This window comes from Falco cherrug, chromosome 6 (genome assembly GCF_023634085.1).
Source record: "Falco cherrug isolate bFalChe1 chromosome 6, bFalChe1.pri, whole genome shotgun sequence".
Classification (NCBI taxonomy): domain Eukaryota; kingdom Metazoa; phylum Chordata; class Aves; order Falconiformes; family Falconidae; genus Falco; species Falco cherrug.
In genome coordinates this window covers 57,705,450-57,777,538 of record NC_073702.1, presented here as the reverse complement: position 1 = coordinate 57,777,538, position 72,089 = coordinate 57,705,450, and the positions used below count along the sequence as shown (strand labels likewise).

Genomic DNA, 72,089 nt, shown 5'->3' with positions numbered 1-72,089 from the left:
AATGGGTGAGATATAAGGCAGGAGTTTAGCTAAGCTGATGATGATTTCCCCTCTTTCAGCACTGTCTCAAATTTACACTAAAAAAGAAACATGGCTCAAATAATCTCCACTAATTATTTTTGTCAATATTAACAGTACCTAACCTCTGTTAAAATCTGTGACGCTATATCTGTGGCTTTTTGCAAACAGTAAACAATTTTCATACCACTAGGATGTGAATAAACCTTCTAACATGAACTGACTCTCTCAATCAAATTTTACAGAAAGTCTGAATGAAAATTGGAAGAGTGACATTTCAGTTCACAAAGTTAACTTCAGCATATTATGACTGGGGAGGAGTTGGTTCCAGAAAAAGAAAAAGACACCACAACAACTCACAAGACCAATGTTCAACCTTGCTGAATTACTTAGGAGCAATCAGTCCCAAAATAGTTTTCCCTGGAAAAACCGAATTATTGAAGTCTTGATGTTGAGGTAAAATCAAGACACCAAGAAACACTTCTGCTGATTACAGCTGGATGAAAGCAAGTCAAGGAAGATAATTATGCGTAAGTGAGCAATGGAACTGGTGAAACCTGGTTTCACAAGGAATTGTGTCCCAGGTTTTGTTCTATTCTCCCTGGGGGACTGCAGCTCCCTCTCAATACCTCTGAGTTTTTCTTTCCTATGTGCTCAGGCTCCGTTATAGCCTGGCATGCACCGCCTGGCTCCTCTATATGCATAGACTGATTAGATGGGTACATCTTCTTGGTGGAGCTGTAACAGTCTTTTATTCAGAGAGAGCACTAATTCAAGGTTTTCTAAGTATTTTTGCCAGGGAGGTGCAGAGTGAGATACTGCAGTTTATGCAGGGAAAAATATACACCGTGGCAGAGAAGAGAAAAGAACCTGGTTCACTTGCAGTGAGTATGAGTTTCAAACACTGTCAAAGCCTGAGCAAGGCATCGGTTTTCCCAGCCAAGCTCTACGCCTTGCTAGCAGGGCCTGCAACAACTACGAGCTGCAAGGATCATCTACTCTTCTGCCACGGGATCTCAAACAACACATGGGAACTTCATATCTTTGTGTCTAAAATGTGCCATAGAGTAATAAGTCAGTGAGGGAGGGCTGATGAGCGGACTAGAGCACAATCTTAATCGCATCTTCTCTTCCAAGAAAACAGAAAAAAATTGCTCAGTGATACTCCCTCGGTGCTTGGAATCACCATGTTTCCTAAACAACTTACTCACTTGTGGGTTAGATAGGCTAATGTCTGGGCTAATAGCCAGAGTTAAAGAGGAAAAAAGCAGTCATGCACTTAACTTTTCCTTCCTAAATTATCTGCTTTTTGATTTATCTTGATAAGTGTTTCATTGTGGCAAATGTATGGCTCTCCTATTAGCCCTAGCGTGCAATGCTTCTCAAGAACGTAAATTACTTGGAGCAGGGACCTCAAGCTTCTCTATGGCGCCTAATACAATAGGGCATAAGACTGGCTTCAACTGTTGGATACCGCAGCAGCATAAATATTTAAATAAATTGTTACTCTATTACCCTGTATGTTTGAAGTTTGGCTCATGTAGTTTCTCAGCAGTCTGCCGGGTCTGTATTGAGGAGGCAAATTAATATGTTTCTCCAACAGAACAAATGTATTCTCCATTGCCTTGTGTAACATCACCTGATAAATTCATTGCAGGCACTTCCAAATATAATCTGTGACTGCACTTATCTGTAGTGTAACTAGGAAAAAAACCTAGTAAATACTTATGACCCAACATAAGCCCCAATTCAGCAAGATACTTAAGCACATACCTAAATACCCACATGAATAAAGTCAGCCACACTTTTAAGTGTCTTGTTGAATCGGGGCCATACAGAAGCTGAACACATCAAGCAACTACCCACATCAAGTTCCTGTAAAAGAAAATTGATTTCCAGAGTGTATTCCCTCTGGCTGTTAACACTGAAGAAGAGTGAGTGATAAAATTTATGCTGCTGCTGCTTCTTCCTGGACAGAGGCTGTGCATGTGCTTGCTTTCACTGAAATATTTTCTCTTTGCTATTAAAAGTGATTTGCTTATTTTGGGAACTAGACCAGATAATGTGAAATAAAGATCCATGGGTTTTGTTATTATTTAGTCCCTGAACCTTTCATAATATCAGAAATAGTCAAATAGGAAGATCCTAATAAATACATCAAATAATGAAATGGATGAAATTAGTTACAGGAAAGCCTGTTGGATCTGGTAGAACTTTGTGGCATGTCTGCTCTTTAAGTGGTTTTGCAGTCTGTGGGCTAGTCATACTTTTTATGTGTAGAGCCTACAGCTTCAACAGTGAGGAAACACTGCTCTGGAATATAATGGCCAGCTAGCAATGGTAAACAAAGCTAAACATGGTCTTTGATGTGTGTTTTGTTGCCATTTTGAAAAATATCAGTGCACTGTGATTGCATAAGTTACCACTTACAGATACTTCATGGATGAAATACAGGAGAGTTCTCTGTCTGTGGATCAACAATTTCTCATACATTCAGAGATAAGTGGAACTTTGGACCACAGCCTTTTAAACATTTTTAGGGTGACTAAAGTTCTCTCTTGAAGTACATTGAGTGCTACCTTGGGATTTATACTAGCACTATTGTTCCATGGCATGAACACAGCAAAATCATTGCCTTTACTGAAATTATTATTAACAGTGTGTTATAAAATAGTCTGGTTATGCATGTTAATTCAGAATGCCTTCTGGCTGGAATCTAAGATCAAACACTATTGCAGTGCATGTGATCAGAAGGATCATCACTTTACTATTACTTAGACACAGATACAAAACAAGATATTGACAACTAGCCACAAAGGAGTCAGAATGAATCCTCAGAACATGAAGTCTGGAGACTGGTGCCTGAGAAACATCAGGCTTTTAAAATTACATTTTTTCCAGCTCAGTTTAGTCTGATCTGCATTCATCTGCCCATCTTTAAAAGTGTCTCCAGTTAAACCTGCTGCTAGATCAGTTGCTAGAGCTTTTCTAACTTGCTGTACGCAGCTCAGGGCAATCTTACTATACAGCTGCGTAGGCAAACCCACAGTTACCAGGAATGCAACAGCACTCTCATTGCTGTTTTATCTGCATTGTGATAGTGCCTATGGACTGGGAAATTACTATACTCTGTTCTAGCCAAATACAGTAACATGGCAGTCCCTTCTCAAAAGGGTTTAATCATCCAGTTAAGGCAATGATTTAATCAGTGTGTTGAAAGCAGTGATGATAGTAAAAGAAAAACAGGCTTGCATGGTTTCTTATGATATGTATTTTTTTATGTATAACCCAGACACAAAAAGCTAAGAGATATTAATGACTCTTTGGATTGGGATGATAGCTTGGTACCTTCAGGGTTTTAACAAGAAAGTGACCTTGTGGATTGTGTATAGCTGTAAATGACTGCCTGAGAGAGAGGGTGAAATGATTTGGACTTTAAAAATTGCAGGAAATACTTCTTTTCCACACTTCTTCAGTGGAAGTTCTGTTGCTTAGATCTCCTTGGGTATCTATAGAGTGGGCCAAGCTGTATCTATGCCTTCATACTCATGACTGTGAACAAAGTCACTCTTAACGTACTCTTTTATCAAAATTTTCAGTATAGCAATTTTTCATGTAGAACATAGTTAATGTCTTCAGACACCTAAGGAACCAGAAGTATTTCCTCACTGGCAGCCAAGATGGACCTCATTCTTACTTCCCTGGTCTTAAATCAAACTGAAGGGCTTCATTTTCTGTCTCCTTATTGACTTACTGGTCTAGGGAGACCATTTCTCTGAGGGACTTTGTTTCTGTGTTGAGACTGGTAGCTATCATCGACTTTGAGAAACAGCAGCTTGGAAAACTGTACTCCTGTGAGGCTGAGCAAGGACTTTGATCACAGCTTGTCAAATAGTGTTCATCTTTCTTATTATGAAACCTGAGCACATTACTTAGTTTCCCATTTTACAGTTATGCAATGTTTTCTTAAGACCATTATTTGAATCTTCCTCTGAGTTGTGAATTAAAAGGTAATGCAACGGTAAGATCCATTTCACAATTCCCAATGAACAGGAAGATTTCTGGACATGAAAGGAACTGGCCTCATAGTTTTTGGCTGAGGACTGCTGAAACCAGATGGTATAGATTTTGTACCTAAGCTTATTCAGCGTTTACTGCTGGCTGCTATATTAGTCCTGGCAGCTGCCTGGAAACCTCCTATCCCCCTGAAAATTAACACCTGGTTTCAGAAATACTGAAGTACAAGTGATGGAAAAACTATCTAGCTTCATAAGAGAAAAAATAATGCATTATTAAATGGAAATTTGTTACCCCAGAAATAACTCCTCTTCTAGAAGAAGCAAAAGGCAAATCTACTGCAAAAGGGTAACTTTGTCTCATGGAAAAAAATTCTAAAAAAATAATTAACTTGAAGTCTTTGTAAACACATTCAGCTAAATAAACACTACTCTACATGGTTTAAATGTTTGGAAACTAAACATGAACTTACACAGTGTTTTCAGACTTGGGCATCTACCTCCACAGACCTTAAGTAGTACTTTGATGGTTTCGGTCCTGATAACTCTTACACCACCTCTTTGTTATTAAGTATGTCTGCAGGTGATCAAATTTAGGGTAACAGTATGGTCTTAATATCTTAGAGTCAATTACCTCGTCCAAAAAGTGAGGATCATGATTTCTGTATCAACTTTACTGTAGTTTTGTGATGCCTAGATATGTATTTGTAAAGGTCTGATAAGTGCTAATGCCATCAATGTGTGTGTGTGGGGGGGGGGGGGAAAAGGACTAGATTTCACGACAGGATTGAAGCACCTTCAATTTTCTTATTTCAGAAGGGATTAATAATCATTCTGTTTTTCCAATTTCTTAAAAAATATAAACTTAGATCAGCAGTAACCCTTGATTTTAGAAAATAAGTAGATTTTATGTATGTAAATGTTTAAGGTCTCTCTTTGAAATCCCATTTCCCTAAAGTCTGCATACGCTCCCACACCAATGCTATGCACCGCAGATTGCCTCTAGATAGAGATTTTGACAGCGTAGTATGCACTCCTAGGCAGGTAATAGAGTTCAGCTCCCTCCACTGTTTTTTGAGTGTGTGGGTACCCACATGTCAGGAAGTGATTTAAATCTCTTAAATCACTTAAATCAGATCTCTACATAACTTGATTTTGAACTAATCACCTGTTTTTGACTGCTAATGTATGTCATTGAGTTAAGACCTCAGAGAGCTTAAAAGCCACCACTAAATTTACATTGTCTTTAGTTTGCAAAATTTAATGTGGTCAAAATCATGTTTAAAACACACTTTCACACTACAAATCAAGCTTTCAGATAACCTGGTAGGAAAAACACATGCTTTTTCTTAATAGCAGCAATTGTTTTTCCACCTGTGCAACACGTCCATGCAGTGATAGAGGGGCTGGTGTTTGGCTCTGCATCTCTTCATAGCAGAAGACACACACATTCCTGAGTTGCATTTGGGCCCACTGTTTTACTGAAGTGTAGTTGAGCTGTATGTGAAAGCAACAACAGAGAAGGTGGAGAATGATATCATTTTGTAACGCATATTTGCAAAAATGCCTTTCCAGCACTCTTGTCCTTGCACTCCGCTATGAACTATTTTGGCTTTGACATGTGAATGAGAGCTAGGGCTTAGTCCATGTTTTCCTTGACAACCATGTTGCTGATCTCTGGAGTAAGTGGGCAGCTACTCAGGCAGCTATTGAGGATTTCTAAAACATTTTTGTTGTGCTTCAGTTGGCAGTCAGTGGGAGAAGACATTCTGAAAAAGCTATATTTATTTAACATATTACATATACTGGTTTACAAAGAAAATAGATGCTGAGGTTGCAATTAATGCTACAGAAATCAGAAAAGATTCTGATCCTTTTACAGACTGTACCTTTATTTAAGCAACAAAAAAGATTTGTTGTATTTCAAACATGAATTTTATTAACAAGAAATGCAAGACACAAACATGTATTCAACTTGTATCTCACTAACTTCTGACCATGTTGCTTTATATAACTGTATCACCTGAAAAAGTCCAAGTTTCTGAGACACAAAATTAAATGTCATGGGTCTTTTATGTCTTAAGTCCTATTTGTAGCTTGCTTTGTTTACATCTAAGAGGAAAATTCAAGTATATGAAAAAACTATTGCAAGCGATTAGAAAATACCCAATACAATCTACCAATGTATTTCCTGATGGGAAGAAGTGTTAACTACGAAGTGGAAAAGTTATCCAGCAGCTAAGTATCCTCAGTATCCTTATTGACTTTTGCGTAGGTACAGCGTAAGAACTTCACTAATAATTTTCAGATGCTTATTAAACTTTAAAAACTGGAGGAATATTTGGAATCACATGATGCTCTTAATGTATTAAGGTATTAAAATTTCATTTAGAGGTTCTGTCTACTTGGACCAACAGCTTTCTGGAGGTATCCTAAGGAGAGGCTTTTCTGTTCCTGTGTACACAGATTTGTTGACTTGAACAGATAACAGACAAATCAGGGCTGTTACTGGAAAAACAGTATTTGTGATATTAATGCATGTACTTGGTTCCACTGATCTATGATACGCCAGAATACAGGTAATGCTGTATAAAACTGCATTAATAATCTAGTTATGCATATAGCAATTAATATCGCTGATGGGTTCAGTCAGACTTTTTTCTATGTATAATACAGCACACTCATATATTGCAGACTTCAAGCTATCAGAGAAATGCTAGAACAGGAAATCTGGAATCAAACCTTCCCAGAGACAGAACTTCCAAACCCAGTCTTGTACTTTGTTACCAGTAGGTATTCATGGGCCCAGAATGCCCAAGTTCCCATTTAATTGCTAAATTCAGTTTTATATACATGTGGAACAGCATCCCTAGAGGAACACAATCTAAATCAAAGTTCTGGATCTGGACACTGCTGCTAGGTGAATTCAGACCTTTTGTGTGTACAGCTATACAAATACATGCAACACATTCTCCCACAAATTTATGCTCAGACCTGTAGCCATTTACTTGCAGGTTTAATTTTGTTGCTGTGCTACTGCACTATTATTTCCCATTGGAATAAGGTAAAGTCAAATTTTGAAATGAAACCATTTCATGGAAGATTTAATAGATTTCTTACCCTGTGCTTGCCTCCTGACATCAAGCAACTGTTTGAGTGCCAGACAACATAATTCGTAGCTCTGCTTAAAACCTAAGAATAGTTTAGTTCTGCAACTGATACTTCTAAATGAAACTATGGCAGAACAATGAGCAAACAAAAATAACTACTTACAATGGATGAAGAACAGGGCAGTGCCTGTGGACCAGACTCTGTATCCCCAATTGCCAACTGGTACTTTCTACTCACTCTTCTGTATGATACCTCTGTGGTGACTACATTTGTCCTGGGAGAAGGATCCTCAGTACTTTTTCTCCTTAAATTTTGGGGCTGAAGACTGCATTCCCTACCTCCCAGAAGCATGCTCTAGCCACCAGGCTGTGGACATGCAGACACATCTGCTTCCTATCCTGCCTGTTGAAATGCCATAGCAAACAGCATGATTCAGGACTAGAAAGAAAAAGCGCCGGGAGGTGATCTTGTAGGCCAGTGGTAAGGACAGTCTCCAAGCACAGAGGAGATCCATGTTCTGGACCCTGGTCCAGGCTAGTTGAAGCACAAAATAAAATGCAGAAACAATCCTGACATGGACCAGCCTCCTTGTATGTTCCGACTATTGAGCTTTCCTAACTTCGACATGAAACTTCTTGTTTAGGACTCTAAATTTCACTGACAAATGTTGTGCTGTCGTTACTGCATTACTTGACTACAGGTACAGCATACTAAACTGGGTAAGAGACAGGCACAAAGTCTGGTATGCAATAGTAGTAACTACTATGTTTAAAGTATGTGACTAGCAGGCACAACTCCAACAAGCCAACAAGCACTCTCCCAGCCAACTCCTGGACACAGCCCAGAGGATGGTGCATGGCAGGGTTTGTCCCCAGTAGTGAGGACTGACTAGATCAACCTGTATTTAGGGAGAAGACAATTTAGGTATAGGCACCTGAGGTGTAGCGTGCCTCGCACTCTCAGACCCAAGACTAGGCCTAACATTATACTCATAGGTACAGATCTAGCCTATGAGATCAAAAAAGACAACTGACTCACAAAGAGAGAACAGATGACAGCACACCCCCACCCCCACCCAAACAAACTATTTCAAATTGTCCTCTGTGCTGGAAATCACAACAAAAAGTAGTAAGGTTGTGAACTGCACATCCAGATACTGATGCCTGTGGCTTCATTATACAAACACACGTATTTCAGGATCATATTTTGGGACCCTTGTAGCTAAGGGAAAATGAAGATTTTTCATCCACACACAGAATTCACAAGTGTAAGAATTGTGGCAGAAGGCAATTGTTAAATTTATTTTGGAAATAAAATTCAATTTACTTCTTTGTAAAAGAAATGTAATAGGCAAAACTAATTCAAGTGCAATACTGGTAATTATTGAAATCAGTGAGAGTTCTGAGTTCAGAAAGCACCCAAATTGGATTAATCTGCTCAAAATATAATGTTTCAAAGAAACATTTAAAGTCTATGCATTTATGAACATGTGTTCTATGGTATAATTTTGTTTAATCTTCAGAGTCCTCTCAGAGGCCTCTAAATTTAATCTTAGACAAACTGGCAAACTTTTGCCTGACTAAAGAATGCCAAATAAAGCCTAAAAAGGGATTGTTAGGATCAGAATTACTCGTTGTCTCCAGCTGCTTTGTTCTGCACTGGTATTGTAAAGATGTCATAAATTCAGCTTAATTGGAGAGTTAAGCTAGGTTTACAGCTGTTTCACTTACTTGTAGCACTGCAGAACAGCTGAGCATACCCTAAGTGTGGGCCTTCAACCAAATGACGTTTATACTAGACCCACCCACCACCCCCAAAAAAACCCTGCCTCTAGGCCCTGCTTTCCATATTCTTGTACACGATTATTTTTTTTATCTTTCTCCTGATGGCTCTTTTCCAGGACACTTTGCCCATGAAAGCAGATCTAGTGATATCACTACATCATCAGATAAAAGTGGGAAGAATGCTAGAGAGATGCAAACACATCTTCCAAAACAGCAAATATCTTAAGACTAGTTTGAAAAACATGCTGGGGAAAAAAGTCCTGATGTCAAGCATAAGCATATTTTTTTTGCTCTGAAAGGCAGGGCAGCATTCAATATCAGTGTACTACCATTTAAAAAAAAAAATAAATCTCAAAAAGCACACGCCTGCCACCTTTTTAGGCAAAGAGCTGCATCTCAACAGCAATTTTATGTTTCCCTCTACCTTCTTTAATGGCAGCACTAGTAGCTGGTTTGTAGGGGGGTGAAGTGCCATCAGTCAGGATGGTAACAAGCAGATGTTTGAGGCTATTGACCTGCTCTAATGGAACTGTTCCATAGTACATCTGGATGTTGGTGCATTGCTGGTGATATAAAGAAGCCACAGCCCATACCCAGGCAAAGGTACTTAAAAAACTTTACAGCAACCTTATCTACTATGAAGAACATCACTGTACACTAAAACACCAAGCCTAACATTTGCTAATACCCAGGCTAGGTAGCCTAAATACAAACTGCCTATCTGCAATACCTGGGATAAAGGTGACCTCAGAGCAGACTTGTTTTCCAAGTGTGCCAGCTAACGTTATAGTATGCACTAACCAAAAAATCTTGCATTTGTGTTATGATTCACTCTGTGTTTTTATGGGTTAGTTTACAATTGTATTTGTGCTGATGCAAGAGTGGTGACTTGCAGCTTAACATATAATACCTTTTTCTTACCTTTGTGGTACTCAAGTTACACTATGCAAGCTCAGGCAGGTAGCCTCCCTGTGTCTAGAAACACAGAGTGGCACCTCCACTTCTTAAACTAGTTCTACTAGCTACTATGCTTCCACGTACATTTCTGTTTTAACAATAGGCTTAAATAGCAGTTTGGGGGCGATGAAGAAAACTTGATACGGCTTCTCTTCTCCACAGACAATATGGTTATTCTTATGTTAAAGGCTCCAATGCAGTTTCTTACAGCAGAGAGCAGCGTCTTGCCTCCATGCAAGGCTGCGGCTACAGCTGCTATCTTTTAGTTTTATTAACCTGAAGCATTACACTCTCGCTATTTTTCTTTGTCAAGCACTGTTTGAAGAAAGTGTGTTTGTTCTGTAGGAAAGGCAAAAGATTGTATCAGCAGTTGTTTATTTACAAAATTGTGGTCAAAGTTATATTTATTTAAGCAATACTTACTGGTGGTGTTTTACATTGAAAGAAGTACATACACTGTCTTTCACTCTGTAAACTACCACTTCCATTTACTCAGATTTGAAACTGCAAATGTTATTGTCCCCAGAAGGCAAAATGATTCTAAGCTAGTAAGAGATATTTTAGCTCAATGGGTAATTAATATCTGAAACCTTTCTACACATTATACAGCAAGATATTAAAAAACCCCCACACCTACATTCCTAAGAATAAAATTTGCAGTTAACTAACTGAAAGGAAAAGGATTTAGTAATTCCTATACTTCGTGATTTTCTCCAAAGAAGTATTTTTTCTTCATCTATGCTACAGCAGCAGCAATTTTTTAAAATTTACCTTTTCCTTTTAGGTACCTTCAGAAAGCTACTGATTCTCAATACAATCTGGAATATTCAGACGGTTTTACGACATAGTCAATTCAGGAAGATTTCTGTGCACTCAAAAGGAATGCAACTGTTTCTGCAATGATGGAAACTAAAAAGTAATTCTGTTGTTCTCCAGAGTGTTTATTCTTTACTAATATAAACTGACATTAACATTTTCAAACACTTTTTTTCCCCAGAAAAGTATAGTTGAACTCCATGCATCCCAATCTCGATAGCTTGTGTTAGATCATTAATTTCTTAAAATAATTTTGAGGGCCAATAATTTTATGTCTGCTTGCTAAAGAAAGGTGGATCACTGAGGAACCATTTGTGGTAAACTGGCATAAATTATACTACTTCATTCTCAGGTGCTTGCATGTTCCCTTTGGCAGTTGTGAAACCTTCTTCACTTCTGGAAACCTGCATGGAAAAAATATATTCTAACTACAGCCTATTCTGAATTATTCATATTTTATCTGAATTATTTTTTTTAACTTCCTTGCTGGCTATAATGGTAAAATAAAGAATAGAAATTACTTAATTTTGCCCTTTCTGTCTTCTTGATGGCAGAATACATGGCAACTTTGTGCACTCAAGACCACTCCAACTGTATTATAGGTGTATTCCACACACTTGAAAGTCAGTATTTGAATTCTTGCTCCACTTTTGCTGCTATTCTTCTTTTTTCTGCCATGTTCCCATATAACAATACTGTTATGGCTTGGCTTCTGTCACATGAAGTTAGATTTAAGTAACCAGCAATCAATTCACCTCATCTGAAACCCAACCTCTCTGCCACTTTACTGGTCCTCTTTGCATTGTTTGCTGTAACCCATCATCAGGGGCATCACGGTAAATCAGCTGGCAGATAGGCATCCCGCTGGTTATCACCTGCTGTTTATTAATAAAACCCAAATAAACTGTATTTATGTTTTTGATCTGAGATATATATGAGATCCATTGTCTAATTAGCATTAATGTTAACAAATATGCATATATGCCCCTTTGTTTTAGTACATTCACAGGGCATTCAGGCAGTACCAGGCAAGAAGTGGGTTTTTCACTTACAGCAGCTTCAAGACTGCTTCCTCAACTGCTTTAGGAAAGCTGAGGATTACTGACAATCAGAACACCAGCAAGAGGCTAATTTTTTTGCTACAGATGTTGACACCTCAAATTGGTATCACCCATCTTCCTCTGCAGCCACGGCCAGAAAACTGGTGGAAAGATGCACAGCTAAGCAGGCCATTCTGTAGCACATCATTTGGCATTTCAGAGTTGACATAACCTGAAGGAAATCAGTGAAGAGGTAGGGGACACACTGTTGCATATCAGACTTCTAAGGGTTTCTTTCTGACTGAAGTAGAAGTCAATGGGGAAAAAATGTGGTCCTTGTGGAAGGCGAAAGCTAATGTCTCTTCTAGGGGGGGCTAAAAGGTGGTGTTGCCCTTCATGTGAAAAACAAAGCGGAGAAAAACCATTACTCTCAGGCCTTCTTGTGGTCAACACTTATGATCTACTCTTCCTGATAAATGTGATTAAAAAGTTGGCAGTTGGGTAATACGTATTCTTTATTAATCTTTGCTTGAATTCTCCATGGATGCCCATTACTACTAAATATTTTATGCTAATCAGACCAGTTTTCAGTGAAGATCCCAGGGAATGTCATTAAGCTTTGTGATCTCCTTTCTTCTCTGTTTGTAATACATCTGCATAAAACATATTTTTTTGGATGGCAGACAACAGGTATTTTTCAGAATATCGTGTAGGTTTGTAGAAGTTTCTCAGAGAACGTGGTCCTTTTGGCAGGTCTGGATTAGCTGATCAGAGTAGAGGTGCCAGAAGATCCTTCTGGCTTGTAGCTAGTCGTGGAAAGATGACCTCTGCAGAGGATAACACCGTTCCTTCTGGAATTTGGGAGAAGAAATATGACTGGCATGAAATGGGTGTATCAGATCCGAGAGCAAAATGTAAACAATGTAAAAATCTAAAAAAGTACTGGGAAAAGTTACATGAACACAGAGGAAGTAGTGATCTGAAGTAATTATTTTTGGTGTTATTTTTTCATCTTTATGGATTTCATTGGAAACACCAAAAACAAACAATTTTCTGTTACATAATTAGGTATTGGACATATATATCAACCTGATCCTGCATTAAATTAGTTCAAAGGCAGTGAAACTGATACACTTTTAGTTGATGGCATGCCAAGTGCATGAGGAATACCTCTGAAGGTAAAAGTGACTGCTGAGCTGTGATTTATATGCCTTTTCTCTTTTACAAAAACAAGACTGAATCTTAAATTGTAAACCCTAAATTCAGTGAACAGTCTGAATTTCAAATACAGTTTATGGTGTTTTGCCTTTCTTATTTTTCACTGTTCAACACTGGGCCTGAAAAGAGATAGAAACAGAGCTAAATAAATAAATAAAAAAAGTAATTTTAAAAACAATTGATCCTACAGACTTCCTTCTTTTCTTCATGAAAATAAAAGGTGAATGCCAAACAAATCTTTGAGCTTCTAGTATTTACTATTGCAATAAAATTACTGCCATTATATTAATAGCAACAGCCACAGGAGAAAAGTTTCTTGTTAAAATTGCCATTTCCACCTTCTTTTTCAAGCAAGAGATTTGCTTAAGTTCCATGGAGGAGAGGGAAATATACAATTTCCCCCTTTGTATTCTCTCTTTTCCCGTTTCTTTACAAAAGTACTCAACCACACCTGAATTACCCTATATAAAACAGAAAGAATATACAGATGTAACAGGAGAGTCAGTCTATGTACTCCAACCACGATGATCAAGCCTATCAACTATATTATAGAAGAGTTTACTTTTGCTGAATTGTTATGTTCTGTTTTAGAGATATCTTTTCATCACTGAAGAAAACATCAAAAGATTTTAGGCTTTGACATTCATATCCAGGATAAGTTTCAATGTCTTTCATCAACCACTGAAACTGGATTAGCACCAGAAAGTATTTAACAGTCTACCTCCCTAGAGAAAAAATTGAGGGACCTCTGGCTTAGTAAGAATCTATAAAATCTATAAATCTATTAATTTCAAGATACCACACATTTGAAATGGAATTCTTCAATGTTCTTTGGGAAGGTTGGCTCTAAAATTATGAATTGGTGAAGAATTTATGACGAGTCTGACTGAGGATAATGTCAAAATCTACAAACAAAACAATTAAACTAATAGTTACAAAGGACAAGCTGGGAGACCCAATTCAACAAATTAAGAGGGGTTTATAAAAGTTTCAGGTCAGAAAGGAAACACTGCTTTTTAACTTAATTTCCAAATACTAGCCTTGTTCTAATTTACAGCGTATTAGAGGAGTGGACAAAATAGTCTTTAATTTAATCTCTTTCCTTACAGAAATGGAGGACAAAATGTTTACTGGTTTGCAGTTCAGCAGTGATGGCCTCAAGCTTGGCCTCTTTTTAGTAACTAAAATGTATGGAACTGTTTTCAAGAAACCCACATAATCTGGAAGTAAAAGTGACAAAATAATGTCAATGAAGTTGCTTTTATTCAAAATCACTGCAAAAGTGGTTTGTTTTCCTGAAGAAGTTAGAGCTGGATGGTGACATTTTAATAGCAGAATTTTCCTAGCTCTTATCGTTGGTACCAGATGATTTATTTAGTTCCAAGACACAGTTCAGTATTGCTGGAAAACTAGGAAGATGCTGTGCTGCAGCTGAAGCCACGAAAACACATCCAGTTCACAAAATGAACTAATGCATGATTAAAACCTGCAAGTTAAAACATGAAAAATGGAAAATTCTTGAAATACTATTTGAAAATAAGGTAACTGCTTGTAGAAAATGGATAATGCAGATATAAAATAGAAAATAGAAAATGCAGAAAACTGCAGCTTTTGAAGAGGCGAAACATGAAAATGTGGCTATAAGGCACATAACTGCCTTTTCTGTAATGCTGCATGAGCATGTCAAAATTAACAATTTCAACTTTTCAAAAATTAATTTAAAATACATTTCACATTATTCTTTTAGCTATTTAAATGACATTGCATAATAGCAGCACTATAACAGAACATTATGGATTCTATCAGAGAGACAAAAAAGTCATGTTCAAAATCAGAAACAATGTGAATTTGCAGTTTTCTATGATTCACTGTAATCATTAATTCATGTGTTAATATAAATCAAATAATTTAAACATTGTGATTTAGTTTAGTTAAAATTGTCCATTGTAATGTATAATGTACAGCGATGTAATTTTTTCTTGTTCTACAATATTCCTGTATTAAACTATTCAAAAATCATATTTACAGAAATATTTACTGATAAAGAGATTAACATATATATTCAATGAGAAATTTTAGCTATTGAAGTTCATGTTTGCTCAGTAAATCAGAACCTATAATTTAACACTTTTACATTGGACCTCTGTTACCAATTGCTTGCAGTAGCTGATGCCATAAATTTTCCCAAACATCAGAGAAAAGGAAATCTGGTAAATAAGTAGATTTGAGACAGCACTTTCAATTATTATTTTCTGTGGCTAAACCCAAAGAATAGTCTACTAGAAATATAAAACTATCAGAACAAAAAAAAGTCTAATAATTTTTATTTAACGATAGATTTTGATTCAGTCATTGTCTATCTAGCAAGTGCATTACTAAATATATATAGTTACTAGTCTTGAGTCACAATATCTGTCATTTTATGCACATTGCTGCACAGTTTCAAATTTGTATGATGTATTTTAAGTTTTAGACCTATAGTGGAGGCACTTTTGCAACATACACAGTTTATAAAATGCTTGCCCATACCATTTTCCCGGAGTCTGAGATCGCAAGGCCTGATTCTCAGCTCAAGTTAGGTCCAGTGGTGTTACTGATTTATCCCAGCTGTAGATCTGAATCTCTTGACACACTGAATTATTGCTGAACCCAATGCAAGTTTCTATGTGTGTATTAAAAGCATTACAGTATGTGACCCTATGTAGCTCCTGAGTCATAGCCACTTAGGTAACTGAAAAAACAAATGTTTACTTCCAGCAGTGCTGCTGAACTATTAACAGTGATTATTATTAAACTGCAGAACCCGCCCCCCCCCCATATTTTAGTGTGCTTATCCCTTCACAGAAAAAATGTTAAAACTCTGATTTTAAGATCTGCATCACTGTTGATGATTAATGGCTAGTGACAGTCAAAGCTGAAAGAACAAAGCATGGTTTTCAACTATCTGACAGAGCATGAAGAACTGGCAAATCTTAAATTCTCTTGTGCTGTCAGATATCATACTTCTGTTTGGACTACATATTGTGCATATCGCAAAATTCACTAAAATACCAAATCATACCGATTTAAGAACATACTTCAGTAAAACTGATTCACATCTGGGTGCTGATAATTTTGAGTATGTTAAGACAATATATTTATCTTATTAACATTTAAATTTGCAAACATTCCGTACGCCAAAGAAAACAAAACCCCTAATAAATATGCCGAAAAACCCCATACCTCAGTATGAAATCCTGACCCCTTCTCCAACTAAGTACACACAGTCCAAATACACTGAGAATGCCAAGCTACAGGGGCCCCTCTGTGGGGAAACCTGTATTTCAGTCAGCAGCATCCGTCAGCCAAAATAGAAGTGTAGGGACAGACGCTAGAGAAAGGATGACACTTCAAAGTGGTGGCCGATTTCAGAACGAGTGTGTTTCTGTGTACCATTAAGGCAATGCCATGCTTGTACTAACGCAGCATTTTATGCGGATTTATGTGCAGAACATAACTGTCACTCTGGGCTCATTTTAGTGTGCTTTGCGGTGCTAATTAGGCTCCTGGTCCTGTCGTCGGCCCAGACTAGCCCATTTGGTGTCACATCTCCCAGCAAGGTCATGCAAGGCAACGAAGGAGAGAAAAAGTGTGTTGTACAGCTCCCTCTGCTTCTGCAGCAAATAAATCCTATCACACTTCAAGAGAATACTGCCAACTGAAAATCCACAGGTCTTGGCCTGGGGCTTGCTCAGGTGGCACTGTGCCGGTGCCATATTCCCTCCGTTTCGGGAAACCTCTGCACGTGGCAGCAGCCGGATTTGAAGACCAGGTAAAGGCACTCGGGGAACCGCCGCGTCCATTTTCTTTCCTGCTGATTAAAAAAGGCCTGGGCGGAGGTTTGATCAACTTGCTAAAGCTAGAGCTAAACCCAAGTCTCAGCGAGCTTACAGGGGAAGCGGTGTGACACACAGCGGCCCGCGAAGGAACGGCTGTCGCAGCGTCCATCTCGCACCCGCCCGGCGGGCTCCTCCCGTCCCGCGCCCGCTGCCTCCGCCGCGGCACCGCGGCCCTCGCCCCGGCGATCGCTGCAGTCGGGCGCCACAGCCCCCGCCCCTCACCGGCGGCCGGAGCGAGGGCCAGGCCGAGCGCGCCCCAGGGGCCCGGCAGCGCCGCGGGCCGGGGCGTCGGGCACGGAGGCGCCGAGCCGCAAGCGCAGGTGAGACGGCGCCTCTGCCCCGAGCGGCCGGGCCACTGCGGGGTGCGCCGAGAGGGCAGGAGGGTCTCCCCGGATTACTACGATTTCCGCGGTTTCCAGGGAGCCGCTCGATCGCCGCTCGCACGCCGCAGGCGGGAGGGAGGCAGCGGTCCCGGCCCCGGTCCCGGCCCCGGCCACCGCCGCTCTCCTCGGGGGCGGCCGTTGGGAAGTACGTCACGGCGGGCGCGCGCCTGCGCCAGGGCGGCGGATTTGAACGGCGGCGGCGGGCGGGCGGGAGCCGTTGGGCCCCTTCGCGGCAGCAGCGGGAGGAGGAGGGGGAAGGATGAAGCGCACGGCGCCCCGCTCGACTTTGCGGAAAATCATCAAGAAGCACAAGCCTCAGTTACGCCTGGCGGCTAACACCGACCTGCTGGTGAGGAAGGAGAGGGGCGGGCGCCGCGGGGGCGGCCTGGAGATGCGGGCCGTTCCGCCCCTCGGCGCTGCCCCCGGCCCCTGACCGGCGAGGCAGGCGGAGGCCGGCCGCGGTCCCTGGCCGCTCCGGCAGTGTGGGGAGCCCGAGGGCCGAGTCCTTCAGCTCCATCCGCGCTCTCCCGGGGAGCCTGGGGGTGGTAGCGCAGGGCGGGGGGGGGGGGGGGGGGGGGGGCAGTTGGCCGCTTAGGGACAGGGGTCCCTAAGTGGGGACATTTAGTTTCGAAATGTTTTATTGCTTGAAAGACGCGGGCCGGTGGATTGTGCGTGCTGGAGCGCTTTGTAGTTGCTGTGTGTAATGGGATGTCACGTTACTGCTCAGGGTGTTTCTGCGGTGACCTACGGGCAGAGGGGCACAAAACTTGTGGGGAGATGGAGGGCGGGTTAGCCTAATAAAACGTTAGTAAATAGTGGCTGCAGCTTTCTGCAGCTTTCTGCCTGCTGTATTGTAGATTTCTGACCGAATTTGGGGATTCAGGGACAGGCTGATGCATAAATATTGTGTCATTACATGTACACGCTGCTCTTCGAAGAGTTCTATGTAAACGGGCTGAGAAATGGGAATTTGGTTTACGTGGCTGTAACGTTTGTTGTTTATGTAGGGCAGGTCGGGTATGCGGATATCAATCCACTTAATTGTGATCAACGAGTTGCTAAACCATTAAGTCATCTTGAATAATCGATCCTACTTTTGTAGAAGGCCATCTAAGTAATCTGCCCAAAACTAAGGAATGACAAGTCTTGTTAGTTATCTAATGAGAATAAGGTGTTGAGATCCTGTTCATTGCTTTAAAACACCTGTCATAAAGGTGTAGACGTAACAGAACCACATCAAAACAAGTTTCAGACAACAGGTCAACCAATTTGGATTCCTTCTGACCTGCAATAAGGGATTTGTGGCACAGGAAGGGTTTGTCTCACCAAGAAATTACTTGAGTACAGCAAGAAAACCTGACCTCAAGAGATCTTGTGGTAGCTGCTGTGTTGGAAAAAAAAAAAGTATCTGTGGATAAAAAGTATTCTTTGAAGTGTGTTCATAGGCTTGACTTGCTGAACTGTCATGCCCTCTTGTTTACAAATGTGTGTGATTCTCAGAACATTAATGCATGCTGTATACTAGTATGGTACCTGACTTGAATTGTAAGTCTGTATTTCTTACGTGTATAAAAGTTGTCTTGCAGCATCTTGAAGGTTGGTATCTGGGTATATGAGGCTAAATGTAGATATACAAAATTGAAAAAAAATAGATGAAATGAATATGCTAATTACATGAAGGGATTTACATTTGAATGTAAGCTGTACATATTTTTCTAATTGGTCTAATAAAAATAAGATCTTTTCCTACTTCTTTCGCTATCTTTGGAGTATTTTATGGACTAAAGACCTGGCCCCTTGCTGCTTGTGCTCACACCTACTCAAAGCTTACTCAGTGTCATTTATTGTCAACCAATCAAACTTACATAATCACTAATAACATTTTTTGTAGATGTTAGTAACAGTTGGTCTGTGTTTCCATGGTCATGTTAATTAGGCTTCAAGGTAGTGTAGCTGTCTGAAAAAGGGTAAGTGGGACATCCATCCAGATCTTGGGCATTGGTTCCCATCTCTTCTTTGTCCTGGCACCAGCATCCTGTGGATTGCAAAGACAATCAGTGAATTGAATTGACTGAAACTAACAAACAACAACAATCTGACCTAGCTTAAAATATAGCTATGCAAATACTCATTCTAACACAAAGGATGAGATAAGAATGAATTTTAATAATGTGGTGGAAGCATGGATTATCTCTTCTGGTGATGTAAAATTAAATGGCCTTTTATGTTAGGAGGCTTGGCTTTTTTATTTTACCTTTAAACAGGAATGCCCAGGGGTGGGGATTGCCCAATATATTCTTCAAATAAGCATGTGGCTAAAAGCTCTTTAGCTCTTTATTTCTATGAATAAATAACACAGCTGCAGTTTTGCTTTATTTAAAAAAAAAAAAAAAAAGGGTGAGGGGAAAGTTTAGTTCTGTAGTTAGACAAGTAGTAAGTTTTGGGAGTGGTTTTTTAGTGTCTCTCTTATTCCCTACAAACCTTGTAAGAGTGATGGCATACTCTAGAAATTGATACAGTAGCTATCTTAACATGACAAAACCATATACATTTTGAGTAAAGTGCTTGTGTCTTCTGTGGGGGAATAGAGAATCAACTAGTTCGGTTTCTGGGTTGTCTTCCTGAATGATCCGTGCTCTGTGTTTGAATCTGCTGTGGTACTTAACCAGTCTAAGGAGGAGGTCTTCCTACCTAGTTTATGACTTAATCTGATTGTTTTCCTTTTCTTGGCCTTCAGTGATTATTTTTCCTCAATAAATCAGTGTTACCTATGTCATCGTTACTAACAAGTCTGAGAGACATAAGAATTCAGATAATTTTATTAAATACTTGAATGTTTCTTCTTCGGTTTTCAGATTCTTTCAATCAAATCTCTTTGCAATTTGAAGCTTTGTCAGAACCTGTTTCTTAAGTGTTATCTTTCTCTGTGCACAGCGTAGCTAACAAATTTCATCAAAATTTATCAAGAAGCTGATTTTTTGAAGGAGTGTGATAATATTTTTGAGTGAAGAGATAGGAATAGCTTTTAAGGTTTTCCCTATGCTATTAGAACTCAGTTAGTTACCTTTTTGAAAATAAGAGGTAAAGATTTTAGTACTGAAGTTCAGCTGTTCCCCCCTCCTCAACGGCCTGAGAAGAAAAAGCTGCAGACTTTGCTCTTGCTTGAAATTACAGAAGAAAAGCAAGAGCTCAGCTGCTTGTTTTATTCTGTAAGGGCAGGTTTATATTTACATTGCAGGAAAAGCTTGAAGTATTGCACTGAATGACACCTTTTTTCTTGGTTACCAGCACAGAATGATGACTGAAGGCAAAATATCAGTCTAAAGAATTGTTCTAAAGTTATGGCAGCAAAAAAAATTACAGTGCTTGTCCCTGCTATTCGTTAGTTCTGTTGAACAGGTGTGTGGGAGCTGCTGTGCAAGCAGTGTTGTGAGGTTTTACATACGTTTTTAAAACTTTGCAATCTTTTTTTTATGGGAAATAAGCATTCTGTTGTGTAAGGTAGTTTTCACATGTAGTTCAAAACTTTCTAAATTTTATGTAGATGGACAATAATACATAGTAAAGCAATGTCTTTAAACAAATACAGTATCACTTAGGTACTTGTCAGTAACTGCTGCTCATGCTATTCAGTCATTCTGCCTTTCATTAGCCTCTCTCAATTGCCTTGAATAATCTGGAATATTTATTAACATGTGTGCTTTATTGTGGAACGTTCTGATTTTAGTTATGTGACTATTTTTAAACCTATAGCAGGGGAAACTTCTCCACATGCAGCGATTCGCTTTGAAAATAGCAAGATAAAGGTACAGTGATTCTGAGAGAAGACGTGTTTCCTAAAGGCAGTTTTAAAATTAATACTTTTGCCTTTAGGATTCTCAGCAGAAGGACTTGCAAGTATGGAAGCTTTTGTTCCATGTCCCTTTTCTCCCCCAAGTTTTTTCCAGAAACCTAACCTCCATGTTGATAAGTCTAATAATGAGCGTTCTAATGTTGAACACTATTTTAGTGCCACTGCTTGATTCTGTCGGAGATTATTTCTGTGTAACTAAAGAGTAGTTTAAAAATAGCTTTGATATTTTGCTAAATAAATCTGCAAGAACATCTGCTTTTTGTGTTGTAGATGCTCCCAAATGATGCCAAATATTATGTAAATTTATCTATAGCATGCTGGCTTCATTTAATTCAGGAGATTAAAAAAAACCACCCTAAATTGCTTGTCATATGGACAGTGAAATGCCTGTCCTCTAACAGATTCTTTGTGCTGCAAACCCACTGCCAAAGTATTTCCTATAAACTCTAACTTGTTACTTATTATATATTTCTAGGCTTTGCAGATGAGGTATGGCAGAATAAGTATATAAATTTATATAAATATTTCATATATTTTCATATATTTCAGAAGTATTTTTATGCACTCTTGATTGAAAATGTATTTTTGTACACTTCACATAGCAAAGTTAATATTGTTTGAAAGTTTAATTTACAAAAGGTGCAATTACCAGTTTTCAGGCTGGACTGTTAAAACAGTTCACATAATGTTTGTATAATGCTAAAAATTTGTATTACAGGTCACTTATTGCACAGGGGTGCTTTTGGCTGGCAGTTCTTAGTCCACGTTAGATCAGTTCCTTGCCTGCTGAAATTTTTGCTGCCTCTGTACTAGCAGTGTAGCATTCTGTATTGAACAGAATACTGCCCTATCAGTTCTTTTCATGTAAAAAGGTTAAGTAAGCAATGAACTGGGAAAAAAATAGATGGAGCCTCCTGACAGTGGAGAATTTTTTGTTCTGGAGAAATTAATGTTGGTGCTTCTTTACACTGGAAAGGGGCAGAAGTCCTTGAACTTGTCTGTGGTCCATTTGCTGATAAGGCAGGGATAAATTTGCTGTTCGTTAAAAGTCTGGCCATTGTAGTGACTGAAAACTGACTATACTAACTAGTAAGCAAAAAAGGCTTCATCTTATTCTATGATATTTATATTTTGTTATAAAAATACTAATAAAAATCAGATTTGACTTCTGTTAGATCAGTTGTTGTTTGTATGATCATTTCTAGAGCACTTCAACTATTCAAGTATACCAAATTTAAACTTTATTTACTGGAATCTTGCAGTAAGGAATGTCTTGGGAATTTATTGGGACTTGAACTGAGTGGTACTTCATTTTCCTGAGAACACCTTTCAGGAATTTGGAAGCAGTCTAATATGTGAATCCTCTGTCTCAAACAATGAACTTTTTTTAAAAAAAAAACCCAACCAACTATGCTTAAGCAGTTTGAACCCTTCTTGATAATTTTTTTTTTCCCCTCTTTTAAAGGTACACTTGAGCTTCTTACTGTTTCTTCATCGGCTAGCAGAAGAAGCCAGGACAAAGGCTTTTGAGAACAAAAGTAAAATAATTAAACCTGAGCACACTATAGCTGCAGCAAAGGTAATAAAGCATTTGTAATATTTTTCTTTTTTTTGTTTAATGTAAAAATGTATTACAAAAGCATATGCAAAAGTTTTCTGTGTTAGTGTTTATGTGTTTGGATTTATAGTCCAGAACCTGCAGAGACTTAATGTTCTTTAATCCATTGTTGGCATAGTTCACAGTTACCAAGACATCAAATTAACTCTCCTTGCCCTAATAAATATAGCCCTATTTTTGATTATTCCATGTTTAAGTTCATAGTTTCATTATGTGGGTAAGTCTACACAGTAGTCTACCAGCAGGCATCCTGAAAGCCCAGGGAATAGGAGCAAATTCCAAAGTTGGAGTTCAGATGGTACTATATCAAGGAAACATTCTGTTTTAACTCCAGTAATATAGATGAAGCTTTATGGAACAAGTGAGAAATAGTTCAAAGAGGTTCAAATACTTTACACCTTCAGTTCTTACCTGCTTAGTCTGAAAGATGTTTGAAGTGGTTTCTTGCAGCATTGTGTGGATGGTACTTGAAGAGATACTTCGTGTGATGTGTTCAGCAAGCGAAGGACTACGCGAGGATTAAACTGTGGGTTGTTATATGGGTAGTTAAGCATAACAAAAAATTGCTCTATGAATATCTGTGAAGGAGGAACCCTTTGAATTACAGAGCATGGTAAGTTTTGTGTACATGCAAAAGAAGAGAAAGAGGAAGGTACTATGCAGCTTTCTCTAGAAGGGATTTGAGTAGTGCCAAAGTATGACTGAAATCCTTCGTATTCCATAGCTCATTTCACTCGCTAGGATGTATCTGCTTTAGGTTTCATGAAGGAACTCAGTCTTTAATTTGTTGTCTGTTCAACCACCTATTTACTGCTTGGCAAACTGGAAGAACAAAACAGTGTTATCTGATATTTGGGTCCCCTGGATTCTGTTTATCTTCCCCCCCCCCCCCCCCCTCTGGTGAAGTGTTTAGTTTGATACTTTGTATTACTATAGTAACAGAAATATATACAGGATGTGTAGGGTAGCCAAGTGAATGTTACAGTTGGAATTGCATTTGTGATTTCTTTTTAACTGCAATCTTAACATTATTTGAACATTTTTGTGCTCCATTTATTAATTTTTTTTTTAAGATGAGAAGAAAGGAAAAATTGCCTGTATTTTAATAATGTTAACACTTAAATGGTCCCACTTGGGCTTTGAAGTTCATTTTTCAACTTAAACTCCAAACCAAAAAATGTCCTTCCAAGGGTCTGGGTACTCTTGATATAGAAAGAAATAAGGCATTACAAACAAAAATTGAGCGTAGTAGCCATATAATCGCAAACCTTATTTTTATCTTTTTGTCTAGGCCTAACAGGGTAAGAGCTTCAAGGAATATGCTGAGAGCTTGGAAGTGTTATTGGTATTTCTCAGCATTTCATTTTTAAAATAAGCCTTTTCTTTTACAGAGTTCTTGATTATGAATGTTCTTATTAAAAAAAAAAACAAAACAACAAACAAAACCCACCAAACTTTCTGATACTGCATTTTTCTATGTGCTTTATTTCTAACCTTTTCCCTAGTCTTTTACCCTTGGTGGCTATACTCCTGGAAGCGGATTGTTTGGCTAGGTGAAGCTTTGGTCTGATCAGCCTAGCGTTTTGGATTTCTTACTGCAGCCCGGATTGTAGTAATAAAAGCAGTTATAAATATACTTTTTTCTTTTTGCAGGTTATTTTAAAGAAAAGCAGAGGCTAGAAAACAGACCACTGGAATTTCAAAGCATGTTTTTCTGTGTTTTCTTACTAACGTGAGATCCTGCGAGCCAGCTTTTGCACGCGTGGAAGTATTTATTGATGTCTATCTCATGACTATTTTGCTGTTTCTTTAAAAAAACTAATTTAAAAATCTTACAATGTATATTTTCATACACTTCATGCATACTATTAAAATGTGTGTCACTTGCCTTGAAGACTTCCAGCGTACCTTATTTCTTCCATAATAACAGAGGGATGCCTATACCATAGTCACTTTTCACGTACAATGTGACATTTATTATAAGTGTGAAACTTTTAAAGGAGAACAGCAATAAAAATGCAGGTTCCACTAAATCCATTATAGATCAAGTCGTTGAAAGTAGATTTACTAGTTAAACAAAATTTTGGCTTTCAAAACAATCACTGTAGAAACTAGTGTATTGAATGCCTTGGCTTCGATTTATTTATAAATGTCTTAATATTTTCTAAATAACTTTGAAAGATAGGCTGAAACTTCTGTGTTCTGGGGAAAGAATACATACTTTGTATTCTAAATAGCACTCAACTGTTAAGCTGGTCTTTTGTTTGATGTGGTATATGAGACAAGTTGGTGGTCTCTGATGCAGTTGGTGTGGAGAGATGCATGTTATGGATAATAAAAGATCTGGCACAGCTGATGTTTTTGAAGTTAGATCCTGTACAAATAGTGAAGATCAGTTGGCATGAGTGCCAAGCTACTTCCTCCTCCCTTTCGATGAGTGTCATCCTAACTTGTCAGAAGTCTGGAAATGTTCATTATGTAAAAATATCTTCTTAAATTAAGATCATATCTGTTCCTAATCTGATATTTTAAAACAGCTGCTGAATGCTTTTCTTAATAAATCTTTTAATAAAGATATAGTTGAAACTCACATTTTGAGCTGGTAATACAGTTTTGTGGAATATGAGGTATCTGATGCTTATGCACAGTGATCTATTCTTAAAATAAAGAATTTTAAGAAACATTTTATATTGAGTAGTCTAATTCTGTTTAACAAGTTACTGAGTGTATTCTAGAAACTCAGTAAAAAAGAATTGCATTTTATATTTTTGTAATCTAAGGAAACTGTCCACATACTTTTAAAAGCCTGTACAACTTTTGAAAAGTCATTCTTTTACAGTATGCAGAAAGAAAGGATGACTCTTCTGCTTGCTTAACTCAGGGGCTTAGTTTAGTCTGCTTCTTGTAAGGTTGACTAGATTCCTTACTCTGCATTTTCTTCTCTTATTCCATTGGAATCCACAAAGAAAAATGAGAACATACATGTGTAGAGGATATTTGGACTTAATAATTTGAAGTACCTTCTCGGGAATAAGGGAGATCTGGCTAGGTATTTAATTACTGTCTGCGATTTAACAGTTTTATTACAATACTAGATTTTCCTTTGTTAGAAATGTTTTCTCTTAATTTTTCCCTGAAATATTTTCTTACGGTCTTGTAAAACCACATACCTTTCCTCATCATACAGTTGTTTGAGTGCTGTAGCTTTTGGAACTTGTTTTGATGTCCACTTCTTATTTTTTATTTGCCTAGGAGCAAGATCGACTGTGAGTTTAGCAGAGTGTTCTCATTCTTATGTAGTAGATGGATAATCAGCTACCATTGGGGAAGGGAAAGAAGGCAAGGAAGGGTTAAAACCAGCCACCAGTGCACTGTTATAATATCTTACACAGTGTTTTCGGCTTGTGTTCATAGTTAAGAAAGTGCCTTTTTTTTTTTTTTTAATTGGAGAGGGTTTTTTTCTTCAGGCCTGAGACGTTTGAATCCGAATGTATTCTGTTGCTAGATTGCGACTACTTTGTGAATGTTTCATACTAGCTGAAGCAGGCAGGTATTGAGAAGACCTGAATAACTTGGCAGGTCTCTTAATTTTCAGTAAGCATTTATTTAAAGTTTAATGTGGTTGATGTAGTGTGGTTAAGCATTCAGAAGTATACAATGCTCTTATTTTTTTCTAGTATCTTCTTGAACATTCACTACAAGGTTAATTGTATTCATATTTGGCAGCTCTCCTGTACTCCTTCGTGTATATACATAGGGTCTCTTCTACTCGGTACTCCTTACTAGATTTTAAAAATCGTAACGCCTTACGGCAATGTAGTCATGAACACTTCCAATTAATACAACTTCGGAGAATATATTAGTAATTCTTTTCCATTATTGAATCTCTATTTAATGACAAAACATCAAAGCACATATTTCTAGAAAATGTCTTTTTAAACTAGATCTGTGGTGGAAGTCCTAACGAGCTTGGGTTCTCTTATTTAAATTCCTGTGTTGATTCTCTGTCATTAGTAGAAAAAAGGCAAGGATTATTGAGGGAAGAGTCATGCAGATGCATTGTCTCTTCTACGCTTCTGTTTCCATGAAACCTTGAGAAATTCAGTGTTTAGAAACCACTGAGGCTATTGACTCACTATTGAATTTCCTCTGGTTTTAAAGGTAAGATTCAAGAGATTTTGGGAAGGGGGGTGCTCTGACAATACAGTTATGACTCTTCATTTCCTCAGAAAACAGGATAGAAAACATAAAAATTTAAATGCACAGTAAGACGTTATTCAGGTTTTCCATTCTTTCTTCTCTTTGCAGCTTTCTCAGTATGTTTCTGTTTCATGTCCTACTGCACCCTTTCACTATGACCATTAATGAAAGAGGGAAAAGTAAGAAAGTAAGAAAGAAGAATTTGGCAAAAGTATTTGTGGTGGCCCTCATGTTGGTTTTCAGCTTTTCATGTAGCTAGTGTTAGTCCCTGGGCCAGCGAGTGGCATCATAAGTGCTTAAGGCACAGAAGAAGAAAAATGTTTATTGATAAGCAGGTGGCCATGAGGGAAGAGAGTGTTTTCCCTTGTGGGGTGGTGCTGCTGATATTTTTGTTTCATCTCATGTATGGAGTGACGGAATAAAGAGGATCTGCTATTTGCCAACTTAAGTAAGTCTTATGAGGAGTATGGACAATTCTAGCTCTCATGGTCACATCATTTTTCTTGCAAGTGAAGAGAGAAGATAGTTGTGAAAACTTTAAAACCAGATTCATGCACCCTTTTATTTTGTAGGATGTGTAAGTTTAATATTTTCTGAGTGGTATAAATCACCTGATTCCTAGATTTAAAAGTATTTTTTTAAAATGTGAATATTAAGAATGGTATATCAGTGAAGGTAGATCCATGGAGAGATCTAGCTGTTTAACTCCTAATGGAGTCAACAGGAATATATCAACCTGTATGATGTTGTGGGTTAGGGCCCAAATAATTACTGTCCTGTCTGAATCTAAAGCTATGTTGGATTATTAAGTCTGCTGTTTTGATTCAGAAAATCAATACAGGTGGTAGAGAGGACACTTACGCTTTGGAGTTTCATTGTGCTTGTATGTGGGGGAATGCATGATTGCTAAAAAAAAAAACCACCTTAAGTTGCATAATACAAATAGATACAAATAGGACATATTCTTTGTCTATAGTGATAAAGTAAAGGAAAAAAATCAGAAATATATATGCTGTGATAGGAAAATTCTTTTTCTAGCCATAAGGTGGGGATAGAGCAAAAACTGTCATTTTCTTCCCTGCAGTGACTTCCTATTAAAGAAAACATTCTGTTTATTCCTACTAAAAAGTGACACTTCCAGATTCTTTAAGACCGCCAAACCTGTGCTGCTGACAAATGTAGGGCAATTAAAGTTTAAAAAAAAAAAAAGAAAAAAAAAAATCTCATTCACATCAAAAAAGGGTATTCTGCTGATCCATGCTGAGAGGGTGAAAGTCAGATATGTGAGGCTTTGATGCATTGCGAAGATTTTTCTTCGAAGCTCAGTGTTTCAGCATCGGATAGTTTTCTTAGTTCTAGGTTTATATTTATTTGTACAGCATAGCCTTGTTTTTAAAAACTAGTGTGTTCTATGAGCAGTTTTATGCAGGAGATTTTTTGTACAGGACATGGGCTTATATTGCAACCTTAATGATAAAATATGTAGCTCACATTGGTTGAATTGCTGTTTATCTGCTTAGAACAACTAATGACAGGACATTGTAACTACTAAATACATAGGGTTTTGAGGTGACTTATGGGTATATATTTAGGTGTGACATATATTTCAAATAAAAGTGCTGCTTACAGTAAAGCAAAATTACATTTTCCAGAGCTGTAAAATTGAGTTGTTCATATTGTTTCACAGCACTGTGTATATTTTTTTTTTCATTTCAATATACTATATATGTAAGTATTGGAATATAGATTCCTTGATATGTTTTAGTGGTACTGTACTTGTAGCTGCTGTGGTAGCCTACTCACATATGATAAGAGCATAATAGAACAAACTTCTTACATGTTTGAGTAGTTTCAGTTCTGGGCTGAGAAGATGCTGACAGCATTTTAGTTGTGTTACATACAGAATTGCAAGTTCTTGAGGAAGTTGGTGAAGAGTCTTCCCACCTGACAGCTTCTGGTTCTGCAGACATAGTTGGAATTCATTCATCTACTATTTGCTGAACAATGTTGGGGGTATGTCAGTTTCTTTGCAGTCCACATTCAACAAATTCACACAGGCTTTGGTACATAATATCCTCCTGTGGGCTGGGTTATTAATGTCATGCTGACCAAACTGCTGAAAGATCTTTTCAGGTCACTTGATACCTGTGAGATCAAGTTTCTTACTGAGAAGGTCGCTTTCCTGGGGGAATGATTTCAGTGCGTGGAGAACTTGGTAGAGCGTAGAATGCCTAAACAGCTCTAAAATTACTTCTGGTTTACAAAAGACATGTAGGCACAGCCTTACTACTGGGTGATAATGCAATCGCAGCAGTTAAAACCAAGAGCACTTCCTACAGGAATGGCTTGCTTTTAACCTTCTAGCACTAGGTCAGTCTCTACAGGAACACAGACTCCTGTTTTGTTACGTAAGTGTGTAGAAAGCACAGAAAGCTACATATTTGGGCAATTGAACAGAATCAAAAATTACATTATAATAAGGAATAGGGTTGGATTATCTGGAGGTTCTAATCCCTTATATCAGGTTTAAGTTGGTCTAAGCGTATTTGTGCTAACCTCTAAAAGTGACAGCCTAATGTGATTTTTTTTTTTCATTTGTTTAACTTCAGGTAAGTACACTTGCAGATTAGAATATGTAACTGTAATCAGTTTGAGTAAGATTTGCTCAAGTTTTATAATAAACCAGATAAGGGAAAACATTCAAGTAAATTAAGCCAGTCTTTAAAATTCTGTTACATAGCTGAAAACTTAGTACGAGGAAGCCTCTAGTCCTAGGTGGTGCATGGTACTGATAGAGTAAAAGCTAAAGTTAACATACTGGTGATGGGTTACATTTAAACTTATTTAAATTATTTATTCTCTAGTTTGTACACACATAATTTACTCTGAGGAGTGAAAACAATACCGTTTCCAAAATTAGTCAGCTGTTTAAGTATTACTGATTTCTGGAGGTCAGTTAGCAATTAAAAATGAGTTATAGACAGACCCTAATTTTTTTTTTTTTTTTTTTTTTTAAAGAGAGGGGAGTCTTGTAAGGAAAAGGGAAAGGTATGGCATAGCAAATGATTGTTTGGCCAACCTTATCTCTGTTTCTGTAGTTTCACAATTTGTTTTTCATATTGAAGTTTAATTGTGGGTTTCTGCAATTTCCAGACTTAAAGGGTTGGGTTTTGGGGGAAGGAGGACAGTAGTTTTCATATAGTCTAAGTAACAATGCTCTTCTGAAACTTGTTTCAATAGTTGGCGCTGTGTCTGTTCAACCTTAACTTCAGCTTAATTAAAGTTTTCTGGTGTATGGGATATCTTCCAAAATTGTCATTGGGGTTCCACATGGTAATTAATTTTGATGGTACTTCTCCTGTTGCCTATCCTGAAAGTTTTCTTTCCACAAATTCACATGAAGAAACCTTGAAAATTCAAGTTCAGAAGTGGACAAAAGAAATTAATCTTGCTTAGTTTTTTGTCTTCATTATTGTTTCCCTTTCCTTTTGTTGGATAAGACTGGAGAACATACTGAAGTTTTAATTTAGGGCTGCAACATTTGAAAATCCACTACTGCCAAAAGAATGGATTAACTATCAATTTTCTTTGAAGGCATGTTAGTATTCTTTATGTGAATTTGGGCAATAACTCATTTTTCATTTAAACGCTTAAATGGCCAACGGGTTGTTCGCTTATATTTGTTTGTCATATGTTAGTAAGTCTTTAAATATATTTATATATATATATGTATATATGCAGCTACGGATTTCAGAATGAGAGTCCTTCTTCATTACTACTTGTGGGTTTTTTTAGGTTAGTTTGTGGGGTTGTTTTTTTGGGGGGTGGCAGTGATGTTTGCTTTTTAGTGGAAACAAGGAAAGTTACTGAAGATAGTGAACTTGATGAGTAGGCACTGTAGTTAGTGTGAGAATCCTTCAGCAGTCTGTTGGCTTTGAAATGTATACTGAGTTCAAGAGAATTTAAAGAAAAAGCTTCAAAGGAGCCATCAACAGCTAGGTGAAGCTTTCTTTTCCTCTCTTTGACTGAAATTTGTAAAATGGGAAGGAGAGAAGGAACAGTTGGCTAAGAATGGTTCCAAACTTGAAAAAAACCCCCACAATCTAGCCCCATCACTGGTATTATTTCAGGTTTATACAATGTCTTGCAGACAAATGATCTGAAATTAGTTTGAATCCACCAGTCTCAGAAGATACCTTTGCAGATGAAAGCTTCAGTCTCACAGTCAAGGCAGAACATGGTACTTTCCCTGGTCTCAGCTACTGTGGCTCTGTGGTGTGTGCTATGTGTGCCATGGGTCTGTGAGGTGAGACTCTGCTTCGGGCAAGTATCCAGTCTTGGAAAACACAGTGCTGTATCCATGACATTCTGGGGGAATTTCTTGGAACATCAGTACTGGAATGGCCCTGGTGTCTTTCCATATGATTCTATAGCAGGGCTGCTCTGGAGAATTTTCTTTTTCTAACCTTTCCTGTAGGTTGTTCTGTGCTTTTGTGGACATTAATACAGAATATTTTATTTAAGTTATCCTAATTTGTAAGTAAAATTCAAATATTAAATTCCACAAAAACATTAATCTTCAGGGAGAAGCCAAGCATAGGAGCTAGTAGCCCTTATAAAAGATTTTGAAATATCGTTGCTTACATTTCCCTGGTCACTGAAATATTTCTGCATATATGTTGCATAAGCATAAACATTGTAAGGTTGGGAAAGTAGGACCTAGGGTTTAATGACACTGTTTGTTGACTGCAATTTTTGAAGTTGTCTCAACAATCTATGGAATACCTTACTGGCTTGAAAAGGTGTTAGTTGTGTTAATTGTACTATAGTTTTGTACCTACAAACACAAATTTTATTGTTCAACTTCACCATGCCTTACGTTGAACTTATTTGCTAAACAGTGCAACTATAGCCGAGTTGGAAGAATAGACAATATTAAAAACATAGTATGAGCTGCAAGCACAGCAGTTTTACTTTGGCATATTATTCTCATGAACCTAGAATCTTTTGCAAGGTTTTCCTGGAAATAAAAAGAAAACACCTTTCCAAATCATCTTTACTTGGGTAGGATGGATGCTTAATTACATTGAACTTCTCCAAAACAAACTTTTGTGTATTGACCTGAATTGTACCTTGGATATTTCTGCTAACATGTTTTTTTCCTGCTTCTTGCTTGCCCACTTTCATTCACAAGGGAAGAGGATGGGGTAAGCTGGATACTCCTTTCCCAAGGAAAGCTCTTCTAATGGCTTTTATTTTTTTTTTGGTGAAGTTCCTGGTGAAGCAGAAGGCTGTGCATCTCTCAAACGATGTCATAGAAATTTGGTGATTTACCAAGAGAGTATTGTTTTGTCTCTACTAACAGTAGTTTAAAACATTTGTTATGATGTGTAAAGACCTTCTCTGTATGTATTGGATTTTATGTATACAACTTTTTAAAAAATTAGTTTGGTTTTTTTTTTTTACAGTTCAGAAACTCTGGCTGATATTTTCTAATGTATAAAACCCCAGATGGAACTTAGACTACTTGGGGCTATGTTCTATTCTCTGAAGAACCCATCAATATCAAGCTACTGTCCAGCTGAGAATCCAGGAGAGGATTTTTGTTAGATTATTTTTTTTTGTTCTTTTTTTTAGGTGTTCTGTTGTTGTTGGTTTTTTTTTTTTTTTTTTGCCAACTACAGGGACTACTAGATATTTTAAAGGTTTTTTACAAAGTATTTGATACTGTATGCCTTTATTCGAGCATGAAAATCCAATTATGACTCATCTCCCAGAGAAATCTTCCAGTTTCCATAACATTCCTAATATTCTTAATTTTTAAGATTAAGCAGTTTCTTCCAAGTATTTTCTGTTCCTCCTTTTCCAACCCCTAACTTCAATGCTAAGGGAAGAGAGGGAGAGGATGGTTGCAGTGTCACAGACCGTTGACGCTGGAACCTAAGCAATAATAAATACCAAGCTAACAGGTACCAGGCTTTAAAGAGTTGAAAGAATAGATGAAGCAAATACTCCATGTTCCTTATTAAATTTAGATGCTCCTTTGGGGAGATAATTCACAAGATGAGCCTTCATTAGCATCATTAGCAGTGCTGTTGCTTTTGCTTAAAAATTGTGGAAATTTCCCTGCCCTCCCCCCCCCCCCCCCCCCCAAAAAAAAAAACAACCAACCCAACATTTTTTTTAATTATTATTAACAAAAGAGAGAAAAGCATCAGATCCAATGTAAACATGAATAAAGACAATTTCATTTCTTCTTTACTGTGTTAATTATTGGTTGAAAAACATTGTTTCATTTTCTTTATTTTTTTTTCTAAGGAATACATATTCTTTTGAGAAAACTAGATTAGAAGCTTAATGTCTAAAGCTGTACCACATCTAGGACTTTATAAACTGTAGTAATATCAGTTTGTTAAAAAAATAAAATGAAGTTATTGTACAAACAGGAAAAATACTTCTAACAGTAAAGAAACACTTTTGAAATACCAACTTTTTTCACTTTTTCTCTTGCAAATTCCATGTATAATTATAATGTTTGTTAAAAAGCTTGTGTATAATATTTTTAGAGCTTAGTAAATTTAATTCTTGTCTGCATCCCTCTTGAAAAGAAATGTGGACCATGTTTGAGACATAATTTGCGTAACAAAATATCTTTATTTCTGAGTTAATTTAATTTTTACATGCCTCTGTTACAGAGGAAGTATACTTCTAATAAAAATCATGTGTTTAGAGCAGTAATTTTTGCATTCAACATAAATTATTTTTATGATGTTACTGTTTGATGTGAAGTCTACATTTTCTATGAGTAAAATTCTTAGCAGTTACAGTACGGATCTCATTTTACTGTATCAGTACCACTGTGTTACCAATCACTATATTGGAAATAAATCTTTAGAGGTTGATATCAAATTCTGAGGAGAACTATGACTCTACTTTCAATACAAGGTACACTCAATATTTTTTTTTATTTTTAATTTTTTTTTTTTTTTACCTAGGCTTCTTGTACTACCCTTGGAAACCCAGAAAAATAAATTTTGATCTGTTCTTGTAATTTCCCATTTAAATAGGGTCTAGCACCACATGAAACACTTTCCTGACCTTTGGCAATGTCAGAACATGAAACAGAGGAGGAGGATATCCTATGGTGTATAGTACATTAAGGGGATTACCTCATCAGCGTGAAAGGTCCATAACTAATCTACACCAGAGACATATGAACCGTTGGAGGAAGACATTCTTGAGGATATAAAGACGCACATCAAAACATTTTCTGTAAGAGCTTTTCAGCACATAAGTGGAGCAGCCAGCATGGGAATGTTTCTGAATTGCAGTGTCAAATCTGTTTTGTTTCCAGTGTTTTTTATTTATATACATACCCATACCCCAAATGTCAAGCCTAAGATGGAGCTGATAAAAGACACAGTCAAACTGTGTTTCTTATAGAAAACGAAACTGAGGGGGAGATTGTTCCTGGTATTTTTCTTACAGTAAGAAGCAAGGTTCTCCTTACCTTGTGAACTGTGGATATTTAACAACATAAACATTGCAGGAGGTAACCGATTAAGAGGGAAGCATTTCCTATTTATTTCCTATTTCGTTCCCTTCCCCCCCGCCCCGCCCCAACTTCCTAAAGTGGTTTGAAACTACCTTTACACCACTTTATTCTTTCTCTGGTCTTTCTTGAGCTTGCGTAAAGCCAGTAGAGACCCTCGGGAAGATCCAATAGTAAAGAAGATGCAGTTCTACCCATCCATCATCTGCAACTCTGTAACTGCAGCTATGATAGACTTGCTGTAACTGGCAGCATTTATATTATCTTAATACGTGTTTTTCTATGTATAATCTTTCTTTCTAACACAATGCTTCATGACAGATTTGAAAAACTGACCCGACCCTGTAAATAAAATGAGTCAATCTGAAGTTTTTATTAGCCCTGGCTAAATCTTGCAAATAACATGGTTTTTAAATCCTTGGGTTTGAAAACCCTATTGCAGTTTTGCGTGTGAATCCTTGTTTGACAGTATTTCTTATTATTAAGAGAGGAAAAAAAAGGAATCCAATGCTGAATCTATGGAGACTTGCCAAAAATTGTTTAAATTAACCTTATTAGATCACAGTAATCTGTTATTGAAATACGTGCTAGAATTGTTGGTTCATATACGTTACAATATATCCCTGGAGTAGAAGAGCAAGATAAGAGAGCAAGGCATCCTAAGCAATTAAAAAATAATCTTTATCCTTACTTTCCTTATTTTTTTCAGTTTCAGGTATCTTTTTTGGTTTTTCTGATAAGAAATTAGATTTTGTTACCCTATAAAACTGTCTCATGCTGATTGATCAGATTTTTTAGTATCTCTGAAATTCCTATCATTAGCCATCCATTTTAATTGTATTTCTTTTCAACAGTAAATGTATCATATTTAAATGTTTGCTTGCAGTACTCTAAAACATTTTTGAGCAGAAATTCACAAAATTTTCCTTCTTTACCATGAATTGTTGATAAATAATTCAGTTTCTTCAAGTGTATTCACTGCGCAGAATTGTTTGTTGAATATTCTTGGTGAGGTTTTTTTTTAGCCCACTGGTCAGCTGCCTGGTTTTGCCGATTGCCATTCGAAAGGCAACAGTCTGTGATCAGCCAGTTAGTTTGCATGTTATGTTTCTTTGTCCTGATTGAACATATGTAATAATTCTTAGCTGGAAGCTTGCAGAAGACAGATGTAAACATGCCTTCCAGTAAACACTTTCTGAAGTGTGCTTATATTGATTAAATCCCTATTCCTGATGATAAACTTAATTTCATTAACTTGGGAAAAGCTAAGCTGAAATATGTATCGCTAAAAATCTGAGTTAACACTGGTGGAAAATATTTCACAGTGGTTGATTGGTTCTAGCTGCAGAACTGTATAAGTGTGACAAATAATACAGCCTTACTAAAGTTCAATCATTTATTTATTTATTTGTTTGTTTTTGTTGGCGTGAACTACTGTATTTGTACAGATCATACACAGTAGATGAAAGATTGACCAAGTGCACTGGGGAAAACCCTTCCCCTCTAGGAAAAGTCCAGGAAGAACAGATGTAATCTCCAATATAAGTGGTTCTAAGAACTGAAACCCTTTGATCTGAAAGAAAGCCAACTACTAAAAATTTGCAGACAATAACTTCTTTACGATCTATGCCCTCAGTTATGATTTAGGCAAGCTACTTTCTCTGGTTGTCTGTTATCTGTTTTGCAGTAGGATCCAAATCTCAGTTCAACTGAGGTAAATAACAGAAGTTATTAACATTTAAGGGATCAGTATTAAAAATCATAGAATTGTGTATCTTGCCTCCAGTAAGAAAACCCATTCTTGTCACTGCCTTTAAGCGTAGATTTTCTTGGGGGCTCAGCTGGCTGGGCATTGCAGTTGCTGAAGGGAAATATCAATTGGCTGAAATAAAGAACTTTGCAGGTGAACATATTTTAATGTCTATAATTCTTAAATTTTAGGATTGTTAATTTTTTTTTATTTTATTTTTTTTTGTCTGTAGGTACATTTCGGGCCAAATTTTTCCAGTTTAGACTGGTGTAAGTCCAAAGTCATACAAAGTGTTCTACACAGCTGAAAATGGGAGCAAGGTTTTGCCTGGATAGGTTTGACTACTGTATCTTGCTCTTAAGTGCAGTCTCCAGACTGCATTTAATTTTTCTTCATGATACTTGATGTTAACTAAGTAACAGCTTCTCTACTACTGCTAAATTGAGGGGTTTGAGTACTAGGCTTCCACACTAGCAGATATTTTTGGCAAGTATGTACCTTTACCGCAAAGTTGTTGCTATTATGGGATTGTTTTAGTCATATGCTGAAACTAATTTTCTTAAATGCACTTTTAATTCTTTCTTTGTTTTGTTTTTATTGTTTGCATAAGAACACCACATGCTAATTCACCACATGATGTGTATGTGCAGTCCAAATATCACAAAGTCAGTTCCAAAGTCCAGACATTTACCAGCCTCCCTCTCATAAAGCATATAATGGCAAAATCCTTATTCCAAATTTAAGTCAACCAGAACTTTGGAGTATCTTCAGAGTAAAATACTTTTCAGAACAGCTGCAGGAATCTTGATATATAACCCACAGTGGGGTGGACATAACCCTCTAATACTGAAAATATACTACATAATTTACACATGATGACAAGATAAACGTTTTTATAAGAATTTCTTCAAAAGAAGAAGGAGTAAGAAAACAACTAAAAATAAATAGAAACACTTTCCTGTTCTTCTAAGCCCTCATTGGGTACAGCCATGATGGCAGCCAACACCTTTTTGGCACAGAGCCCTGCCAGTTGCCTCATCCCAATTTCAGAAAGACAGAAAACTCAACTCCTCTTCTGGAACTTTTCCAACCATTTTGGGAGTTTGCCTTCCTGAAAGAGCCTGGGGGAAGGAAAACATATAATCCTTTTCGCTTGCTTCCTACTTGTTAATAAATTGAAAATGACATAGTCTACAAACATACATTTGGGTCCCCTCCTTGTTTTGCTGGATTCCTCAAAAAACATAAATCATCAGAAACTTAAGTGTTGTTAAATGTTATCCCAATTATTTTGTTCAACATCACACGGTTTTCTTATGTAAAGCAAAATTAATGCATCTTAAAAGTGTTCGCTGTATTTCATAAGACCGTATCATAAGCCATATAAAATAGATTACTTAATGTCAAGGGGAAAAAAAAATTTGGGGGAATTTGCTAGGATTTTATCTAGCCAATTTTGCAGCAGCATGCATCAATGATTTGATAAAAGTGTAGCGCATAACCTTTTCAACCAAATTGGTCTCAATGTGTGTTAGAATGGCAATCCTTAACTCAATACATTTTCCAAAGCAAAATATTTAGGGAACTGTTTCTACCAAGAAACCGTGCTGAAGAGTTTTTGCGAGAATGTTGTTTTTAAATCCATGAGTATTGTAACCTGGGAGAGGAAGTGAAATTTTCACACACACAGAGACAAATGATAACACATATACATACAGGTACTTTTCTCTATGTATGGATAAGACGATGTCTCTAGCCAGCCCACTGAATGTCCATCCTGGCAAGATACGGCCTCAGACCCCAGCCATGTGTTTTCATTCTTGTAACTGAGAACTGTAAATGTCTTCTGAACTGAAAGAAGAGGAAGAGTGGAGTTCAAATGCAGATTCTTGAGTCCTAAAAGCTCTCTTCTATACACAGCAAAGTGAAAATACTTGATCTGTTTCTCTAGTTTACTCAGGTCCTTGTATGTCACTCCATCAACAAAAAGAGTTAAATCCTGGTCATGGGGGACAACCAGATCTGTGACATCTCATCTTACTTTCCCATATCAAAGGTCTTAGTACAGGATGAGGTATGAGCTGCCGTTGCTGTAGTTACTCTCATCTGCTCAATGGTGTTTTGAGTCCAACTGACATATGGAATGAGGTAGAACAGTTTCAAAATTTCCCTTACCAACCCCAGAAATATTAGGCTGGACAGTCTTCATAGCTCCCCCTTCTTTCCTCACTTTTTCAGGTGAAGCAGCAGAGACTGCTCCCCCTCCAAAATGTCTTGATCAGGTTTATTTGGTTTTTCTAAATTTTGAACGATGACTGGCCATTTGTGAGGGGAAGAATGCTATTCCATATTATTATTTAATATTATTAAGTAAACCTGGAATGTATCCAAGTCATAATCATTGCAAACTCAGTGGAAAGGATGACTGACTTTACCCCAACTCCCGCATTTCCAACTTTTCATGTCCTGATAGGAGTGAATTTTTTGAGTGCCAGAAGGTTTATACAGTCCTTTGTAGTGAGTAAAACATCTTCATTTTGCCAAGATACGTTATTTGGATATGCTTTTGAATTGAATCATAATTAAAGCAAGATACGGTCTAGAAGAGAGGTGGGTCCCATGGGAATCTATTTCTCATCCTTCCTCTGAGGAGTATAACTTAGTTGTGCTAACTACAGGGAAGCACAGTTGCTCTTCTGAAGCCAAGAAAGGAAAAACTACTTTGGTTTCAGTAAGAGGTGCTGGAAGTTGTTTTGTGTTCAGTTACATGCAGGTGAATTTTATTTTAAGTCCTCTCTATTAAATATAGTTCCATGCTGTCCTGGTTCTGTTTAATTATATATCCAGAATATCTGGAAGGGTCTTATGATTCTATGAAAATGAACTGGCTAAAGCATTGTTTCTTAATTTCCATTCAGACCCATTTTTACCAGATTGTTATACTGAACACACTAGATTTCAATCATATCTTAAATTTAAGGTTGGTTAGATTATCTGTCAGTGTATTTTCTGATTCATTTGGAGAATCTTGCTGTTAAATATTTCATATTAACACCTGGTTATCTAAATGCTTACACTAAAAGGATTTAGCTATTTTTTCTCTTTCTAGATACCATGAGTACTAAGAACATTGTCTGTTGTGAGAAGAAATATGAGGAACTTGTCCTATGTGTATTGAGAGACCGGGTTAAAAGGCCAGTGCTTTCAAACCTTAGCTCCTAAACCAGAGAAGTGCCTAAGTCAGCTTTTGGATATACTAACTGGGGTTTTCCCAAACATAGTATTTAAAGATGGGTCTAGACTGCATTTGTTTAAGTAAAATATGCATGGCGTATAGGAAAAAATGGTAGAAAGATGGTCTAGACATAGAAAAACATTAATTACTATGGAGCAAGTTGTGCTATGAATTTCTTTCATCTTACTGTCAATATGATTGTCAATATGATGCAGTTTACCTTTCTGCTATTTCCATTGATCTCACGTTCACACGGTAGCTTGTGGCATGAAGTCGGTTTCAAAACTTTCATGGATTTTGTCTTTATTAAAATATTTTCCTGCTCTAATTTGTTTTGATAAGTTTAAATCTCTCTTTAAAAAGACTATGTAATACTATACTTCCGAATATCAATTTCATTGTGTTAGACTGTTCCAGAGCAAAAGGAAGTTTTTTTTGTTGACCTGATTTTCTCTCATTTGATTTCCATTTCATCCCAGGTGGACAAGCAGGTTGATCCAGAGTTTTTCAAATTTTAACTAATTGTCCATTTGGAGTTGGGTAAATGTTCTTGTTTTTAAAACAAATGCTACAGAGCCATGAGATAGTAGGATTTCCTTGTTCTATTCTTTTCATTTTATGACTTTCTTCTCTATAAAGATAGAAGAAAGAGATAATAGCAAAAAAAAATATGTTTTGAAAAAATGTTTTAATGAAATTAAACTTAAAAAGCATACATTTTCAGTAAATCTCAGTGCATGAAGGTTCTTTCCTTTTCTCTCACTCTCTTTCCTTTAAGATATGCAAGGGGTTGATAGCTGGATGTTCTTAGTGCTGGGTCTGAGCTCTGGATCTGCTTTACTAAAAAAGTCTCAATTTTAGGGCTCTGCTAGAATACCTGAAAACTTTTAATCAGAGCCAGGTATTGACATGGATATCAAGTCAGAAAAGATTAGCTGATAATCCCCTGTAAATTTTTTTCTTTTTGTGCTTTGCCTAAGCTTGTATGTCTGTCTTGACTTCTTTGGGGTGCTGGAAAGTACAAGAAAGAAATAAATATTAATTCTGAGTCTGATCTGGCTTACTCAGGAAAAAGCCTCATTAGAAAACATAGGTTTTAATCCTAGGTATTTACGTAAAGCAAAATATTCCACCATTTACCATTCCAAACGCCATACCAAAATTTTGATATGCTATTCAATTTATTTGGGTTTAAAAATATTAATAATAATAGTAATGTTTGACCCAACAAAAGAATTTTCTGATTTTAGGCTCCAGCAGTTTGTGTACTACCATAAAGTAGATGGCTCATCATTCCCAGAGACTGTTAAACTTGTAATATGCTGAAGCTGCAAAACTTTATACCCATTTTGAGGTTTTCATGGCTACTGTAACTAAACATAGTAGATATAGCAAGAGCAGCTGTATTAAAATCATTGCTGGAATCAAGCAGAAAATGCTGTATTGTACTTTTCTGAAGGAGTTACATCAGCATTACTTTTCAGTGAGTGTACAGAAGCAATGGATTATAAAACATTGGGAAATAACTACCATTATAGACTTTTTATTCAGATAATTATTTTTGTGCTTTTACAATTATTTAAACATATGAAACAGGAGCTCTGGTTATATAAATGCAGACTGAAACAATTCTTTTAACATTCCCACCTCTGAAAAGCTTCCATAATCAAATCATATGCAGTTTTCCTGAAGGAAGAAGGTCAAGCTGTATCTTTCCAATGCACTGAGTGTGGATTTTTCAGAGAGAAAGGAAAGCTTTGGGTTATACACTAGTCATTACCTTTCAGATACAATACAAACTCTTTCTGAAAATAATTGGGCCAGTTGCACACTGTAGTCTTTATGAGTTATAAATCTGCTCTTTGCAGAATTATTCAGTTATTTTGTAGTGGGAGAATTGTCAAGGAAATAGTAAAAGTTTCAAAACATATTTCAGGAATTGATGGTATGGGAACAAGTAAAAGAAGGGTGAGAGTTGTTGTTTGGTTCCAGAGACAGTACTATTAATATAAGGGAAAGAAACATACAGTAGAAGAAACTAACACACTCTTGAGTCCTAAGGAAGTTTAGGAGCAGGAAAGCACAAAAAGAGAAAGCTGGTGTAATGTTAATGTCATAGTTTTTATAAAAGCTCAGGTGGGGGAGGAACAAATGTAGAGAAGGGAAGAGGTGATGAGGAGCAATTCCACTTCAATTTTTGTACAAAATTTAAAAACATTTTTTATTTTTATAAGAATAATGAATTGGATAAGAGGGTTATTTTCCCTTTGAACATCATTTTTCATTTGATTGAAATTGTCACAGTTCTATGTCACAACAAAAGCAGGCACATTATAATACCATTATGGTGTTTTCGAACAGATATCTCATGAGGAGATTCCTCACTTGATATTTTCAGTCATATATTCCAGACTTTAGTGGGTCTGATAAGTGTGGTATAAGTCAACACCAGGATTTGTAGGGGCTTGATTGGGTGAGGGATCTCCAAACATTTCAGTTTAATTTTCAGTCTGCCTTTCTGGAATTTGTGGATACAGTTCACAAATACATATTTTTCAGCTAAATACAACTCTTTCAATCAGACTCTGCAGGCTGCAGGATTAGGCCCTGTTTTAAAAAAGGCATCTTATCTCCTGTTATACTCAGCTGAAAGTAAATCAGAAAAAAATCTAACTTTAACCATTTTAAACCAGATGATCCTTTTCATCTGGAGTAAGTTTATCCTTAGGGGGGACTACAGAGTACAGCCCTTACAGTAATACCTCATTAAAAACCATGTATTGAATAACCATATTTCAAAAGAAACATTTCAACTGATTGCAGAAATACAGCTGTCCTTGCAAAGTCAGCATGCAAGGGAGGATCATGCAGATTAGCACAGACATAACTACGTGAACCTTTTGGGTCAGTTTGAGGAAATGCCAAGAGTCGTAGTGGCTGGGTGCGCACCTATTCATGGAGACCACATAATCATTTCATCCTGATGATATCATTTCATCAGCATGCTAGCATTTAACCTGCTTTTTCCTCCACACATTTTACTCATCTGGTTATAGCTTTCTTTAGACAAGTAAAATGATAGCCTTTTCCTTACACAACAGAAAACAAACTGGTCCAGATAGTTTTCAATTTTCTGTGCAGTAAAGATTAGCTGATAAATTATTTTTAATTGAAGAATAAAATGGGCTAAATTGTTCTGCATGAGACTTCCATGGACTTTTTTTTGGGGGTGGGGTGTGGTGACAACTCCAACAAAAAAACACTTCACCCCCACTTTTAAAAATCTGCACTGTGCATCATTTAAAATAGTCAAGATTTCTTCGGTGCTCCACTGAAACCTGCAAAGCACCCGGTCACTTCAATTGAATTATTAATCTTCAGGGTGCAGACATGGGAAAAAAAAAACCAGTGTGGTTTTTTTTGTAGCCATATCTACTAGTTTGATATATCAGAGGCCAAAAGACCCATCTTCCATTCCACAAATGAGAAAGCCTGGTAGTATGTCCCGGCAGAGTAATGCAATGGCATGGAGAAGTGCACTTGGATAGTGTGTTAGCTCTGCTAAACCACAGGTTTCATGCCTGTTTGAGAAATTCACTCTTTTTAGTTTATTTTGAATTTGACCAGGTATCTGATCTGCAGTAGTCTATGCAGTGCAAGGATCACAAGGACTTGTAGGGTTAAGAAAGAAGCTGAAGAAGAGCTACTTCAACTAACACTGCTGCTGAAAATCATGAAGCTACAGTAGCAAAAGCACAGTAAATTAATCCTAGTGGCATCCTGTGTTAATTTCACTTTGTTGAGTTGGTGCATGAGTTACCTTTTGGACAGACAGTTTGAATGTTTCACTGTGTAGTAGCTGTAAAGGCTCTAGTCTTTGTAGTGTTATACCACTTACCACACACATCCACACGTAAGGACAGATAAGAAATTCTTGTCTTTGAATTGTCCGATCTGGGGGTGCTGAGTTGTCAGCTTTTTGCAAGAGGCTGTGTCCTTGTCCGTATTGAGGTTTATGACTTTCTATCCCATACAGTTCTGCAGCTATAGAGAAGCATAGGGTGAATATGTATACTTTGGGCAAATGTCACAGCATTATAACTAATGATATTAAAGCTCCTCACAGTGATAACTCTTCTAACATTTTTTGTCAAAAATAGTGAATGTAAATAATTATCAAACTAATTTTTGCGATGACACAAAAGATGATGATCGGGTCACACAAGGAGCTCATAAAGTTGTCTGTACATAGAACAATACGTTCTATAATGATGTAATTGATTTTGCTTCCACCAATTTCTGAGTAACACTCTGGAGATGAATAGTCTCACAGCTACCATCAAGCAGAATATGATTGATGGGAATCCACTAAGTTTGGGAACCAAGCCCCTGAATTAGTTTAGTTATTTTTATAGCGCATTTATAAAGGTTGTAGCCATGGTGAGACCAAGGAAAGTATTACAGATTGCTTAGAAAAAATAGTAGGAATTTCCGTTTCTTTGCAGCCTCTGAAAGCAAGGCTGCACCCTTCTACTTTGGTTTAAAGGTAGTATAGGAGCGGGACTGAAACTGAGTTATCTTTCCTGCAGAAAGAGATCACCTTGTAAAGAAGGAAAATAAGAAAGGCAGAGGAAATGATTTATCTAGCAAGTAGTTCATATCAAATATTATACTTCCTTCTAAATTGTCTTTGTGATATTCTTGTTTCCTTTCTAAGAGTTTGAATGCTAAAGTAGTGTGTGAAGTCAGTCTTCTCACTCAAAATATTTTTTTGTCTGTTATCTTTCATTGTTTAAAAACAGGTCATACTCTGCTGAAAGTCAAAATTATGTGTTATTACTGTATGTGAACATTTTAAGCTGGTAGAATTATTTGCGAATGTTTACAACCTGCTTCTAGGAGAGTAGAGTAGAGTCATACCCATAGATAAAAAGAACTATTTTGTAACAAAGTCTTTCTTCTGCTAATAATAAAGAAGGAACTGAACATTAGTTGCTTGCACATTCTGAGGAATTAAACAAAGTAATATTAGATGAAATGGCAATAATAGACAGATGAAAGGTATATAGCGAAACTTTTTGTAATAGTATTATTGACATCTCTTCAGATACCCAAATTAGTATTCACAGTGCAATTCTATAAGCACATACTTATAGAACTGTAGAATCATTTAGGTTGGAAAAGACCTTTAAGATCATAGAGTTCAACTGTAAACCTAACACTACCAAGTCCACCACTAAACCATGTCCCTAAGTGCAACATCTACATATCTTCTAAATATCTTCAGTGGTGGTGACTCAACCACTTCCCTGGGAAGCCTGTTCCAATGATTGACAACTCTTTTGGTGAAGAAATTTTTCCCAATATTCATTCTAAATCTCCCCTGGTGCAGCTTGAGGCTGTTTCCTCTATGAAGATACAAAACTCTCTATTTTAGAAATAGAATAATTATTTTGCTTGAGAATTTTGACTAAGCATTTATTTAAATGCTTACAAGCTATAGATTTCGAGAGAAGAATAGGGCCCAACTGCCCCTCACAGAAATGAGGTGGACATGGCATGTCAACACATGACTCCAGCACAGACTTGAAATTTTATTCCTTTTTTTCCTTTAACTTGGATGGGTAAACCAAGATAAACTGTAAGAAAATAAGTTCAGACACAAAATCTGGTCTATTTTTTCCATAAAATATGAGGAACTAAAAAGCAGCCAGTGATGTACATGTTGTCCTTATTTCTGGCCATGTGCAGGAGTTTGCTCAAGTACTACCAGAAACATCCCTTTGGGATGTTAGGAAAGTTTACCTTGTAGTCTTGAAGGAGCAATAGTCCCTTGTTTGAGTTTCCAGCCAGTTTAGGTGCTCTGCAAGTTACTTATGGGTGTAAGAAACAAACAAAAAAATATTAAAACCTATGGCTATTGCTTTTATGGCCTGGATTAGAGGGAGAGGAACGTGTAATGTTGCCTGTGGCAATACGCTTGCTTATTCAGCACTACTGACCCTGAGCCAGCAAAGTTCTTGTCCACTGCTCTGGAGCTATTAAGAGTTCAGCCAATAAATTCAATAGGATCAGTGTTTGCCCTTGACAATAAGGGATTTGACAAAAGGACTCCACCAAAAGCAGAAAATACTGAAAGGTGCAGTTACTACCACTACTTTTACCAAAGGAATTTGCAAACATGTGTCTGACGGTAAATGCCAAGGAGTGTTGTCGTCTGCATGGTGAACCATGACAGGTCTCTCCAGTGATTTTTCTTGAATGTATTTTCAGAGAGTGCTTTCAAAACTAAATATTTAAGTGGTGTGCTGCTCACCTCTGTCTCACAAATACTGGAACTTTCAAATATATTGAAAAGGTTTTGTCTTTGAATTTAATGGGTTTGGGAGTTTATGACAATTAAAGTAACTAGGTAAGGCAGAGGTGAACACCACCTGTCTCTTAAATGCACTGCATACTGTCAAGGTTTTAGTTCCAGGTTAGGTGTCCAGGCTTTTTTTAATCATTGTGGTACAGTTAGGCACCGAAGGAAGTGATCCTGGGAAACAAGCAGGGAGTTTCCTGAGTTGCCACAAGAAGGATGGAGAGGACAGAACTGGGAATCTTGTTTCAGGGAATTTTTATCCTCTCTTGTAGCTGGACATGCAGAAATGTAATTTTCCTGTCTGAAAAATGAGGAAAACTGTGTATTAGTAGTGTGGAACCAGAATTCACTCCCTCTCTCCAGGGAAACTGTTTCTACAAATGGAAAAAAATTGTCAGGAGAGGCTGAGAAAGATGTGCTCCTCAGTGGCCACTACCCAAAGAGTCAGGGCTCTCAGCTGGGACCTGGCAGCCTGGGATCAAGTTCCTGTTCCACTTGAAGCATGGCAGGGCCTTCAAGCAGCTCACCAGCTGTGGCTCATCTTCACACATAAAGACCAGAGAAATTTAGATCCTCCCGGGATTATGTGGCAGTTCAGTAGATGAAGAACATTAAAGATGCTGAAACGCAGGTTAAGTGTGTAAGTAGGAATGCAGACACCCATGTATCGTGGCAGATCTGATCCTAAACATTCAAATTTCCTGAGTATTTAGTCTACTCAGCAGAAATGCCTTGCAAACTCTGCAGCTACCCTTGGATACATTAATAAACTACGAATGTTTGTTATCCCAGAAAAAAACCATGTAGCTGAGTACTTGACTAACGAAGTGAAACTTCATGTCCTTTATTACCTCCAGTTTGTACTACTGTTTTATAGCCCCAGAGAATTACTCATTCTAAAAATACACAGTAAGCCAAACATTTAATAGAATCATAATCTGCAATCTTTGCCACAGTACACTTTAGACAAGTGGTGTTATTGGAAGGAACAGCACATTGAGGAATTGTTTCCAGATTATTATAGTATTTTCTTGCTTAGTTTTTCCATACAAATGCTGTATGTATACAGTCATCATCCTCACTTGAGGATTTTGAGATTTATAGGAAAAAATCATGATAAGTGTTTGGTAGAGTCCCAGTTATATGAATATACAATAATGTTCTATGGAGTCTTATTGCAAGACTTTCCCCACAGTTATGCTTAAAGGTAGCGTATTTATCTCATCTGCTCAAATGGCATTTGAAAGACAAAAATAAAGCTGGTGTCATCATTTGTCTTGGAGATTTTCTCAAGCTCAAGAAGACAGAAAAAAGTAATTTTGACCTGAGGAAAAGCTGAACAAAATGTAGTGCTTTGTCAGAGAACATGGCTAAACCTTTGAAGATTTTTGGAGTAGGAAGTCCACATAGATATCTGATTCTGTTAGAAATTATTTGTACCACATAAAATTGTGATTTTCTCTTTTTTCCCTTCCCTGTTAAGACTTCACTTGTCATTTCATCAGAGATCTTTTCAAATGTACTTGTTCTCATTAGATAGTGAGTGTATTTGGTTGTTACACTCCTGCTGGAGACCCCGCTTCCTACACCTCTTTCTCAGATACACATACAGTGAGGGTAATTAAATTTTAGGAGATAGATTAATTTTTCAGTAATACTTTGTCCTTGTTAGTGATGCTAGTCTCCAAGTTGTTTACCAATTTTCATTTTCATTAACAATAGTAAATTAAACTTTTTTATCATAGTTTCAAAAGGTTCCTTACCCACCCCCTGCTTGCTACAGTCCCTGTGCCTGTCAGAAGCTTTCAAGTCCTGTGATACAGAACAACCATGTTAAAATGTTCACCTGACATTTGGCACAACCAGCAGCCAAGAGAGAGGATGCAAAAGGGGAGGTTCTTGAGGGGACCTGCCACCATTGGAGCTGTTCCCTATTCCTCCAGCAGCTGATTCGCTGTAGGAGCTTTCTAGCTGCTTGCTCTGACCTGTCTTTCAGGAGGTTTCCAACAGCTTTTTTTCGTTTACTCTTATAGACTGATAAATTTCACACAGTAATTTAACTACCTTTGCTTTCACAGTTACATTTTCCACTGAAGGTGGACGAAGCTATTATCAGGCATTAGATTGTGCTGGCCTTGGGAGGTACACAGGAGAGTTGAGATGCCATAAAAGTTGTTTTTATCTGATCTTATGTATATACCTTGCAGTAGCCATCTCCAGGGGTGAGAGAATAGTTTAGCTGGCCTTTCTGTTCATGTGTTAGCTTTGCTGATGAGGGGAAAAAGTGTCTTCGTGGTCCTGCCTGATGTTCCATAACCACCTCTCTGGCTGCTCAGTGGCAGCACTGCTGATGGTTTTAGACATCAGCTATTCAAACGCTGCAAACACACATAATGATCAGAAACAAAGTTGTGCTTAGCTATCCTCTTCATGATACTCAGTTTTGTGCTTTCTCAGAGAAAGTTCCCAAGAGGCAGAGTAGGGAAAAAGTAGCACCTCTCAGTTTTTTGATCAGAATTTTTACAGTCTGATTGCACAAACATAGGCATTTTAGCAGGAGCAAACACAGATAAAGCACATTTTACTAGGTAAGCATTCTGCAAAACTGAGTTTTTGGGTCTATCTATACCCAATTACCACAGTATATTGGATGATGTCATTTAGCTTTAGAAAAAAATTGGCTGCTGTTAAAAGTTGTCAGATGTCTGTAAACAGGACATATCCAGCATCACCTGGGTGTCCCCTGCCAAGAAAAGGGTTTGCTCCCACAGAACAGGTAACAACAGTTATTAGGGCAGGAAACTAAGCCAAAATTTTTGAAAGATGTTAAAAAGAAAAGAAGGATGTGGGATTGTGCAAAGGGGTCCAGGACACTGTAACTAAGAAGAATAACAGATTTAAATGTAGCATAGGAAAATTAGGCTGATTTATGGGATTTTTTTCCTAATGATGAAGTCCATTCAGCTGTAGAAAGTTTTCCAAGAAAAGTGGTAGAATACCCATCCTTTGGGATATATGAAAAGAGCCTGAACAAAGCTCTCTAAACCATAAAATAGACTCTCACACTGACCTGCAAGATGGAAAAAGTGAAGAACAGCTTTTTCAATAACTAATTTCCACAAGTCTATGAGAACATTAAACAGTTAAAAAATAAGTGAGGCAGAAATATTGCTGTAAACACATGAGATTTAGCTGGAAGCACTAATTGGTTGTCAATAAATCGGTTCCCTGATGAGAAGAGAAAACTTCAAAAAGTATTTCTACACCGTGAAATTGTCGTCAACTAAAAATAAATAGAAAACTTATTTTTAGCACTGTATTCATCAACTGTTACTTAAACGCATGATTTTTGTTTCCTAACAGTAACCAAAGGAAAAGGTGATCTCTGAAAAATTAACATTACCTCATCAGTAGAAAAAGATGGAATACAGATCCAACAGTCTTTGTCTTTTTTCATAACAGAAGTGGACATCCCTCATGAATTTTAGCAGTATTTGGACTGCTTAACAGTCTAAACATCATTTAACAGCCTAGACATGATTACAGGACAGTCACTGTGTAAAAAAATGAGATCAGAGCACATCTCAAACTTACTGAAAGCTGTCTCTAGTGATATGATCTCATTTTTTTTCCCTGCAAGAAAAGCTAAATGGAGGAAAAGTTGGCCTTAGAAATCATCATCAAAATAAATATATTGTTAACTTTTTTATTGTGTGAGGAACTGGTGATGAGGGTGAGATATGAATATTAGGAAAACTACAGTTACTGCAAGTCCCTTTACTTATTTTTTGACAACGGGATTAAAGCTATAATAGTGTTTTATTGATTTGGAATGGAAGGCTTTCAGACACTTGGATTTTACACTGCTACCACAGTCAGATGGTACCACCTTTTTTTCCTTTCCTGAGCTTTGTGTTAAATGAAGTGCAGACTCTCCAGTGGTTTGGTGCTGAATCTTCTCTGCCAAAGTGAGAAGACCACCAAGATTTTCCTCAAAGCTGTGTGAGGTAGTGGTCCCAGCATGCCGTTAGTCATTAAATATTTTCAATTTTTGCAGTATCTATTGAGGCCATTTTGGCCACCATTAGTATATTTCAGTCAAACCAGAAAGTACTCCTGCTGAAGTGAGTGAGTAAATTCTCCCCAAGCCTATATGTGTCTCATTACCCATGATTTCCATTGAAGAAAAAACAACTAAAACCATAACTCAAGAATTAAAAATTTACGCCCTTTGACACATCAGCCAGCCCACTATTGAAAGACTCCTCTCTGAGTTTTCACATCTCCAGCCTAGTGGGGAATAGAATTTTAAAGCACTTAAAACTGTTAGTTGAATAATATTAAAAGGTTTTAAACCCACTTTTATTATGAGGTAAAGGATATTGACTTTTCACATGGTTTCCCTGTTCCAGCAACCTATTATTAATTAAAACATTGTGTGCCACTGGCTTTTCTTTCCTTTTCCGCTTTCCTCTGCTCTGGATTTTTCAATTGGCCATGGGTTTTATATATTTCAGTGTTGAAAAAAATAGTTTATTCTCATTCTTGCCGTGACAAGCAACCAGCTCTATCCTAAAGGGAAATATGGCTGTTTAGAAATAATTAATAAAGAGAACAGAATAGAATAGAAAAGAATAGAATAGAGTAGAATAGAATGGAATAGATTGGAACAGAATAGAATAGAATACAATGCAATGCAATGCAATACAATACAATAAATTTGTTCCAGTTGGAAGGAACCTACAATCATCTAGCCCAACCGCCACCTGCCTAATCCACTGATTAGGTCTATCTCTATGGCTACGCATTGATCTGAGCTGGCCATATTGCAAAGCAGGTCTCTCTAAACAGTCTGTTCTTAGACTCCTGTTCTGGATCACTCTCTGAAAGAATCTTTGACCTATGTCACTGTGTCCACTGTGGGTAGGAAGAAAATGATGATTAAAAAAAAGACACTTGAATTGGAGTGATGACAATACAGGTAAGGATCTGGGAAACCTTTTAACACTAAGAATTACAAACTGTTAGGTTGCTCTGGGGTGTTGTGAAGCTTTCACAGAATTAGCAGCTTACAAGGACAGGTTAGACTATCTATGAGGAAGGCATGAGAAATGGGTGATCTTGTTTTAGGATAAGGAATAAGCTAAATGATCTCTCAAAGCCCTTTCCTATTTTTAAATCAACCTCTGGGCCTAACTCCATCATTGACTAGAGAGCAACCTGCTGACCGGGCTAGCTGCCCCAGGCTAGGTGATGTGAATCCTTTCCATGCAGGTCCAGCACTTCGTAAATTCTGCTACTACAATGTGTCGTTAAATTTCGAAGATATTTGCTGCATGGAAAGCATGCTTCTTATTCATGTCTAGAGGCTGATTCACTCAGAATATAGCAGCCTTCTATTTCTCCCCATTACTCCACTCACTTAACATACCTCAGTCTGTAGTCCTGTTTCCAGAAGATCGATGTCAGTTCAGTACGTCGAGCGCAGCTGCTCTGGAAATGGATCAGGCTTGAGTAGTGATTGTCAAAAAGGCCCAGTCTTTGAAGTTGGAAAGGGCTGCCAGAACCAAAAGCACATTTGCATCATTAAGGTATTTGTCTGCTACAGTCAAGAACTGGATTCTGTTTTTTTCATCTGCTACAAAGGATGGTGGAAATTTCATTTATCTCCAGTACTTTGCATGTAGTTACTGCATACACGACTCATGTCTCCATGTCTGACTGGAGTGCATAAGCTCTGATTTGCAGAAAAGTTGAGTCCTCATATGTGCAATTGGAATCTCTGATCCCTGTGCTTTCAAAATATGAAGGGTTATCCATGCTTAATATGTTAAAAAATTTGGCTATGGTTGCCTTAATTTTGACACCAAAAATGGATGGTTTGTTTTCTTTTACATTTGTGCCTTTGACTCGGTTGCGTGAAAGTAAACTCTATTCTAGTAATTTAGGGAGCAGATACCACAGTGATAAGAATGACAGGTAAGTTCATGACAAAGAAGGGTAGCCTTTTAAATACAACACCTAACATTAAGTTGCCTATTGCAGAGAAGGGTACTACCAGCTTCTCTTGTCATCAAACCCACTATTTCCTAGAGGGGACTTTACACAGAAAATATTCCACCTTTCTGTGAAAGAGCTTATGGTTATTCTTTAACTTGCTGGAGAACCTTAATCAATAAGCAGGTGGGGTTTTTTTGAGAAGTGCAGTGATAAAGAAAAGACAAAGCTAGCAGAAGCTAAGTGTGCTGCCATTTCCAGCTACCAACACTTCTGTGCTCCACCTGCAAGATGGGGAAGTTGGTTTGGGTGTTTGTTATGTTTACTATGAAAGCAAAAGTTTATGCTTAAGTAAATTAAGCAGGCATTGAGTTGCAGGTCACAGGAAAATTATCCTGAATTGACATCTCTGCAGCATTTTCTTGTTCTTACTCAGCTAGAAGTTGTTACCTAATATTCCTTTGAACAAGATGTACAGAGAGCACAAGAATTATTTTGCCTTTGACTACTTCAATGACTTTCAGATCTTTTAAAACTCTCATGATAGGTGAGTGATTTGGTGCTGCTGACCATGCAGAATTAGACTCTGAAATAAAGTTTTTGGTCTAGGAAATTGAAATAGTGGTCTCCAGCAGTATGCTGGAGCACACGTATGCTAAGCAGTTTGCCTGAGGAAGGACATGCCAGCATGGGAAGCAGAGACACAGAGTTCTGATGAGGAGTTCCCTGGTACATCTCCTGGACAAGGTGTTGTTTTGATGTTAGTTACTGAGAGCACAGAGGATAAGCTCAGTAATCAAAAGTGTTTTTCCTCCCAAGGAAAAGATTTTTGGCAACTGTGTGCTAATTTTAGTTTATAGTCCTACTGCCTTCTTATCTGAACTGCCCATTTATGTTGACTAGAAATAGAAGGTTTGAGTGGGTTGTTTTTTTGTGAAAATGCATTATTTTAACGAGTTTTTTTGAAGGTAAAAGTTGGGTAAAAGACTTTTATTGTGTCATTTTATAAACATGCACACACACACACACATATTTATGAAAGCTTCATTTTGGTCCCCGTTTTCTGCTATGTTCTGTCTGAACAGGACTTTCTGTAACCATGGCAGCAATTGTGTAAGAGACAGTGGTTATCATCAGCAGTGCTGCTAACTTCTAGTCTTCAGAAAGAGCCTTTTTTGTGACTCTTGGCTCCATTAGCGTCAAGAAAGCTGTATCTTGTCAGATTTCTTGGCTGGTTCTTTTCTTGATGTGACCTCTCACTTTAAGATGCGTCAGTGACATTGAGTTCTAGTGCAAAGCATACTAGAAAATTGTGGGATCACCACAACGTGACACCACAGCAGGGCTTTTTTAAGCTGAGAAGATTTTCTTAACTGATGAGTTAACAAGATGATAGACCAAAAATACACTGGGACAGATTGAAATGAAAATTTCCCAGCAGCAGTGAGTATTTAGTAGACATTAGATTAACATGGTTCTGAATTTTACCAATCCCAGCCTATACAATAATAATGCCAGAGTCTGGAGGGGATGAGACCAGAGTGCTACTGTGCTCCAGATAATTCCAGCTGGCAGTTTGCCACCTTAAGACCATTGTCAGCTGGTGTAGGTTAGACCAGCCTGAGGGTTGCTCTAAGGTTTGCTGCCTCTGTGGCCAGTGCTGGCAGAGAATCAAAGAGTTGTAACCACATCGTCCTGATTACTCACTTTCTGTCCTGCACTGATCAGCCCTTAGCCACAGCAATGATTTACCTCTGTGAGTTCAAGAGTTGCTTTCCAGACAACCGTAACAATGTTCAGTATAGCAAGTGTAATATCCATATCTATCTCTATCAGAAGTGGAGCTGGGTAGGAAAAAGGTTTTTTCATCTTGCAAAAAGTATGTAGATAAAAAGTCTCTCTCTCTTTTTTTTTTGTGGTTGGTTTTTTTTTTTTTTTTTTTTTTTTTCCCCAAGGAAAATCCAGAAACTATTTGAAATAGTTCATTGACAGTAAAAGAACTGGGACTATAGACTAGACCTGGAATTAGGGCACTCGTGAGATGTAGAAACTCAGTTTTGTCTGTTTCTGATGGGGAATAAAATCTTTCAGGCACCCTGTCAAACGCTTTGGCTATTCTGGTTAGGCATACCTGTCTTTCTTTATCCATACTTGGAATACTGTTCAACAGGTGAGAATCTTTCTTCTGCTAAAAAGATATTTCAGTTGTGGTGTTTCTGCTGAAAACTTAGATTTAACTAAAGCAGTATGTTTCATTGTGTGCACATAACAATTGTAAAAAAAAAAAATCCTTACTATCTCTAATTTGAAGGTCTGGATTCTTTTCTAAGGTCTATTTATCACATAACTCCTGCCAAGTTGATTTTACTTCAGCTGTACAAAAAACTGTACAGACACTGACTTTTCTCTACATGGAAGAGAGATGCTAGTTATTTTTTATTAGTGCTGAAGCAATGAGGTTTATTCTTTGATAAAATTTATCCCTTGATAAAGCATCCTGTGAAAAGTACACAATCTACTGCTGTTTGCAGCACTGAAAAAAAGCTGAGGTACAAAATTCAGAAGCTTCCACTTGTGGTTTAGATAACTATGATATATACTGAGAGGAGAGATTGCTAATCTCAGGTTTTTTCCTTTCTTTCACTGATTCCCTCCATCCAGGGTGATTCAGCTCCTTCTTGCCTTCCCTGTCATTTTCCTGTCTGTTGGTGGAGTTGCTTGGGTTTAGTTTGTTTCTGCTTCAGGCATCACGATGCCTTTTGGTCCCTTGCTCTGTGCAGCAACAACTTAGCCTGTCTAGTGCAGTACATACGCTTTACCAATCCCTGACTACGATTAGCACACATTTTAGACCATACATAAGCCTTAGAAATGGAGGAAGATAAGTGTTTTGCACCCCAGAGTTTATACAGTCTCACAGCACAGTAAGCATCACAGCCTAATTCATAGGGCCATATAAGTCAGTCAGTGAGTGAACTGAGCCGGAGAGTTTCCATGTCCATCAGCAAAGCAACCAGCCATGTCCTGAATAAGAGCTGTGGTAAGAAAGGACCAGCTTTTTTCTGCTGTAGTTCTCCAAAGGAAGGTATTAGGTATTATTCTCCTTCCCTATAGCACGTAGCAGGACTCCCTGTGCTGTTCAACTCAAGACTGAAAAATTAATGACACATTTATGCATCAGGTACTTCTGTTTTTATAACACATTCACCACCCAGTGAGCCTAAGGCTCTATACTTCTGAATCCCCAGTGGGCATTGCAACAGTAGATTCATGTGTCCATCAGAAATACAGCAAATTTTATTGGGAGTCCTTTTTAACAGATCATGATTTAGGCTCAACTTTAATGTTGGTTTTGGTTTTTTTTTTTTTTGACATTTGAAAGCTGAATAATAATGAAAGAAACAGTGCAAAGAGTTATACATGATAATATCACAAACCATCAATAAATGGGAAATAGATATTTTAAACTAGAATTTTGTCCTAAATAGGGCTGCATAAAAAAAATCATGTGGAGTGAAAAACCAGAACAAATTCTGGTTTCCTGCAGAAATTTTGTATTGTGTTTCATGCATCTGAGAAACATCTGTATGGCTGTTTGTTTCATGACAGGGAAATTGTGCTGTGTATGAAGAAAAGCAAGCCTAGGAGCTTTCATTTGGTCATTCTGAAAACATTTGCTACATTAAAACTACAAACTCAGATCAAGACATTTTAGCACCATATACCTAAGTGAAGTCTTAGGTGAAACCTGGATGTCAAAGTCGGAATTTCTGTCTTGCAAACTGAAAATTTAATTTAATTTAATTTGATTGTCTGCATTTCCAGAACTACCCCAGTCCTGACAGTTGGTCTGTTTAACTCCTAACTCACATCTGTGCCTGTTTGGGGAAAAGTTAAAATGACAGCATCTATACTGATGAATCACACTGCGTTGAGAATGTTCCTGGACATAACTCAGTCACCTAACTTAAATTGTTGGAAGGCTTCCTAGTATGGTTTTGACCTGGACCAGCTAGCACTATCCCAAGCAATTGCTGAGAACAGTAAGGATTTCCAGAGGCCAAAGATCATTCAGAGATCACAGGCAATTTGGTGGCTGCCACCATGTTTTGGAAGATGAGAATCGAGGAGTATGGATGTAGGCTGCTCCATGCCAGTTGGACTCAGTGACAGAAAACAGAGACCCACACTCATTTAATTTAGTAGTAGATAGGTAGCCAAAGTGTTTTCTGTCTCTCAGAGAGGCTTAGTTTAGTAGGTATTGCTGAGAAAACTAAACACTTCCCAAATTCAGGATCTTCAGAACATGCAGTTATTGCTGACACTTTATGTCCACAATGTTCCATTTTCCTCTCTCCCACAAAAATACTTCCCACTAGGTTATCCTGGTATAAAATGCTCAGTTGCCTCCTGATTGAGTTCCCAAGGGAATACCAGTGTTCATTCCCAAAATGTTACAACACAGGACAAACCTCAAACCAGCCTTTAAGGTAAGAAATTGGAATGCTGAAGCCGAGACAGTTTTCATCAATTTTTTTTGAAGTAGCATCCTAGAACAGAGAATTTGTTCCATCTAAGGGAGAACATAAAGACATATAGGCAGAAGTCTGACAGGTAGCCCAGCAAAGATAAAACAACAGTTTGTGGTGGGAAGACTGGGGCCTTGCTTCCAGCACCATTGCTCAATTTTTGCAGTTATTAGGATGAAGGATAGATGCTCAGATCTCACTCCCCTAATACAAATCTTCAACATGTAGAAGTTTCTCCTGCCTTCAGTAACTTCATAGTTCTGGCTATGAGTTAATTGTAAAGCTGTGCCCATCTCTATTCTGCTGAAGAAAAGGCTTCTTCACAGAAATGAGTAGTAAGAGGAGAGTGATACGAGGCCAGATGTCCAAAACCTTCTAGCCATAGTAGGCACTACAGTGTTTTAAGGGTAGAGCTGTTCTATTTTGTGTTATTTGCAACAAGGATGCTGTCTTTTGTAGATCAAATGTCAATTGTATGTAGTTTACATCAGCAATATTTTTGTAATAAATATGGCTAGGAGTTTAACACTTGACCCCTGTTTTTGCAACTCAGTTTAATCAGAGTTACCTTTGTTTTCTTCATCCACATTGGTCCAAAGGTAGATGCTGAACATCTACATCCAAAGTCATAATTAAGTGCTGCTGCTTAATAAAGAAAGGGTGAATGTCATAGACATATTTTAAACTTTTTTTTTAATATTTTAAAAATATTTTCATCTTTTAAAAGAAGACTTTAAAAGAGGATTTTAATATTTTTCAATGTTTTAATTTTAAAACCTAGATTAGGATTTCACATGACTTAATGTGACCATGTTTTCACAAGCAATCAAGAATTTGCTGTTTCCATGTGTCTATTGAACAAATTTGTCCTGAGACTGCAGATCCTCCTTTTTCTGGAGCGATCCAAAACACCTGTAATGTTTACAGTTCAAACTGTAGATGCCCACAGCACTTCAAGTCCATGGATTAACTTACCCATACCATTCGCCTTGGAATACTTTTTACATAATTTTCATCTTTTTTAATGGGATGTTCGTTTCTCCCATATAGCTAAAGCCTCAAGAGAAGGCAGCTTGCATTACCTGTTATCCTTTCCAGTAGACTTTTAACACATACAGCTTTGCTGCAAACAAAACCCACAACCTAATTAGTACAGAGAAATGAGACTAATTTTAAACTGTGTTTCTTTGAATAAAATTTGCCATGCCAGCTGTACATCATGTCATACTCTTCACAACGTGATAGCCTGATGTCTACTGTCCATGTTTTGGAGTTTGACCCAGATGAAGCTGGTTGCTTAGCTGCAGCCGCAGGGCCCCAAGGATGGGCCCAAACAGACCAAACATGCATCTCCGGCTCCTCGGTTGTTTGAATGACTTTGTATCATTGGACCTTTGGTTTGAGAAGGAAAACAAATTCTGAAATAGCGTCTCCTGGATTTCTTCACCCAGCTCTGACTGCAAATAGTAATAAATTCATGTATTTACTGCATCACTGAGGCCCACTTTAATAAGTGTTTACTCTCTGTTTCCAAGAAAAAAAAGTTGTACAAGTGGTTACTATGACAACCATTGGCTCTGAAAAAGCCTTTAGCTTTGTAACCTTTTGATTCTCATTTTAAATCATCCTCCCAGATTTTGTTCTAATCTTAATTTAACTTTGTGTGTCACAGTCATAGTGTGGGAGAGGATTTCTCTACTGAGAGAAATGCTTCAGTTTAAAGTGCAGTACTTTGTACATCTGCGGTTGCGGTCATATTGCAGGTGGTGACAGGTGTGCTACAATCTCCAGGTGTACACTTTGTACCTTCTTCTGGTCAGATGAGATGAAGAGGACATGATAGTTATTGGGATTAAAAAGAAAAGGAATTGAATGTCTCTAGTAGACATCTTTTGAGTATTTTTTCTTCTAATGTTAGACTGTAGAGCACTTGAAAATCCTCTCTTCAGTAGACTGAATTTCTTTGAACTTAGTTCTGTGCTAACTTACAATGTTTCACAGATATGACCTCACAAGCACTAGCCCACTAGCCCTGAAACAAAATAGTCAGGAAACCTGATGGTGGGGAAATATATTGTGTTTTTAAAGGCATACATGGATTCCTTATTTAGTCCATAAACCAGAACCCATGTTTAGAGCTAAGTGCTTTTATCCTTGCTGGTGACCAGTAGCTCTGGTCATGGCTGTGTCCTTATTAGGGGTCAGTGGTTGAAGTACTGCTTAGTGATCCAGGCTCCCTCTGTTGTCTGTTCTCTTCCTGGAGATGCCTTGGGTCTATACCCTCTCATCAGTGGATGACATGGACCCCTCTTATTGCTTTATGGACCTATTTTATGGCTGACAAGATTCAAGTCACCATTGAGGTACTACTTCTGACTGAGAGGCAAGTTATTCCCTCTGAAGAGGTGCACTTCCCTTGCTTCACCCATTCACCCATGCTTTCTTGGGTGTGCTGTCTGTTTTCGTCCTACAGCTAAAGTCAAGGATAACAGTTTGTTCTCTCCCTTGTTATTTGTGCACTGGGTAACTAGAAGAAATCAACCCCCTGGCTCGCCAAAGCAGTTTCTCTGACATCACTGGTACTGCCTGAATGAAGCTCTAGGGTACGCTCCAAGTATGTTTAAAAAGTCAGATAGTTTCCTCTCCTCTACATCCTTTAAAACATCTCATCAAAAGCTTTTCCCAGCAGATTCACTCTCCCATGAAGGAGCCTTGTACCTCCTAAAGAGCTTTCAAGAGCCAGCTCCCTTAGCATATGAAAAACTGCTCTGAAGTCATTGCCAAATAAAGATCTCAAATCAGGCATTTATCAAGCGTCCTTCACTGACAACTACCTCTTGAATCTGGCAGGCATGGACCAAGCCCTTCCACACTTCCAAGACTACCTCAAAGGGAATTCAGCATGGTAGCAATAAGAAAACAAGGTGAGATTCAGGCAGCCACATACAACCTAAGTAGGTGAGGGGTCCTTTCATTTCTCTAGAGGAACACATCTACATAAGGTTTTGTCTATCTATTCACTCAAAAATTAACAACATCCTCTGCTGAGCTTTGTTTTCCACACTGGGAACATATCAACATCACAGTACAAAACCTAAAATGCTTAGGTAAAAAAACAAATGTCATTTTTATTAAGTGACAGTATTTTCATAATCAAGCATAATAAACTTAAAAAGATACTGTCAGCACCATATCTTTGGTAGAAAAATAAATCACATTTATCTCTGCAAGTCAGAGCAACAGATGGGTAAATGTTTCAATAAAAATGACTTATTGAACGTCTCTCTTGTGCAGGTTGATGATTTTCAGATTTTGGGACTATTTTTTTGAGGAAAAAATAGTCACTGCTTTCACAAATATCTTGTCCAAAAATGTCACCAAAATTATAGCATACTTGGGCCAAAATATAGTGGATACACATATGTGTACATGTATTAAAAATATGTGTACATATGCATATATGTATAAATATTATCTATACTATAATTTCAAGTCACGAATAAAATCCCTGGAGACCAGCACCCCTGTCTGCACCTGCCTCACATTTCGCAGCAAAGCTGCTCTCCTCATGTCCCTCACGGTGTCTGCCTAGCGCTGCAGCCCCCCGGCCCAGGGCAGCAGGATCCTCTGCCATGGCTGCATAGGGAGCACGGGACCCAGCCACACTTGCCAGTCACAGTCCTGCCAGGTCCCTCAGCCCCTGTGCCTTGGAGACTTTCTTAGTGAAGTTGCCCAGGCAGTAACAGCTTAATTTAAAATACATGCATAATGAAATTAAAGTCACTGTGGAAGAAAATGGCCGGCTAGATTTACTTGTCAGAAGCTAAGTCAGTTATATTTATTTTCAGTTTACAGGGGGAAAAAAGGAAAGAAAGAAAGCATAGTTTGCCACCTTTGGAAACTATTTGCTCTCTGTACTCCCTGGTGAGCCTACCAGCAAGGCAGCTAACTGCCGAGAGCATGTACACCCTAGCCATGTCTGGTGATGTTTGCTCAACCCAATGCAGATTTCACCCACCCCACCTTTTTTTAAAACAGTCCTCCACACAACATATGTGTAGTACTGCGTGGACTCACTGTTTTCTCTGGGAAGTGAACTTCTGGTGCAAAGACCATCTATTAGTAATTGGCAGCTGCTTTTTCAAGGCTTAGTGATCAAATCTGGACACCAGCTTGCTTGCACAGTGTGTTTTGGCTTGCGTTGCCTCATTTAAGTTATTAAGTTTGGGAGTTTTTTTGATCATGCAAACAAGTTTTCATTTGCTAGAAAAAAACTAATTATGATCAGATGTCCACAATTCCCCCATCACAACCTAATTAAAATCCTTAATTATATATAATAAATGGGCTCAGTACTCTGATCTTTCCTTTCCTTTCTCTCTGCACAGCAACTAGGCAATGCACAGGCTGTAACTTTTCGGCATGAAGGTGGTGTCTGGTTGGTCCCTTGGGGGTTACATTTCCCACAGAGCATACAACAGCATGGTGAGCTGGGCAGTGATGGGCGTGGGTATGGCATGGGGCATGGCAGGGGACAAGGTGCTTTCTGCTCAGAATTGTTTAGAACTGAGCTGTTGCTCTAAAGTAAACCTCATCCATGTACAATAGTTATCTATACATATGCATTTGTCAGGACTTACCACAAAGATGAATGCTCAGGATAAGTTGGTTAAAAAAACCTCTTGGAAACAGAATATCAGTATAAAGTAAAAGTAATTTTCAATGTGGGGGGTTTTTTCCCAATGAATTAATTTGAGGAGATTAACTGTGATTGCAAGTCCTCACCTTTTCCACTTCATAATTGTCTTCACTGGTACAGGCTGGGGGAGTAAGAGCTAGTGGGATTCATCTCAAAGGATATGCCAGACATTTATAGGGACATTAAGTGATTTTAGCTCTCGGGAAGGATGCTACTAATTGAAAGAAAAGCAGGTTCAGAGAGAAGAAAAATTTATGTCTCCTTGTAGCATCACCTCAGCCCTTTCCTGCATCAAGTTGGAAATGCCACCAGTACCTTAGTATCAAGTTGGTTCAGTTTGTCTCTTTGTAAATGTTGTTAAAATGACCTACAAAAGTAGACGTGACTGTCTTTTGTACGGAGGTACTTACATGAGTTTCTATAAATCTATTTGTTGTTAATGCATTTGTCACTATTGATTTAAACTAAATATGCTCTTTTATTTTTATATATATAAGTATCTATATAACAAATAATGAACAATGATACCATATGACCAGTCCCTAAAATCATATATTTGGGGAATGCTGTTTATTTTGTGAATTAGTGGACATTACCAGCAATTATTGAATTTTTTTTTTGATAAAAACTTTGAATTTTTAAGTTTTAGTACATTCAACTTAGAAGGAAAGAAAAGAAAGATTGGTATTAAAATACCCTTTTAAAATTATTTTTCCCAAAGGAAAATGAGTTAAGGATCCTGGAAAATGTTTCAGTCCCTTTCTTGTACCATAATCTAATCCTGAAGGACGCTCTTTGATTCCCTTCTATAATACTTGGGTTTTTTCCCTCTTGTTATTTTATTTTACTTATTCCCACAGCCAGCTTCAAATGACCTCAAGAACACAGGGTAGCTAAAAGATTGCTTAAACTTCTTAATACTTTTAATCCTTACTTGTTATAATTTGATTACTGAGACAGATTTTCTCTCTGGGCCTCATATTAAATCACTTTCAAGTTGAAACAAACCAGAAATCCTTTCAACTTAACAGAGCTTGTATTCAATATGAGCTAGTCAGATGTAGCACAGAGACTAGGATGTTGCATCACATGCTTCCTGGATTTTAAATACAGGGAAAATGAACTTCAATTAATGTTACATAGGAGTTTACATTCATAGAGTATTTAACTTTCAAGAGCAAACATGAGTAAGTATAGTTATTGAAGTGCATGTATGTGCATGTATGTAAATGTGTTTGTGCCTGTACACAGGCAGATACAGATTTCTATGCAATATATATAACTTTGCTGATAATATAATCTTTGGGATTGAAAAACATTCCTTATTGTAGTAAGAATGAGTCCCTAACAAGCTTTCCTTTCATGGAACTCATTCCTTAACTCATCAACTGTAACAAAGAAATTACTTTTTTTTTCCAGGACAGCTGCTCAGTTAACTTCATAGTATCATTTGAAAGTGATCCATTTCTAAATTGCTTTGGAAAAATATGGTAAAACAAGATGACTTGGAATTCAGCAGTGAATAAGAAATCATATAGTGGAACTGTGGCTACTTCACAATGGAAAGTTGATGGTTTTGTCATCAAGTTTTATTCTGAAGCTTTTGTATGAAAATATTTCTCAGAGTGTGTGTTTTGCCTACTCAGCCTCCATTAATTAGGACAACATGGAAGCACACTTTAACTAGCTTTGTGATACTCAGAGGCAGAGGGTTTGCAAAGTTCAGGTCAAGTGCTCATCTTAAAGTTGCATTCTGCCAAGGAAAGGCTGAGGAAAAGATGTATTCAGGAAGGGGAGAATTCAATAAAAAATTAGGAGGGCTCATTTGCTGGAGCAATTCCTGAGGAAGAGAAATGTCAGGAGTTGAAACTTCTAGCAGCATCCTGTAGGTAAACTAGTTTTAAGGAGATTAATAAGGTACTCAGTTAACAATCCCCTGAAGTTAAACTTTAACTGAGTGCCCCTGTCCCTTGGCAGAGCCTGCCTTGTCCCCCCTGACCTCTTCTGCCACCACCCCCTCCTTCTCCACAGACTCTGGGTGCAGGGAAGGATCTGCAGCCTGGGCTCTTGGTGCTGATGGCTACAGAGGCTCAGATTACTGTCTCACCTCTTGAAAATCTAGTTTTTAAAAACCACAAAAATTTAATGAGAACCTTAGATTTCCAATAAACAGCCTGGAGGCCAAACATCTCTCCCTGATGCTGAGGGCAGTAATAGTGAAGGCTCATGCTGCAGTGATATTCAGGAGGGCAATGCCGAAGCGTTACTGCAGTCTACTCTCCTGGTCATCTCTGACCTCAGGCTGCAGCTGGCATGGCTCACTCTGCCTCTGAAGACTGGCTGTAATGGAGTGCTATGTCATGGTGGAGATCTATTCAAGCTAAGTCGCTTCCAGAACTAAGGCCATATTTGCTAGTGATGTCTAGAGCTGCAAGAGCAATGCAAATCCCTGCAGCCCTATATTCTCATCTTGGCAGAAGAAAAGCCCTTTCACTTTTAAAATACATTATAAGATATGGGCTCAGATTAAATCCCCCGATCCAAAACCACTGAACTCTCAGAATGATCGAATCCAGACTCAGTCTTTGCTGGTTGGGCCCCTCACTGATATCTGTATATCACTTATAAACACACACAGGTGCTTTGTGAAAAACAAGGGAATCTTAGGTCTGTTAATGAATATACTGATACACCATGTAAAGGATTTTCATCTACGTGAGAGTTGCATCAAGATAACAATAAGAAGGAAAGCTCCTTCTTAAATGCTAACTATGTGTTTCTTATGTTTCTGTAATTTAAAAGAGGCCAAAGGCATCCCTTTGAAAATCTGCAAGCATAAAAATTGCTTCCAGGCTGGAAAATTTTATGCCAAGTTCCTTCTGTAGTCAAAAATTTTAAAAAAGGGAATATTAATGAGAGCAATGACCAGCTGTTGAGTTTAGTGGTATTGGTAGGTGTTGCCGTCATTTACCTATTGGGCTTGAACTAGGAAATCTTGAAGGAATCAATGACTGCAAACTTTAGGTAATAGACTTAGCAGCTTAATTTATGTTTATGGATCTGGTCCTGCCGTTCCTTCATAGGCAAAGCTACTGTGAAAGTCAGTGAATTTTTGCTGGGTTGATGGCAGATAATTGGGCTTCACATCACTTAAGCTAAAAAATACAACACTGAATATTTTAAAAATACTGAAATTGCTTGTTTTTTTCAAGCAAGCTATCTAATTATTTCACTTTTAAGTATGAACGTACTTCCCCTCATTTTGTGAAGCCAGAGTACTTTCACTCAGGATAATAACATTTTATTAGAGACTATTATTATATAGAGACATCATCTTCTGGACATGCCACAGAGAATGACAAGTGTTTCCATACAGGAGCCTTCTTCAGTCCCATTACCCACGAGAAGCACACCCACAGGTGGAGTATTGCTGTGGTGGTGGGAAGTAGCCCAGCCTAGCACCTTGCCGCTGCCCACCTGAGAATGAGTTGCTTTGCTCAGAAGTAGCTGGGGTCACTATTGCACAGAGGTGGGATATGTGGTTCACATAGGTGCCTGTGGCCAAACTAATTCCTGCTTTTGACCTTCAAATTCAACATACCCACTCTGGTGCCTCGTAATTCTTGTAGTCATAAGTCCTCGTTGTGGCATCTATCATGGTGCTCATTTTCTGACCATGCCTTCTGGATCAGGCTTTGCACAATGATGCCATATATCTGGTGTTATAATTTTTTTCTGCTCCAGTGGCTCAGAGTTAGTTCTTACCACTCTGAAACCATATGTTGTACACATCAGAGGATAATCTGGGATGTCTGAAGCCTTCCTCTTACAATTTTGTATGGAACAGGCAACCGTTTACATTTGTACTTTCTGGCAGCCAGGTAATATGAATACAACTACGCAGGTCATTGCAATCAGGTTTTCATTTGAGGGAGAGATCCAGTCTCCTTCCAATCAATACCTAATTTCATAGATGTTAAACAATCATTTTCTTATGTCTCCAAATCTGTGTCTTTCCTCTCCCAAATGTGTATCTTAACTAAGCTATTGAGCTTCACTTCTTACTCCCTTATCACTGTCTAAGAAAGCATTTTCTCCAGTCTTTCAGTTGGGTTTGTTGTTCTTCCCCTTCCCTCCCTACTGTTTTGCCATGTTTTCTAAAATGTGCACCAGACCATCATGCATCACTCTAAAATGCATAAGCCTTGTGCTGTATGAGGGATAAATTAATTTCCATAATACTATAGTCTGCCCCCATAGTGGGACTGGTTCCCTCTTTATACATGCAAGGATTGCATTAGCCCTTTTCTTGTAGACCGTGTACGAAGTTCAGGCTGAGCTCTCCACTTGCTGATTCATCAGTTATTTTCAGGCACTTGTTTCTGGGATCCTGTCTTTGCAGTTTGTGGGTCTGACTTAAGCCTGGTTTAGAAGTTTAAATTTTCCAGTTATAATTCATAATGTACAGGAGTTTTTATTTATGTCTCATGAATTTGTTGACTTCCACCTGAAATAGTATCAATTCCCTGGAACCTCACTAATAACTTGATGTAATTATGATACTATATTGGCAACTGCATTTTGAAATCTCTCAGCTACACCATTATTAACACATTTACACATATGCTATTGCATTGATTTTGAGACTTTCATTTCTACAGAAGGTGAAGAGTAAATATTTTATTATGTCACTACTGAGAAAATTAGTGAATCCCTTAAGTCAGCATGATAAATTGATTGGTGAACACAAATTCTTGGTTTTGTTAAATTATTACTCATTAGTTCTTAGATAGATTCCTGGTAATTAGAAGTGAAAAAATCTATTGGCTTGTTCGATCATGTCTACCTACTCATAAGTTCATGTATTAATCTGATACCACAGACTAATGCCTATAAATAATATCTCAGAATTGCTCTGTAAACAAATCCATATGGTATAAAGAGTAGGATACTGCTGCTAACCTTTGCCCTTTTACATGCTTTGTGATAAGATTATGAGTTTTTTAAGATGTACTGGTGATTCAGATATAACCTTTGCTTTCACTGACTTCTACTAACAATTTGTCTTCTAAGTAGACAAACTGAGAGTTTATGGGCTAGATAAAGTAGCAGTTTTATTTCAAGCATGTGTTTTTATTAGACAGGACTAATAAAATCTTCAATGGATTTTGTGTATACTTGTAGAAATCTGTAAATGCCACCCAAAATTATAAATCAGAGGTGATTAGAGTTAATAGGCTACTCTGAAGGAAACTTGAAACTAGAAGGTCTTTTTACATGTGATTTAAATTATTTTGAAACACTAGTTTCAGAAAGAGAGAACATGTGAAGGAGAAAGAAAGGCAGAGATTTCTGGATGTTCTGTGGACAGGGGGTATAGAAGGGTGACTGAAGCCAGTAACCATACAGCGATTCCTTGTATCACCTGTATTAAATCAGGAAAGGACAGGCGATTATCAAAGAATTCCTCTTCTTTCTGATTTGGTTACAAAACTTTTTTGTTTACTCATATTATTGCTTCTTTTTTTCCTCCATTTTTAAAACAAGCCTAGGTCCCCATCCTGGCACTGCAACCTATGCCAGAATCATTTTCCAGGCTTTTAACATTGTTCTGTTTGGAATGAGCAATTCTTTAATTGATCAGGAAATCCATATGTGACTCACTGGTGTTACAGTTGTGGTGAAAACCAAAAAATGTGGAAATCAAAATTTCACTGAGGGAGAAAAAAATTTATTTTATGTGCAGCTACACTCAAAAAGTAAAATACCAGGGATTTGAAAAAGATGAAAATATTGCATTGATTGAAACTAAACCCAATATTTACACAAATAAATGCAAACTGAAGGGTGCAAGTTACTATGGCTCTAAGTTGTCCTAGAATTTCAGTGTTATCTTCAAGCAGAGAAAAAAAGTGCAGTTATAAAATCAACAGGACAAGTTTTTAAAAACCTGGCATGAATATCTATCTAGATATGGTGTGGCTGACAGAAAACATGCTGAGTTGGAGTTTGCTTTCAACATTTGTGTGGCTGCCAGAGTACTATACTCAGAGATATTTAGGCCAGAAGGGACATTAGATCATCTAGCCTGACCTTCTGTGTATCACAGGCCGTTGCATGTTACCTAACTGCTCCTGTATTGAGTCCATCTAATCTGGCTCCAACTGCCATCACTGGTTCTTGTTAAACCTTTCTTTGCTAGCTTACAAAGAAACTCTTTGAATGATAATATTTTTCTTAATATCTTTGTCCTGATGTTCAAGTTATACGACTTTTATCATTCATTTTTCCTTGTAAAGGTTTATTTCCTTTTAATGGTCACAAAGTGAATTTATAATGGCAACAAAACATCAGTACAAACACACTATGACCCTGAAAAAGAACATTAAAAAGGCCATACTTTGTCAGAGCAAGGGCTAGTCTAGCCCAATGTCTTGCTTTCAATTGTGGCTATAAGCAAATGCCCCCAAAAGGACAGGATAAGCGTATTTGATATTTTTCCTGAGTATTGTCTTGGATTCCTACTAGTTGCAGGTCAGGAGAATTTCTGAGTCTGTTCTGGTTTCTCTCGTTATTCCCAACATATGTCTCTTCTGAGTCCTACCCCAAGTCACATTTGAACAATGAGGTCCATGGTTCTGCTTCCTTGTGTGTCAGGAGTCACCTGATTTTGAAACTGGCTGCTGTTAACTTCATTGGGTGGTCCTCAGTAGAAGAGATGGTGAACTGCATATCCTGCTCCACTCATGGTTCTGGTGGACTGTGGTCGTAACACCCCTCTAGCCACCTCTTTTCCAGGCTGCAGAGTCGACTCTGCTCAGCCACCCCTCTCATGGGAGCCATACCAAACCTTTGGGCACCTCTGGGGCCCTCTTCTGAACCTTTGCCACTTCTACTATATGCTTTTTGAAATGACAGCTACAGACAGTATTCAAGACACAGACACACCATGAGTTTATACAGCTGCGTAGCTATGTGTGCTCTCTACTCCTTTCCTAATAATTCCTAACTTTCAATTTGCTTTTTTGATCACAAGGAAGGAGTTGTTTTCATAGAACATAATCCCGGGGTCTTTCTCCTGAGTGGTAACAGTCAGCTCAAAGCCCATTATTTTATATATGAGGTTAAGATTATTTTCCCCATATCACTTTACATGTGTATCCATGAATTTATTCTGCTGTTTTATTGCTTGCTCAGTCTCACAAGATCCTTCTGCATTATCTTAGCCTGACCGTACAAATATTTCCATACATGTTTTACTTCCCACACAGTGTGGAGTCACATTGACATGAAGGGGCAAAGGTAAGCACTTTCAGAGCTGCATGTGCATGACCAGCTTGAACTGTGGCTAGAAAAACCATCATGGTTTAAAGAAGCTGCCAGCTCATGATGCAACCCCCAAAAGCAATTTAACCCAACCTGCCAGTGACAACATAAGCACAGGTAAATTTATTGTGCCTTGAGTTCTATGGTGTGCAATGCATTTATACTTTACTAAGACAGAGCCAGGCTGCCCACAGTGCTACGTGATAGATGGACAAGAGATCGTGCGTATAAATTGAAATGAGATGGTGTAGACTGGATACATGGAGAAACTTCCTCCCCTGGGGCCACGGAGGTAGAGGTGCAGGCTGCCCGGGGGGACTGTGCTGGCTTTGTCTGGGGAGTTTGCATTCCCAGCGGGGCACAGCCTTGAGCAGCCCCATCTGACCTTGGTGCTGAGCTGCTGCGGCAGGGCTGGGCCAGGACCTCCTGAGGTCCCATCCAGCCTGAGCTGTCCTGCAAGCCTGGGATATCAAATGCACACTAGTGAGTGTTAACTGGTTAACTCAAAATCTTCTTTCAGAGGTAAAGATAAATATAAGGGTGTTTTTTCCTTTTCTTTTCTTTTTTTTTTTTTTAATAGACATATATGGAAAGAGACAACTATCAGCCAGTTTCTAAATGACATGGACTCAGGGGATCACTGGCTTAGACTTGATTTAGAGTGGTAAAGTAAAGCAGAGGGCATACCTTGAAAACAGCACTGTGAAATGTAACTGAATTGCTTTTAAAGTTTTGAAGTTGCTCTGCATCTGGCTGATTTGGATCCTGGGTGGGCAAATCCACTTATTCCTGTTGGTACCTGTCTGTATAGAAATAACCTACATTTAGTTTAATATTTGAAAAAAAAAGTAATTTCAAATTAACCCTTGGGATCTTATGGGACTTCTTTAATTTTCCCTTATCAGAAGTGGTCAAACTAGATAAAAATAATTACTGGACTTCAAACAGATATCTGTTTGTTGAAGGGAAAGATATATTTTAGTTCCAAGCCTAAAAGCATATTTTCTCTGTTGCTAGTGAGACATGATTGTGACCAGAGATGGGTGTACATGTACACACAATGCATGACAAAATTTCCTTTTCACCCCAAATAGCTTTGAAAATAGTATCAGATGGAAACAGACAGAAACAAAAAGGCAATCTGTCTGTACAGCATCTCATTTAGCTGCTCTCTCAAGCTAGTTGGGACAGTCCTAACCTACTTTACACTGATTAGAAAAGTCTGAATAATTACCTGCACTAGATACAGCTTTCCTCTGTGCAGACCTTTTTATCTTTTAGAAATTCATTGCTTGTCTTCAATTATTTGTGCCCCTGGACTCCTTACCCAGGGACCACTGGATCTGAGGAAAGGGGAGAGGGAGTCAATGAGTGTCTTCCATAACCAAGCAGGAGTGTTCAAAAGCAAATCCCTGATTTAAGGTTGAGGAAAAAGAAAATAAATCATCAGAAATTCGTTTTCGAGAATGTTTGTCCCAAGCAATGAGTTATATTTGTCCATTTAGTCCATCACAAGTTTTCTCTCTATGACATATAATACTTAACATGTTACAAGAGAACACTGTAATTTGAAGGGCATAGATCAGACTCCACTGCTTTCTTCCCACCCACTGTCTCCTTTTTAGTAACAGACTCCTGGGAAAATGTCTGATTAAAATACTGATGTCTTCTCCGAATTACATAGTTGTTTAATACCTATTTTGAGATGTCTTTGTCGGTCAGTTTGCTTACAGCAGCTGCTTGTCCCACAGGAGTGCATTTGCTGTAGAGTGAGAACTATGGCCCTGGATGGCAAAAGACTCAGACACAGGTTTGGGTCTTCTCTGATTTGCGTGCCAAATTTATTAAAGCCAGTAGTTTGTTGAGAGTTTATTCTGGGGGAGATGTAGAACTCTTCTCTTTCTTCAGGACTTGTTTTAGCTAAGAGATGTACAAATATCTGCCACAGACTTGGAGAAGCCATAACTTGCTCAGAAGTACCCATTCATTGAAAAATCCCCTTCTGTTGACCAGCTTGAGAAATGTCAGATTTCCCCAAGAGTCAACAGAACAGCAGCACGTGTTGACTACAGCTGAGCTGGTAGGTACTTCAGCTTTTCTGAAAACAAAGGCTGGAATGCTTTTTTTAATATGGCCTTATCCATTTTGGAGTCAGTTTCCCAACTGAGGAAGCAGATAATGGCCTAACACATGTTGTTTGAAGTGTTTTGGAGCTATATCTAGTTGTGGTTGTACAGCGCTTCACAGTCCTCAAAGTGAATGTACTGCTGAGGTATAAAAGTGTTACTGAATAAGCTGTGCAGGTAAAAGCCTTTGGGGCAGGTTCCCGCTTGCCAGCAGTTTGGTCAGCGCAACATCTTGGTATGTTCATGTGAAATGAATCTCCATCATGAGCAATTTGGATGAGAAAGGGTCATAAACACAGATAGAAAATGAGGCGTGTGTAGGGCCAGGACTGTGTTGCAGTACCATTTGGCTCTGTAGAGATGGGAAAGGCTCTGTGGAGATCTTACAGTAAAGTATTTATCTCTGAAGCTGCAGAACATGCTGAGGCAGGAGGAGCTTCCTTTAACCAGCATTGGCATGTGTAGCTGGAAAGCCACCCAAGAAGGAGGACTGAGAGGCAACTCCTGTCCTACTGGACATGGATCTGAGCGCCCTCCTCACCAACACTGCATCACAGGCTGTGAGGGTATCGTGGTTTAACCCCAGCTGGCAATTAAGTACCATGCAGCTGCTAGCTCACCCACCTCTCCCCCTGGCCCCTGGCAAATGTGATGGGGAGGGGAATTGGGGGAAAAAAAGGTAAAACTTGAGGGCTGAGATAAGAAAAATGTAATAATTGAACTAAACTAAACTAAAAATAATAATAATAGTAGTGGAAAGGGGGGAGAAGGAGAGAGGAAAAAAATCCAAAGGTAAGGGAGAAAAACAAGTGATGCGCAATGCAGTTGCTCACCACCCACTGACCGATGCCCAGCCCGTCCCTGAGCAACATTTGGCAGGCTCCAGCCAACTCCTCCAATTTATATACTTAGCATGACATTCTGTGGTATGGAATATCCCTTTGCCTAGTTTTGATCAGCTGTCCAGGCTGTGTCATCTCTCAATATCTTGTGCCTCTCCAGCCTTCTCGCTGGCAGGGCCTGAGAAACTGAAAAGTCCTTGACAATACCTAGCAACAACTAAAAGCATCAGTATGCTATCAACATTATTCTCACACCAAATCCAAAGAACAGCACTGCACCAGCTACTATGAAGAAAATTCACTCTATCCCAGCTGAAACCAGGACAGAGGGAAATGGGAGGGGAAAGGGAGAGGGGACAGCAGCCACACCTGGGATGAGCTCAGCACTCAGCCTGGAGGCTTGGGTACCAAATTGAAGGACTACAGAGAAGGCAATGGTGGGATGGGTGTTTTATTTACTAGCTGTGTAAATCCTTGCTGTGCTTTTCCAGCATGATGCCATGCTCCTTTCCGCCTCCACTCTTTGTAGGACATTTTATATACTGATTCAAAGCTTGTAAATGCAAAAGCAATTACTTGCAAATGTGGATGCACAGGCAGGTGCCTGATTTTATCCAGGTTCCTCTGGGAAGCACACTGATTTCAGGATGTTCATTATTTTTAAGTGAAATATTTGAAAAGTTGAACCTGACATTTTTTTGCTGGCAAAAGTACAACTGTGGGAGTGATACTAAATCTATCCATGTCCTAAATCCTAAAAATATTTGTTGTGGTAAG

At 38.0% G+C, this 72,089-nt stretch overlaps 1 protein-coding gene across 1 annotated transcript; it reads left to right on the top strand.

Moving 5' to 3' along the window:
• The first annotated feature begins 17,442 nt into the window (after nucleotides 1-17,442).
• On the top strand, nucleotides 17,443-25,282 carry CENPW (centromere protein W). Its single transcript, XM_055714510.1, has 3 exons — nucleotides 17,443-17,570; nucleotides 22,540-22,653; nucleotides 24,346-25,282. The coding sequence occupies exons 1-3, from the start codon at nucleotides 17,481-17,483 to the stop codon at nucleotides 24,370-24,372; spliced, it is 231 nt and encodes a 76-aa protein (XP_055570485.1). The 5' UTR covers nucleotides 17,443-17,480; the 3' UTR covers nucleotides 24,373-25,282.
• Nucleotides 25,283-72,089: the final 46,807 nt, after the last annotated feature.

Bases quoted from the DNA above. Each gene is read 5' to 3' on its own strand.
- CENPW (XM_055714510.1), top strand. From the start codon at position 17,481: ATGAAGCGCACGGCGCCCCGCTCGACTTTGCGGAAAATCATCAAGAAG. The intron at 17,571-22,539 runs GTGAGGAAGGAG...CCTCTTTTAAAG, and splicing joins CGGCTAACACCGACCTGCTG to GTACACTTGAGCTTCTTACT. The intron at 22,654-24,345 runs GTAATAAAGCAT...TTCTTTTTGCAG, and splicing joins ACACTATAGCTGCAGCAAAG to GTTATTTTAAAGAAAAGCAG.